At 53.8% G+C, this 69,328-nt stretch overlaps 3 protein-coding genes across 4 annotated transcripts; 2 read left to right on the top strand and 1 right to left on the bottom strand.

The window, feature by feature from the left end:
* The first annotated feature begins 11,286 nt into the window (after nt 1–11,286).
* MFAP1 (microfibril associated protein 1) lies at nt 11,287–18,733 on the top strand. The gene is made up of 9 exons (XM_050967233.1): nt 11,287–11,478; nt 11,863–12,082; nt 13,285–13,414; nt 15,125–15,312; nt 15,947–16,055; nt 16,153–16,313; nt 16,626–16,785; nt 17,679–17,768; nt 17,944–18,733. Exons 1-9 carry the CDS (start codon nt 11,400–11,402, stop codon nt 18,124–18,126), a joined length of 1,320 nt encoding a protein of 439 aa, XP_050823190.1. The 5' UTR covers nt 11,287–11,399; the 3' UTR covers nt 18,127–18,733.
* Nucleotides 18,734–20,217: 1,484 nt separating this feature from the next.
* On the bottom strand, nt 20,218–23,887 carry HYPK (huntingtin interacting protein K). 2 transcript variants are annotated; one of them, XM_050967244.1, is made up of 4 exons: nt 23,677–23,887; nt 22,819–22,874; nt 21,527–21,578; nt 20,218–20,501 (listed from the first exon to the last, which is right to left on the bottom strand). In XM_050967244.1, the coding sequence occupies exons 1-4, from the start codon at nt 23,860–23,862 to the stop codon at nt 20,406–20,408; spliced, it is 390 nt and encodes a 129-aa protein (XP_050823201.1). In that variant the 5' UTR covers nt 23,863–23,887; the 3' UTR covers nt 20,218–20,405. The 2 variants fall into 2 exon arrangements, with proteins under 2 accessions (XP_050823201.1, XP_050823202.1); XM_050967245.1 differs by lacking the exon at nt 20,218–20,501 and having other exon boundaries at nt 21,533–22,268.
* Nucleotides 23,888–28,430: 4,543 nt separating this feature from the next.
* SERINC4 (serine incorporator 4) lies at nt 28,431–49,280 on the top strand. The gene is given in 12 exon segments (XM_050967232.1): nt 28,431–28,529; nt 36,209–36,376; nt 36,564–36,742; nt 36,851–36,930; nt 37,654–37,747; nt 37,963–38,174; nt 39,879–39,974; nt 40,978–41,104; nt 43,708–43,780; nt 44,414–44,465; nt 45,623–45,773; nt 48,249–49,280. Coding segments are annotated over 12 exon segments (1,548 nt in total). The 3' UTR covers nt 48,466–49,280.
* Nucleotides 49,281–69,328: the final 20,048 nt, after the last annotated feature.

Consider the following 69,328-nt stretch of genomic DNA (forward strand, 5'->3'; position numbering starts at 1 on the left):
AGACAAGTGTGAGCCAAGGTCGCTGGGAAAGTCTGCAGACCTTGGATGATTGTTGCCATCGCCTGAAACTGCAGCTGTGGTAAGCAGGCTCCGGCTAGGTCGGAGTCCAGGATAGCTCCTAGGAAGTCTAACCTCTGCGTGGGAACCAGTGGATTGTTCTATAGTAATCATCAGGCCTAGACATGTGAATAGGTCCTTGACGATGCCCACATGCTGAGTGATTTGTGTCTCGGAGTCTCCTTGGATAAGCCAATCGTCCAGATACGGAAAAACGCATATCTGACGTCGGCGAAGGTAGGCGGTGACTACGGCCATACACTTAGTCAATACCCGTGGGGCTGTAGAAAGGCCAAACAGCAGGACCGTAAACTGGAAGTACTGACGGTTGGCTAGAAAGCGGAGGTATCTCCTGTGCGGAGGGAAGGTGGCGATGTGAAAGTACGCGTCCTTCAGATCGAGGGCGGCATACCAGTTTCCAGGATCCAAGGACGGGATAATGGTTCCCAGGGATACCATGTGGAACTTCAACCTTATCATAAACTGGTTGAGTCCTCGCATGTCTAGGATAGGTCTGAGACCTCCGTTCGAGTTGGGGATTAGGGAATAATGGGAGTAAAACCCCTTGCCCCTTTCATCCATCGGCGTCTGCACCTCTTGTAAGAGGAATTGCTCGTGAGAGGGGTCCCTGAAGGGGGGACAGGGTTGGAACAAATTGGAGATAGTACCCATACTCCACCGTGCGTAGGACCCAGTGATCTGAAGTTAACTGGGACCACACCAGGAGAAAGTAGGAGTGGGATCCCGGCCTGTAACTGGTACGCTGCCCTCGGGCGCACTTTTGAAAGTTCGTCTTTGTTCCCGGTGGTGATTGCGAAGGACCTTGATCTTGGCCCTCTAGGGGTCCTGATGGTCGTCTGCGACCATCTCGGCCGCGCTGTCTGCCAAAGTCCTGTCTCTGGCTAGGCACAGAGTACGGCGGTGTGGTTGGGGACGGAAAGGCCTGTGTTTGGTGGCCGGCGTATGCACGCTGAGAGAGCGCATTAGGACCCTGTTGTCCTTCAGGCTTTGCAGCCTGGGGCTGTCTTTTCGGCGAAGAGGCCTTTACCATCAAATGGTAAGTCCTGAATGGAATACTGCAGCTCCGACCGGAGGTTTGAAACCTGAAGCCATGAGATGCGCCTCATGGCAACACCCGAGGCCAGAGTCCTGGCTGCTGAGTCTGCTGCATCCAACGAGCCTGGAGGGAAGCTCTGGCCACCTTTTTCCCTTCCTCCAAGAGGGCAGCGAACTCTTGGCGGGAGTCTTGAGGGAGAAGCTCCATAAACTTAACTACCGCCACCCAGGTATTATAATTATAGCGGCTAAGCAAGGCTTTTTGATTTTCCACCCAGAGCTGTAAGGCCCCTGCAGAGTACACCTTGCGGCTGAGTAGGTTCATTCGCCTAGCCTCCTTCGATTTCGGGGCTGGCGCCTTCTGGCCATGCCATTCCCTCTCCTTAATGGACTGAACGACTAGTGAGCAGGGAGGACAACGGACATACAAGTAGTCGTACCCCTTAGAGGGCACCATATATTTACGCTCGACTCCCCTGGCCACAGGAGGGATAGAGGCTGGGGACTGCCACATAGTATTGGCATTCGCCTGGATGGTCCGAATAAACGGGTAGGGCCCCTCTAGTGGGGCAACCGCCGATAGAATGCCCACTACCGGGTCCTCTACCTCCGGGACCTCCTCCACCTGGAGGTCCATATGGAGTGCTACCCTCCTTAGGAGGTCCTGATGGGCTCTCAGGTTGTTGGTGGGCACATCAGAATCGCAGTCCTGAGCATAAGAGCTGTCTGCGTGGGATGACACTGATGCGTGTCTGGATTGCCACGGAGGTGCTGAAAAACCATGGGCAGAGTCTCTGACTCTATCGGACCTTGCCCAACTCGGCACCGGGGACTGGCACTGGGAGGCGTACCGGTACCTGGAACGAGATCCAGACCTGCGACCAGAACGGTGCCGGGAGGTCGACTGAGATCTCGAGGCTTGACGTTGAGAGCGGCTACGGGAGTCACGGTGCCTGTAGCGGTGCCAGGAGCTGGAACGGTTCCGAGAGTAGCAGGTCGGCGAACAGGATACCGACCGGTGCTGCGAGTGCGACCGGTACCGAGGAGGAGAACAGCGCTGGGACTGCAAGTGGTGTCGGGAGCGGGCGTGCCGACGGGACCTGGAGCGTCTGCGGGACCGTGATCATGAACAGTGCTGCCCTGCTGTTCCGACAGAGGATGGTCATATCAAGAGAGGCTTGCCAAGAGACTGTATTACCCGCACCGGCAGTGCCGGGGTCAGGCAGCATTGACTCTGTCATGGCAATGAGATCCCTCGCCGTTGGGAATGTCTCTGGCGTGGAGGGAACAGTAGGCTCAACCACAGCGCGTACCAGGGAGCTGTCAGGCACCGGATTCGACAGCCCTTGTGGGACCGGGATCAACGGTGCCGACGCCGTCAGTGCCTCGGCAGGTGTTGGTGCTGGGCAATCCGACTTAGACAGGCTCTCTGGCTGCGGTGCAGTTGGCGCGGAAGCAGCAGGAGCAGGGGGCTCAACCACGGCGCGTGCCGGGGGGCTGTAAGGCACTGGATTCGACGGCCCCGTTGGGATCGGGATCGACGGTGCCGATGTCGTCGGTGCCTTGGCAGGTGTCGGTGCCGGGCGATCCGACTTAGACGAGCTCTCTGGCTGCGGTGCAGTTGGCACGGATGCAGCAGGAGCAGGGAGCTCAACCACGGCGCGTGCCGGGGAGCTGTCAGGCACTGGATTCGACGGCCCCGTGGGACCAGAATCGACGGTGCTGACATCATCGGTGCCTCTGCAGATGTCGGTGCCGGGCGATCCAACTTAGACGAGCTCTCTGGCTGCAGTGCAGGTGGCATGGAAGCAGCAGGAGCAGGGAGCTCAACCACAGCGCGTGCCAGGGAGCCATCAGGCACTGGCAGGAGTCGTCGTAGGCTCTCTCGACCTCGGAGAGAGGGAGCGGTGCCGAGTCGACTTCGGTGCCGGCGACGGCTGGTGCCGAAAGGCCTTGGCAGTACCGGCGGGGTCCGGTGCCAAGGAGGCGCTTATGCCCGCCGATTGATCATCGCTCGGTGCCAAAGGCGGAGGGGTAAGTGAAAGACCCGCTCCTTTTTGTTCTCGGCTTAAAAGCCTTGCAAATGGGGCACTTAGCTGTCAAGTGCGATTCCCCAAGGCACTTCAAGCAGGAGTCGTGCGGATCTCCTGTCGGCATTGGCTTGTGGCAGGCCGAGCACGGTTTAAAACCCGGTGAGCCAGGCATGGGCTCCGGCACCGTGTGCAGGGAAGGGGCTACTCCCTGAACCCCGCTAACTATTACTAAACTAACTATGCTAGTAAAGAAAAAACATATAACAATATAAATATATATATATAAAGGGATTATAACTATATAACTATATACACGAGAGCTACGAGTAGCTAGGGAAGTGGAGGTCAGCTAAGCTGCGCTCCACTGTTCCAACGACCGACACGGGCGGTAAGAAGGAACTGAAGGGTGACTGGCTTGGCTGGGGTATATATCCAGTGCCATGGCGGTGCCACTCTAGGGGGTGACCCAGCCAACCCGAGTGTTGCTAGGGTAAAAGTCTTCCGACGAACGTGCACGCGGTGCGCGCACACCTAACTGGAATGGATATGAGCAAGCACTCGAAGAAGAACTAGAAATTAGCTTCACCTTGACCGATCCCTGAGAACATGTACTAACTGCTTACACTGAACAATCTGTTCCTCCTTCTGTTTAGCTGTGGTCTGACTACCTCTCCCAGACCCAGGGAAGAGTGCAGTGTAGCTTGAAAGCTTGTCCCTCCCCAGCAGGAGCTGGTCCATAACATCACCTGACCCACCTCCACAGCCACCCTCTGTGGAACAGGTGGGGAAAGGACAAACACAGACCCGCTCTGATGAAGAACATGAAGTGGAAGAAACTGGAGAACAGTAACCAGGTCCGTAATGTGGCCATGGGTATTATTCACTCCTTGGGCCAGGGATGCCATCAGAACAATTTGGGCCCAACAGCCTGTCTTCCAAACCAGCCACTAGTAGACATGTCCCCAGAACATTAGCAAGTACTGATGGGAACAGTGTGTTTCAAACATAAACTTTCCCTGCAGTGCAACCCAAGTGCTGCAACCTTGAGCTTGCTAGAGCTGGAATGAGAGCCTGAACGAGAAATGGACTAGCAAGTATCGGGGTAGCCATATTAGTCTGGATCCACAAAAACAGCAAGGAGTCTGCTGGCACTTTAAAGACTAACAGATTTATTTGGGCATAACCTTATGTGGGTAAAAAACCAACACTTCTTCAGATGCATGGAGTGAAAATTACAGATGCCAGCATAAATATACTGACACATGAGGAGAAGGGAGTTACAAGTGGAGAACCAATGTTGACAGGCCAATTCAATCAGGGTGGATGGCTCTGGTTCTCTACTTGTAAGGTAAAAGGAGGGTTTAGTTACAGCCCAAGTACATTTGCATTTTGAATATGACTGTGTATTGAGTCCATGTATAAAGAGCATGGGCTGAAGCCAAACCTGTTTCTGAGTCACTGATAACTTGAAAAAAAATGATCTTGAATGCTTCCAGATCAATGTCCTAACAGATAAAGCACAAGATGAGGTATTAGTTGGTTTGTGCAACAGACCACCCAGTCGCACTAGGGAACAGGATGACTGGCTCTTCATGCACCTATCTATAACACATGGTGGGGGGAAGCTGAGTGATCATGGGGTACTTCAATTTTGAGTGAAATACGCTGGAGGTCTCATGCTGCCAGTACCAAAACTTCATTGGAATTCCTGAATATTAGAGATGACAATTTCCTAATTAAAAAAATGTTTTACCCAGCAAGGGGGATTCTATATAAGACCTTGTCCTGACAAATAAAGAGGAACTGATCATAGAACTGAACATGAATGGTAATTTAGGAACACATAATCATGACTTGATCATCACATTTATAATGTGGAAGCAGAATAAAATCCAGACCAGTGATGCATATATTTGTTGCTTTAAAAGGGCCAATTTCACAAAGCTGAAAAAAATTATGAGCCAAATCATCTGGAAGGAGGAATTTAATCAGAAAAAAATAGAATAATTGGAAATTGTTTAAGAGCACTTAACTAGATGCCCAAAATGCACAATTGAGGAAGAAGGCTGTGCTGGTTAAAAACAGGCCTCCTTTCCAGGGAAAGTGATGGCAGCTATAAAAAAATTAAATATATAACAAATGGAAGAAAGGGGAAGTTGATAGTAGCAAATTGATAGTAGTAAATATAAATTAGAAGCTAGGAATTTGAGAAAATTGATAAAGGAAGCAAAAAGACACAAGAAGAAATCTATGGCCAGCCTTGTTAAGGACAGTAAGAAGGATTTTGTAAAGAATCCTAATAATGGTATTGGTCCCCTTTTAGATGGAAATGGTAGAATTATCAATAATAATGCAGAAAAGGCAGAAACATTCAATAAATATTTATTCTGTATTTGGGAAGAAACAGATGATATAGTCATATATGATAACAGACTTTCCATCCCACTAGAATCTCAGGATCATGTTAGCACCTACTAAAATTAAACATTTTTTAAATCAGAGGGTCTGGATAACTTGCTTCCAAGAGTTTTAAAAGAGCTGGCTGAGGAGCTGGCAGGACCACTAACGTTTACTTTCAAGAACTCTTGGAACACCAGGAAAGTTGCAGAAGACTGGAAGAAAGCTCATGTACCAATATTTAAAAGCGTAACTGTAATATCAGTCTGACATCGATCCTGGGCAAGATAACAGAGTAGCTGATACAAACTCGATTAACAAGGAATTAAAGGAGGGTAATATAATTAATACTAATTAACATGAATGTATGGATAATAGATCACAGCAAACTAACTCAGTATCTTTTTTTTTTTTGGATGAGATTATAAATTTGGTTGATAAAGTGATAGTGTTGATGTAACACACTTCTGTAAGGCATTTGATTTAATATCACAACATTTTGATTAAAAAAACTAAAATACAAAAATTAACCTGCCACACATTAAAAGGATTAAAAACTGGCTAAGTGATAGATCTCAGAATGGCATGGGTGTGACAGCTGCTGGAATATTGTGCAGTTCTGGCGTTCACAAGTCAAACAATTATTGGTGAGTGTTCAGAGAAGAAGCACAAGAATGACGAGAAGATTAGAAAACCTGCCTTACAACGATAGATCCGAGGAGCGCCATCTCTTTAGCTTAACAAAGAGAAGGTTAAGGGGTGACTTGACTACATCGCTAAGTCCCAACAAATATTTGATAATGAGCTTTTTAGTCTAGCAGAGAACAGTCTAACATGATCCAGAGGCTGGAAATTGAAGCTGGACAGATGCCAACTAGAAATAAGGGGCACACTCTTAGCAGGGAGGGTAACTAACCATTGGAACAATTTACCAAGGGTTGTGGTGGAGTCTTCATCACTGACAATTTTTAAATCAAGACTGGATGTTTTTCTAAAAAGCTTTGATTCAGGGATGACTTGGGGGCAGGTCTCTGGCCTGTGATATACAGGTCAGATTATAATCGTCCCTTCTGGCCTTGGAATCTATGAGGACATGAAAACCTCCTCTTTACGCCAAACCCCAGGACGGGGACTTCCGTGTAACTGAACAGATTCTGATCATGCATCTCCTTACAAAGAAGAGGAAATCACTTAGGTGTCAGAGGAGTAATTACAACAAACTAGCAATTGCACAGGAAACAGTCACTTTGGTAATTTGATGCTGCTGAGATTAACTAAGTGAATCAGCTTTGTGACTGGAAATTGGGTTCACGGGTAAGTTAAGGGAGTTTTGTTTCTTGAGCCAATTGTTCATTGAAGTAAGGTTTGCGGGACTAAAGGGCTAATTACGGGACTCCCCTCACAAAAAGAGAACCGCTCCTCATTTCCAGGATTCCTTGTAACAAAGCTGGTGCCTGGGTCATCACCACACAGGGCCCATCTGGGAAGGGTGAACTGCTACTTTCTAATAAAACTAAAAACTCCCTGTAAGGAATCTGGCCTCTCCGCTGGTAACGTACCCATCACTACAGGAACCCCATCCACATGAGGACATCACACCTGGGACAGGAATAGAGTCCACGGCCGAAAGGTCAGGGACCTACACCAGAGACCAAAGAAGCCCAGAGACAGGAGGGGATGGGACAAGATTGTCCTGGCCTCACACATGCCTCTTCTGGGGGCCATACATGCCATGAGTTCTCATCCTGCTCAAGGCTGCCAGCCCTGTGCCATTCACCTGGCTCAGCAGGGATGGTCCTGGAGCAATGCTGATACCTCAACCTGCACAAGGCACCATGCTCTGGAGCCAGGCTGGCTGGAAGTTTTGTCTTGTAACTGCATCCCCCACCTTGCCACATCCCATCAACAAAGCTTGGGCTTAGCACTCCCTAGCAGGAGTGGAGGGACGGATGGCACAAGCCCAGAGAGAAGGCAGGCTGCCAGCTCACACTGGTCCAGAGAGGGTGCATTTCTCCACAGGCTCAGGCTACCTGCCACTTAGAGGGAAGAACCAGGAGACGTGGAATCCAAAACCTTGGCTAAGAACAGGCCCCACAATCGAGGGATCTTCACAGATGCTCCTACTGTTCACCCTGACCGAATCCAGCCCATGAAACCTAGGCCCAACTGCACTGGTTCTAGGACACATGAATCTGCAGCACTTGTTGCTCCGGGAAAGGAGACCCTGGTGATTTTACTTCTGCGGACAGCTGGCACTTGCAATTTCCAAACGCACCTGGACCAAAGCAGGCTTGTTCAGTGCTGATGCCCACTTCTTATGTTGTGTAACTGTTAACTTCCAAGGTCATCTGGAATGACAGCCAATGAGAAAGAGCATTTCCTGGCTTGCTGAGATGCTGGATGGAACTCCAGTTATGTGGGACATCATGTGCTTTGCGTGTCATTGTCAAGCTTTTTGCTGTTATAGCTAAGTTTTTCACCAGCTGAGTTATGTGCTGAAGCTATCTGAGCAGTGGTGAAATCACATTAATTTGGGGGGGGGGGGCAGTGTGACACTCTGCCAGGGCAGGCAGCAAAATGTGCCCTGGCCCACAGCTGCGCTGCGTCAGTAGCATTAGGGCTTCCCTTGAAGCAGTGTACCCCTGGGGGGTTCCAGGACTGTTCTGCCCTCACTGCAGGGTGGGGGAGGGGCGGGCTCTTTGATGGCCAAGGATAAGCTACCAGAGATCTCCCCTCTCTGCAGTCTAGGACAGGGCAGCAATGACAGGACAAACCTCTGTGCAGCCAGCAGCTAACTGTGAAACAAGTCTCACTAGATACATAGAGCCCTGGAGCCTGAGCCATGCTTCCTGCTCCCAGGACATGTGCCAAGCAGGCAGACTGAGGGCAGCACAACCCTGTCTGAGTCAGGGTCTCTGGTGTTGGCACTATCAGCTGCTCCACTTGCCCCGGCACGTTGGGTGTAGACCTTAGGGCAGCACCTGAGGGTCACAGAGTACAAGGCCAGAAGGGACCATTATGCTCATCAAGTCTGAGCTCCTGTCTAGCAGCGGCCACTGACAGTCACCCAGCTACCCCTGCACTGAGCCCGTAACTTATTTCACCATTGCCCTTGGCAGTTTGGTCCAATGGTTAGTCATTCTCACGGTTAAACATTTGGGCCTAATTTCTAATCTGACTCTGGCTTCAGTTTCCAGCCACTGGATGACGGTTTGACTTTCAGAGCCATATGAATGTCCTGCCAGGTGCACACTGGACCCATAAGTGGGTCTTTCCATTGGGGAAAAAGGGCAGTTAGCACCAGGCAGGAGCAGCACACAGTTCACAACCTTTCCAGCTCCTGAGGCCCCTCAGCTGTGGCTTCCGCAGGAAGGCTCATCTGCTTGCAGCTCAGGCACTGCCACCCCGGTGGTTGGGTTTCCTGGAAGCAGAAACCTCTTCCTTTCTTCCAAGAAGATAGCAGAGAAATGCAGAAATGGGGTCAGTGCCTGTGACGCAGCCTGAAATCAAATTCTAGGGCAACGCAGGGCTGGGTGGGACCAGATAGGACCAAGGTTGCCCTGATGCAGCCTTACAAGGGCACCTGGAATTGCCCCACCTCCTCTTGACAGCTGTCCTGTATGAATCATGGCAGCCATTTTCTCCAAAGCGCTGGCCAAGCCGAACAGGTGCTCCTGTGACAAGGAGTGGCCGCACTCAGTAGTTAACAAACAAGTGCTCCCGTGATGTGGCACCGCACCTCAATGGTTAACACCTCAGCTTCTCTCAGTGAAATCCTGGGTAGCTGCTGTGCCAGTGCATCATGGCTACTGTCCCGGAGCAGAACTGTGATGGCACACACAAACCACAATCACTCCTGCTGCCTGGCACTTCGGGGAAGCACCAGCCAAGGCAGGCTCCGTCAGTCCCAGGCACCTGAGAAGGGTTTCCTGTGCCCACTCCCTCAGCACAGGAAAGAGGCTGCCCTTTTATTAAACCTTTGGGGCACCTGCCGTGGAAGTCCTTATTCAGGCAGTGAGCTACAGCTGCTATGCCCCTCTGAAGGGCAGGCTGGGGGGCCATGAAGGATGAATAGCGTCACTGCACATCAGAAGTGCAGAGCCCTGGGAAAGAGCACCAGGCTTCTCACTTCCTGGGCAAGGAAATGGCTGGAGTGATTGGCCATTCCACTGGGTTCACCTTTAATTAGTAGCCAGAATGGGAGTGTCGGGGCCAAGGGTCCTACTGATTGACACAAGGCCCATCCCATCATGGCTCTGGTTCTGGAAGCAGTTTTGTAAATATTATTGACACCTGGATGGGTGGCAGCAGGGTACCATGTGCAGCATGAATGGGCAAGGAGAATGGCAGGCCATGGTGTTAGCACCACCTGAAAAGCAGGAGGTCTCCATGCCTTCAAGCTGGAATACAGTATATGGCTCACCCCACTGCACTGGAGCATCCTATGGGAGCTCCTCACATGGAAGCATTGGAGACTTCAAGGCTCTGAGTGCTCAGCAATGTAACAACCAGGCTGATGAGTCTTACGGAATAACCCCAAAGTTCATGGCCACTCCAGCCTGGCACTGCTGGCTCAGCTCTAGTATTGGACAATGGGCATCTGATGGGGAATCACTTCCTCCTCTGCTTTGAGGACATGGCTAGCCCTCCTTCTGGCACAAGGGCAGATTTGATGCGTTGCCCTCAGTACTCAGGTGCACAAACAGTCCCTGTCCAGTGGAGCTCACATCATCTCACACAGGGATGAGATGGATCAAAAAGCAGCCACTCTCCTGCCTCCCACTTCCTGTGGCTGGTGCAGGCCAGCACACAGCAGTCAGGTTCTTCCACTGCCCAAGTAGGGACCAAGACCAGGCACTCACCACTGGGATGTGACTCATGCTCCTGGAGATCAAAATGAAACTCCTGCTCTTTCCTCCCACCACACTCTGCTCTCCTTTATTCTCCGTCATCACCCCTCATGTCTGAATCCCACTGCTGTCCTGCACAGCGCACTCCCCTTTCCTCCCTCGTGCAAGTTCTCGTTATCCTGCCTGAACACTACAGCCTCCCTCACTTCCACGCCCCAGCCCCAGCCGCTGAGCTCCCAGCCCCTCTGGTGCCCCTACACCCAGGCTGTCCCATTACAACTTCTTACTCAGCCTAGGCCTGGCTCAGATCTCATCCACCCTGCCGCCTTCGCCCTCCAGCCCCCGATCCCCCTGCGCTGCCCCTACCTGGGAAGCCTCCCAACCCGAGGGCCAGGCCCCCTCCGGGAGCAAACACCGCTGCTCCCTGCCAGGCCCGCCCCGGCTCCGCGGGGCTCCCAGGGACCCCGCGAGTCTCAGCGCAGCCGCGGCCGCCCCAGCTCCCAGCGCCGGCCGCCCGCCGAGCCGAGCCGAGCCGAGCCGGGCCGGGCCGGGCCGGGCCCGCCCCGCTCCTGCGGCCCCGGCCCCGGCCCCGCGCTCCGACCTCCGGCGGGGGCTGCACCAGCCGCACGCGGGACGGGGACCGGGCTCCCGGCTGAGGGGCGGGGGCGTCGCCGAGCTCCACGGGACTCCCCGGGGTGGGGGAGCGGAGGCGGGGCAGCGGCAGCGGCGACCCAATGGACACTCCGTCCAACGCCACCTTCCCACAATTCCCCGCGGCAGGGGCCGGACAGCCCATCATTTGCTTCCGGAAACTCTATCCCTCCTCCAGGACCCGTTATGACGTAGTTCCGATCAGTGGGCGTGTGAGAGCTAACTTAGTTTCCGGTTCCGGGTCTTGGCTGGGACCCCAGTTACAGGGTGGTTCCGGTTCCGGTTCCGGGCTCTCGGTTGGGTGGCTGAGTACTCGGTGTTGGCGAGTCCCGTGTTTGGGCCAGAAGCTGCCGCCATGTCGGTCCCCAGCGCCCTGATGAAGCAGCCACCGATCCAGTCCACGGCGGGGGCCGTGCCCGTCCGCAACGAGAAGGGTGAGAGCGGGCCGGGGCGCGGCGCCTCCGCTCCCTGTGCCTGGTGCGGCCGGCCCGGGCCTCGGTGGGGGGGAGACTCCTGTAGGCCTGGGGGCGGGGGGGGAGGGGAGACTCCTGTAGGCCTGGGGGCGGGGGGGGAGGAGGGGAGACTCCTGGGGGCGGGGGGGGGGGAGAGGAGGGGAGACTCCTGTAGGCCTGGGGGCGGAGGGGGGAGAGGAGGGGAGACTCCTGTAGGCCTGGGCCCGGTCTCCGGGAGGTGTCATGGGCCGGGCTGGTTTTCCCTCGGGCTGGTTGCTTTGGTTTCTCAGGAGCTGTGCCCTGTTTGTCCTGGAGTACTGGGGCAGTGAGAAGTTCAGGTCTGTAGTAACCCATTCCTCCTCGTAGGTGAGATCTCCATGGAGAAGGTGAAGGTGAAGCGCTACGTGTCGGGGAAGCGACCAGACTATGCACCTATGGAGTCCTCAGACGAGGAGGATGAGGAGTTCCAGTTCATTAAAAAGGCAAAGGAGCAGGAGTTGGAGCTAGAGGAGCAGGAGGAAGATTCAGCTAGTGACCCCCGTCTGCGACGCTTGCAGAACCGCATTAACGAGGATGTGGAGGAGAGGTGAGCTCCTGTCCATGACAGCCCTGCCTTAGTCAAAGAGAGACACACAGCAAGTAGTGTCAGGCTCACCTGCCCCTGAGATACCCTGACAGCTGTGGCTTTACAGTCACCTTTGTTATGTCTTCGGCAGTTTCTCTTTGTGAAAGACCTAGGCTTTGGAGCTGACTTTGCCGGAGTGCTGTCCAAGACATTGTGTAAACAAACTAAAAATATGAAGAAATATGTGGAAATAAAAGGTTTTCTCTCAACTTTTTGCTACGATAACTAGACTTTGCTTGAGTCAGTTGTAGGGATGCATTTTTCAGGTGTCCCTTTAATATATTCCCCACATCTTAACTAGAGGAATATAGGAAGGAAAAGCAGCCCTATGCATTGTCGCAAATAATTCTTTAGATGTAAGCTAGTGCAGTTAGTCCTCAAGTTCTGAAAGTGACCACAAATAGTACAGCTAGCTCCTTAAGGTCTTAACATGGGGAGGAAAGCAGAATCTATAAAACAGGATAACCTTCTTGTATGGAGATGAAGAATGTCATGTTACTGCATCTAACTGAGATAGACATGAGTAACATTTATTTAATTCACCTCAAGTCAGTAATTCATATCTATGAGGAGTAGCTGGGTCAGTTCTAGCATTGCCTCAGTCTTTACAATTGCTGAAGAAGCAGGATACTAGTGGAAGCTGCATTTTCTACAGTGAGATGAACAGAAAGAAGTGTGTTCCTGAGCAATCCAGCTACTGGATCTTAAATGGCACCATGTAAATCAACCTTCCGAGAAGAAATGTTACTTTTTCCAAACTTTGCTGCTATAGCTCTACCTGCAGCCCAGGTGCTCAGATTGTCAAGGAGAGTAATACATGGTTTGTACTGTAGCATCATATACATAAGAGCTATGATTGTTACAGTCTGATTATATTTAGGACACTGTTGAGTCTAGCCACTTTTTTTAGTTACTTGAGTATTTGAGATTAACACACGTGTTCATCTTGGCATGCTGAGATACATCTTTGCTGTGATTATTGGGGCTATGGCAGGATCATTGTGGGGTTGGAATGGCTTGAGAATTCCTGGCTGGCTTGGATGTGTATGTGTGGGGACTTCAGTTTGAAGAGCCCCAGAGCATTTAGACGGGCTGTGGCCTATGGTCGCTGCTTTATGGCACTTGAATTGCTATGAAATGTTAACTTTGGTGTCTGTGCATAGACTCGCAAGGCACCGCAAAATTGTCGAGCCAGAAGTAGTTGGAGAAAGTGACTCGGAGGTGGAGGGAGATGCCTGGCGCATGGAACGGGAAGATACCAGTGAGGAGGAGGAAGAAGAGATTGATGATGAGGTACGTGCAGAGCCATGGAAACATGCTGCAAATGTGCTGCAAGCACCAGTTCCCCAGGCTCTCTGAGTTTCCATAAGGTGGGGTCCAGCTTCCTGCCGCTGAAGGCAGTACCAGATCCATGGGCAGATGGGACTGGCTAATACCTGGACGAATCTGAAAGAGGTTAAGGGTTGGTCTACAGATGGCCTCAACTTGCCATTTGGGTTACATGGGATAAAAGGGAAGGTCCTCTCATGGATCAGTGACTGATTAAAAGATAGGAAACAAAAGGTAGGAATAAATGGTCAGTTTTTACAATGGAGAGAGGTAAGTAATGGGGTCCCCAATACTGGGTTGTGCGCAGTTCGACATATTCATTAATAATCTGAAAAAGGGAATGAACAGTGAAGTGGAAAAGTTTTCAGATGATACAGAATTATTCAAAATAAATAAGTCGAAAGTTGACTGCAAAGAGTTACAAAGGAACCTAAAAAAAATGGGTGAGTGGGCAACAAACTGGCAGAAGAAATTCAACAGTTGATAAGTGCAAAGTGTAATGCACGTTGGAAAAAAAATTCTAAATACACGTGTATAATGATGAGCTTTAAATTACCTGTTGCCACTCAAGAACTTTGAGTCCTCATGGCTAGTTCTCTGAAAACTTCATCTAAGTGCACAGCTGTGGTCAAAAAGCTAACAGAATGCTAGGGACTATTAGGAAAGGGATAGATAATAAGACAGAAAATACCATAATGCTACTATATAAATCCATGGTACGTGCACACCAGGCATACTGTGGGCAGTTCTGGTTGCCCATCTCAGGATATAGTTCAACTGGAAAAGGTTCTTAGACGGGCAACAAAGATGATCAAGGATATAGAACGGCTTCCCTACACAGGGAGATTAAAGAGATTGGGGCTGCTCAGTTTAGAAAAGAGATGACTAAGGAGGGAGGTGATAGAAGTCTATAAAATCATGACTGGTGTGGAGGAAGTGACTAGAGAAGTGTTATTTACCCTTTCACATAATACAAATGCCTTATTAAATTAGTAGGCAGAACATTTAATACAACAGGAAATACTTTTTCACACAATGCACAGGCAATCTATGGAACTTGTTGCCATGGGATGTTGTGAAGGTCAAAAGTAAAACTGGGTTTAAAAAAAAAACTAGGTAAGTTCCAGGAGGACAGGTCTGTCAGTGGCTATTAGCCAAGATGGTTAGGGCTGCAACCCTTTGCTCGGGGTGACCCTAAGTGTCTGACTGCCAGAAACTTGTTGAGGAAGATGGGGTGGGGTCTCTCCAAAGCTGCCCTGTTATGCACACTCTCCCTAAAGCCCGAGGACTGGCCACTGTCAGAGACAGGACTGGAGGACCACAACACTAGTCTAGCCCAGTATGGCAGCACTTATGGACAGCTGTCTCACCGCTGGCCTTGCTGTGGGGAGGGAACATTGGCTGATGCCCCCTTTGGTTTGTATGGTGAAGTATGCAGAATGGTGGATCAGAGTTTGGCCTCTATGGAACAAGGAATCAGTGCTGTTAATGCCAGTTAATTCCATCCATTTCACCCATTGCATGAAGGAGTTAGACTGGACTTGGGGCCTCTGCCCCTCTTGGGCCCTACCTGGGGCAAACATCCTCCCCCACCCCCTTGCAAGAGACCTGGGGGTGAATGGAAGGTCAGCAGTTCTGTTGACTCCCTTTGGGTTTGGTGTGTGCCTCAATTAGGAGATTGAGCGTCGTCGTGGGATGATGCGCCAGCGAGCCCAGGAGAGAAAGAATGAGGAGATGGAGGTGATGGAAGTGGAGGACGAAGGCAGGTCTGGCGAGGAGTCTGAATCTGAGTCTGAGTATGAGGAGTACACAGACAGTGAGGATGAAACGGAGCCACGTCTCAAACCTGTCTTCATCCGCAAGTAGGTGGTGTGCCTTGCTGTTGTGGGGGTGAGGGATTGCTCACAGCTGAAGGAGGGCAGAGCGCCAGCCTAGATGGAAAATGTGAAGAATCACTGGTGCACAGAGAAGCATGCTCATGTTCGTTATCATGTAGCTCAGAAAGCAACTGGTGCACATGCTAATAGCACCTCAGGTTCTATCTGCAGGTCAGGTGCTGGCTTGGCACAGATATGCAGCAGCTGTCCATGTAATTGAGCGTCTGGGAGTGATAGATTCCAGGCAGCTGTTGTTTTTAGCTCTGTCAGTTGCATCTGACCCTGCAGCGTACACAAGCTGGATGGGCTCAGAGTCTCTTCATGGTACTAGCTGTTACTTTTGGGTAGGTGCCACTCAGTGGTGATAGGGTGATTGCCAGTGAGGTTCAGAGGACCACAGGAAATGGGTCTCTCCCCACAACAGATCTAGGGTTTTGAGAGGTCACTCAGGAAGCTGCTAAGGCAGCTGGGCCTGGAGCAGCACCAGACAGGTGAGGATCCTGGGGGCAGACACTGACTCCAGAGAGTGAAATAGCCAGTGCTGGTGTGGGACTTTGAGAGGGATGGGTCAGGTGCAGTGAGAGGGGGAAGGAAGCCTGTGATGGCCCCTCTGTTCCAGGAAGGATCGAGTTACAGTCCAGGAACGAGAGGCAGAGGCAGTGAAGCAGAAGGAGTTGGAGCAGGAGGCAAAGCGACTGGCGGAGGAGAGGCGGAAGTACACTCTCAAGGTAATGGGGACTGTTCAGTGGGGCAGCGTATCCGTGGGAACGGGAGAGGGTTGGTCTGCTGCAGCAGGCTCAGTTCACAGCGTGGTCCCCTCTGCAGATTGTGGAGGAAGAGACTAAGAAGGAGCTGGAGGAGAACAAGCGCTCGCTGGCTGCGCTGGAAGCACTCGATACTGACGACGAGAACGATGAGGAGGAGTATGAGTCCTGGAAAGTGCGCGAGCTGAAGCGCATCAAACGGGACCGTGAGGAGCGAGAGGCGTAAGTGCTGCCACAACCTGGGCTTGAGGTTGAATGTCTCTAGTCCCTGACCCAGAAGACAGCGGCCATGAGGGGGCATCTTCCCCTCCCCATTTCCTGCTCTGTCTGGCAGAGCAGAGGGCACCCCATCTTAGCTCCTGGAGGGACAGGGCATTTGGTGCGTGCCCCTGGAATTTAGTGGGTTGAATTGCTTCCTAGAGCTGCAGTCTCTGGCCAGGGATGTGAGTAGGATAAGCTTTCTGCCTTCTGGGCAGAGCAGAGGGCCTGGTGGGAGCAGGGCTGTCTCTAACGGGCTTTGTGCCTCCTGCACAGACTGGAGAAGGAGAAGGCTGAGATTGATCGCATGCGGAACCTGACAGAGGAGGAGCGCCGTGCTGAGCTCCGTGCCAATGGCAAGGTCATCACCAACAAGGCAGTGAAGGGCAAATACAAATTCCTGCAGAAGTACTACCACCGCGGGGCCTTCTTCATGGTGAGTGACTGTAGGGACAGCCCTGCTCTGTGGCTCCCACACCTGGAACAGTGTGTTCGTTTCTGAATGCTTCAGGGGAAGGACTGGTTTAAAGGAAAGATTACACGGGCTACAGCTGTAGAGTGGCAACACAGCCACTGAAGGGTGTGTGGTGTCAGGAGAACACGATGAGTCTGCTGTGTTTGATGGGTGTGAATCCCTAAGAGGATGTGGTGTGATTCAGGCTTGACTGAAGATGAGGTTACATTAAATAAAGGGAGATGTAGGCTGAACACCAGGAAGCTTCCTGACAGTGAAATTGATTGTCACTTGACCTCCTTGGGGTTGTTCTCATGCATCCACTGATACCTCTCTGGTAATGACTGACAGATCTACCTGGATGTCTCATTGCTATTTGATCTCATATGGCCCAAACCCTCTCCACTCCCCGTTTCCCCGTCATTGTCAACCCAACCCTTTTCCTAGACAAATTTAGATGGAAATAAGGACCTTGGAATCTGGAATGGTGAGACCCCTTGCACACTGCTTACATTTTGTTGTCTTGTGTAGCCCAGGGCTGTCACCCTTCCCTCTAACCTAGTGTTAGCTCACCAGGCCAGGAGGGTTGTAGTATGTTTGGAAAATTGTCTAAAAGCTGCAAGAAACAAATGAGGTGGGAGGTTCTTTGCTTGGTGTGTTTGCCACACCAAGACTAATGTTCTAATCTAGACCCTGGAGATGGACTAGATGGGACACAAGCCTTGTCTCCAATTTCTGTGATTCTGACGCGAGCAGAGAATCTTGAGTGTTATTCCCAGCACTCTCTGAACTATGCTGTTTGTGGAGTGTGTCCTTACCTGGTTTCCCTGGGGGCTTACTCTAAATGACTCTGCTGCATGTCCATCCCTCCCTAGGATGAAGATGAGGAAGTGTACAAGAGAGACTTCAGTGCCCCCACGCTGGAGGATCATTTCAACAAGACCATCCTGCCTAAAGTCATGCAGGTATGTGTGCTGGAGATGGGCTCATGGGGGTGGGGTGAGTTCTCAGCTAGCAGGGCCTTAGAGGGTACCTGTATGGTGGGGTGACAGGAAGGCCTGGTCCACAGTTTGTACTTGGAGGGCGCTGTGGGTCCCGCTTGTGGGGAGGTTGCTGCTCACAGAATTTTTTTCTCCGTAGGTCAAAAACTTTGGGCGCTCTGGACGGACCAAGTACACACACCTGGTGGATCAGGACACAACCTCCTTTGACTCAGCTTGGGGCCAGGAAAGTGCACAAAACACCAAGTTCTTCAAGCAGAAGGCAGCCGGCGTGCGGGACGTCTTTGAGAGACCATCAGCTAAGAAGCGGAAAACTACCTAAGGGGAGTGCCCAGGACAGTGTCATGCTGCCAACAGCAGGGTGGAAAGGCACTTGTCTGCTATGGGTCCTCACCCTGCCAGAAATCTTGCGAGTGCGTTGGGGCATAAAGTGTGCCTGGTTTGGCCAATTCCATTTGTCGAGCTGAGTGTTGCATTCTGTGCTCCAGCACTGAGTTCTCACCACTCCGCCTGGTGACCTGGGCCGGGCTGCACAGACTTTCTGCTGGACTCAATTGGAATCAGAGGAAAAGTCCATCCTTGTGCTAGGCCAGGCAGACCCAGCGCTGAATGTTTTTTGCCCCCACCAGCCCCACAGGACTAGACAGCTGCCCAGATCCCCCTGCCAGAGGGCAGCAGACCCCCAGTTCCCTTGGAATTAGCAGCAGGCTCCTACAGTCTGTTCCAAGGCATCTCCCCACCTCTGCACAACATCCCATCTCCAGCTGGGAAGGCAGTTCCCTTTGTTCTCTGCCCTAGCTCTGTGGGGCTTTGAAGCCTCTTTGGCCTAGCCCTCTGCTTGGCTCCCCTACCTGTACCGTAGGGTATGGGGCTCTTCCAGGACCCCAAGGCACAAGATCTGAGTTTTGATTAAAAGCTGTTTCTCACAAGACTGGCATTGCTATCACTCTTGGGGGGTGGGAGGGGCATGTTGGTGGCTGAACCAGGGCCCTCTCCCTTCTCTCTGTGCTAGGGATTTGCATAACTGAACTCAGCTCACAGGAGATGCAGGTGTAGGGCACATTTGTGCTGTGAGGTGGATGGAATTCTGACTTTGAGGGAGGAGGTGACTTAGCAGCAGTTCCCCAGTACTGTTTCTGCTCACCCTTGGGGGGTATTCTGTGCCGGTGCCCCAGCCTTACCCTATTAGGCTGTTAGAGCTCCAGCCCACATCACCTCTGGGAGCAGCTTTCTCACACCAAGCTGTCAGTGCAGGCCATAAACACAAATTCCCCATGATCCATTCCTGGCCACAGATGGAGACTGAAGGGATGCTCTGCTCCTCTAGCGGCTATTCAGCATTAGGGTGAACATGCAGCCCCCTAACAGGGCACAAGTTGAAGCTAGTGTTCTCTGCAGCCCTTCAACTCTACAATGCCTTAAGAGATATACCTATCTCCCAGAGCTGGAAGGGACCCTGAAAGGTCATGGAGTCCAGCCCCTGCCTTCACTAGCAGGACCAAGTACTGATTTTTTGCCCCAGATCCCTAAGTGGCCCCCTCAAGGATTGAACTCACAACCCTGGGTTTAGCAGGCCAATCAAACCACTGAGCTATCCCTCCCTGCTGCCAGGACTGCTTACCTCAAGTTTTGTAACAACCAGGCTTGCCCGGGAGTTTCAGTAGGGAGCTGTGGCCCTATAAGGCAGCCTGTGTTCTGGCCCTGTGAGGCCTTGAAACCACAGGCAGGCTGATTCAGCCAGAACGGCCCCTTCCGTTAACCCCAGACATATTACATGGAAAGCACCTCAGAGCTTCTAGCACTGCATAAATATAGAAGCTTGAGAAGGTCTTTGCACTCAGACCATGTGATTTTTAGGAGCTGACAAAACAGGAAGATAATATAAAGTGAGACTGCTGGGCTTACTGGAGGGAAGACTGAAGCCAGCAGAGCTCAGATTAAGAACTAGAAAGGCCATAGCAGCTAGACCTCAAGCCTGTGAGCAGCATGGTGATGGAGCAATATAATGGCAGAACGGAATAAAGTTCATATCAAAGAACCATTCAGCAGGGGTGGGAACATTACCCCATCTCTCCCTTTTCAGAGCGCAGCCATTGTTCTCTGAAGGTTTAAGTGAACACTTCATTCAGAAAACACTGCCTCAGCTCTGTACTCCCCACCCTGGTGAGCTCATTCAAAAACACTCCCTCAGCTCTGTACTCCCCACCCTGCTGAGCTTTACAGGCCAGATCCAATTTGTCTCACCCCTGACATCGTATCCATTACTAGCGCAGCAAAGCACCTTGTGACTCTGTTGTGTGAGTAGCCTGCCATCTACATGAAGAGCACCGTGATGAAAGCTTTCTACAACAGGTGGGTGGTAGCACTCTTTCAGGCCTCTCAGGGCCCATTCATGGCTGCTTTCTAAACTGTGTCCACAAGGTTACAGATGTCTTTATTTCAATAAGTTAATACATGTAGCATCTGACTAGTATCACTCTGTCAAAGCATTATTGGGAAGGCAGTGCACATGGCAGGGGTGACCACACAAAGACGAAGTCCCAACGAGTCTTCCTCCCTCATTCCCTTCTCAAAGCACAAAGTGGTCCAGTTGGAATGTGGTTAGTTGGTGAGGGTGATCAGAGCCTCCACCACATTCCCCATATGCTCTCGCAGACTACGCTCTGCAGCTGCCCGAGAGATCGCCATCTCATTCATCTGCAGGGAATGGAGCAGAGATGAGAGACGCTGCACAACAGCAGACATCACACAAGAAAAGTGGTGGACTCATCTCCCGCATTACTGAGGCCTCAACCGAGTACGAGTTACATAGCTGCTGCAGAGTCCAGCTACTGTTCCTGGCTTACTATAGTGCACTACAGCAAAGCAGAGTGGATAAAAATCAATGATTAAAAACAAAACCATTTTTTTGATAAAATGGTTTTTGAGGAAAAAAATTATCTAAGGATAGTTTTAATTAAGATACATTATAGCTCAAAGAGATCTCGGCATAGAATAGGGGTTACAAATTCTAATTCTATAGCATGAGACAATATATTCAGGTAATGTTTAAGAAAAAGTTTTGTAAATGAGTTCCAATAGTTCATGGATTAGGGACTCAATCTTATGGAGTTCCAGAGGTGTCTGGATAGAATATGCTCAGTCTAGAACATACCATCAGAGATGCTTGGTTTTGCAGTTCTCAAACTGTGGATTTGTATCTCCAGAGATAACATGCTCGTTAACAGCAACATTTTAAAATAAATAATATAGAGAAGTGAGAAATAACAGGCCACAGCCCCATTGTCCCTCTGCAAATTGGTGTATGCAGAGTCAATCCCTTACCTCTCTAACAGTTCAAAAGTTCAATGAATAGAAGATTGTTGTGTGGGAATAGATCTGGACAAGGAGATGTCTGGAAATAATGTGAGAAGGGAAGGACAGGCAGTAGAAACAAAAGTGAATCTGTTTGAGCAGCATATTCCAGAAATCTTGAGGTCTTTCTGAGTGTAGTCTCCATTGATTTGAGATCTACAATACCATTCTCTCACTAGAAGGGAAAGCCTATAATGGCAGCAGGCCGTAAAACAGACCCAGTTTGGGTCTCATCTATCTCTGAGCTGTGAAGAATATGTATTAAGATAACAACCAACGAGAATGCACTTTTATGTAGAAATCCATGATTAAATCGAGTCTTCCTGACTAGTGATTTAAATCAAATCTACCCTGCCTTCCATACTCACAATCAGTTCCAAATCTTCTTTCTTTATTGTAACTTTTGCAAGTTCTTTTTCCCTGTAACAAAAGGAATCAGAACATAAAGCACCAACAACAGGCTCCAGACCCCCTTTTCCAGACCAACTCAGTCACAACTGTAAAGAACAATCAGAAAGCTTGCGGCAACTCCTTGCCAAAGCATAAAGCCACCAGTCCTGAGACTGGACTTGGACAGGCAAGAAGTTTAGCCAGCAAAACTACCTTGGTCCCCATGGCCAGTGGTTTTCAAACTTTTTTCCTGGGGACCCAGTTGAAGAAAATTGTTGATGCCCATGACCCAACGGCGCTTGGGATGAAGGGTTTGGGGTATGGGAGGGGCTCAGGGCTGGGCCAGAGGGTTGGAGTGCAGAGGTGAGGGCTGCAGGGTGGGGCCAGGAATGAGGGGTTCGGGGTGTGGGAGGGGGCTCTGGGCTGGGGCAGGGGTGTAGGGCTCTGGGCTGGGACCAGGGATGAGGGATTTGGGGTGCAGGAGGGACTCTGGGTTTGTGCGGGGATCAGGGCTGGGGCTTGGGGTGCAGGATGGGGTCAGGGCTATGGGCTGGGGGGGTTCAGGGCTCCAGGTTTGTGGTGGGGCTTAGGGCTGGGGCATGGACTTACCTCCGACAGCTCCTGGTCAGCAGCGCAGCCAGGGTGCGCACAGAGGCTTCCTGCCTGTCCTGGCAATGTGGACTGCACTGTGCCTGAAGTGGCCACCAGGAGGTCCAGCTCCTAGGTTGAGGTGCACAAGCGGCTCCACATGGCTCTGGCCTGCAGGCACCGCCCACCCCCCAGCTCCCATTAGCCGTGCGGAGCTGGTGCTCAAGGCGGGGGCAGCGCATGGAGCCCCAGGGCCCCCCTGTCTGGAAGCCAGACCTGCTGCTGGCCGCTTCCAGGGCGCAGTGCGGTGTCGGAACAGGTTGCTGGGCAGCACCACCGACTGGACTTTTAATGCCCCACTCAGTGGTACTAACCAGAGCGACCAAGTGCTTTACATACCACGACCCAGTACTGGGTCACAACCCGCACTTTGAAAAATGCTGCCCTGGACCTCCAGAAGAGGGTTCTGCATGTGTAAAGTCATGTCACCTATTATTGGACTAAATGGCTCAGGAACTGAATGCCCTGGCTTGGCATGGCCAGAACTGTCTGAGCTTTGGCTCCAAAGAAGCTGTTCTAACCTATAACAACCAATAAGACTGATGTTTAATCTGTGGGGCATGAAGGTTGCGTCTCAAAGCTCTACATTAAAAATGGAACAAGAGATGCAGGGAGCACTTACCTCTCTTGTTTTGCTTTCTGCTCTCTGGATCGCCGGTCTCCAATCACTGACATGGCCTAGGCAGAAGAAGCAGGCAGGGTTACCTCCAGCATACAGAGGGAGGGGTCTCCCCACAGCTACGTCACCATACACTATCAGGTCAAGCTGAGCTCCTTCCCAAAACCCACAGCCAGACCCTGAGGAGCCACATGCTACGGCCTCTAGTGCTGGACTCTCAGGCCACTGCTGGTTGGCGGGAAAGAGCCCCAGACTGCCCGGGGGCCCATGGCCCCAACCCCCATCAGCTTCTGCCCTCTGGCTTCTTCAACCAGCTCCAGGTTCAACTGCTGAATATATTCTGAGCAAGGCCATCGCCTGGGGCCCCGCCCCATCGCCTGGGGCTCCGCCCTCGCTGGCCCCAGCCCTGCCCCATCGCCTGGGGCCCCGCCCCCGCTGGCTCTGGCCCCGCCCCATCGCCTGGGGCCCCGCCCCAGCTCCCGCTGGCCCCGGCCCCGCCCCATCGCCTGGGGCCCCGCCCCCACTGGCTCTGGCCCCGCCCCATCGCCTGGGGCCCCGCCCCAGCTCCCGCTGGCCCCGGCCCCGCCCCATCGCCTGGGGCCCCGCCCCCGCTGGCTCCGGCCCAGCCCCACAGCCTGGGGCCCCGCCCCCGCTGGCTCCGGCCCCGCCCCACAGCCTGGGGCCCCGCCCCCGCTGGCTCCGGCCCCGCCCCACAGCCTGGGGCCCCGCCCCCGCTGGCTCCGGCCCCGCCCCACAGCCTGGGGCCCCGCCCCGGCTGGCCCGGCCCCGCCCCACAGCCTGGGGCCCCGCCCCGGCCCCGCCCCATCGCCTGGGGCTCCGCCCCCCTGAACCCGCCCACACCGTCTCCAGGTTCGAGCTCTGAATCTCTTTCTCCTCCGCATAGTCCGTGACCCGCTCCAGGTCCGCGGCGCCGCTGTCGTGTTTCCGGGGCTTCTCAGCCGGCCGCCCCCCGGCCCCGTCCGCGCCGCCGCCGGCCCCGTTCGGCTCCGTCTCCAGCTCCAGCTCCACATCCCCTTCCGCCGCCATCGCGCCGCCGGCCCTGGACTTCCGCTTCCGGTCACGAGACTGGGGTCGGTAGCGGCGGCGGAACAAGCGAGACGCGCCGGTCGGGACAGAGCGGCCGGGCGCCCCCCTCGGGGGGGCGGGGAATAGCGCCGCGCTCCCAAGGCGGTGCCATGGGGGCGCCGCCCCAGGCAGGGGGACCCCGCAGCGCCCCACCCCGTACCAGGCAGGGGGACCCTGCAGTGCCCAGCCGCCACCACAGGCAGGGGGACCCAGAGCTCCCCACCCTGTCCCAGGCAGGGGGGAGCTGGGGGACACTGGAGCTCTGAGCCCCCATGGCTGGTGGGGACCCCAGAGCTCTGAGATGTGTCAGTTCAAGCCCATCCGTTTATACTGTGGCACTGTCTGCAGTGGGCATGCCAACCTCTGGGCAGACTGGCACCAAGCAGCACAGCCCCAGAGTGGCATGTTCTGTAATAGATGTTGTCATGGCATAATGTCATGGTATAAGCCCCACTCTTAACCTTAGCGTCCAAAAGATGGGGTACCAGCATGAATCCCCCTAAGCTTAATACCAGCTTAGATCTTGTAGCGCTGCCACCAACCAGGACTTGCAGTGCCTGGTACACTCTGGTCCCCCCAAAACCTTCCCAAAGGACCCCAAGACCCAGACCCTCTGGATCTTACGCAAGGAAAGTAAACCCTTTCCCCCACCGTTGCCTCTCCCAGGCTTTCCCTCCCCAGGTTACCCTGGAAGATCACTGTGATTCAAACTCCTTGAATCTAAAAACAGAGAGGAATGCACCTTGCTCCCTCCTCTTCCCCGCCCCCAAGAGGTAATCCAGATTCAAGCTCCAGGAATCTAAAACAAAGGGATTCCACCTTTCCCCCCTCCCTTCTCTCTCCCTGTCTCCCACCAATTCCCTGGTGAGTACAGACTCAATTCCCTTGAGCCTCAACAAGGGGAAAAAAATCAATCAGGTCTTAAAAAGAAAAACTTTTAATAAAAAAAAAGAAAAAAAGTAAAAGTTGTCACTATAATTTAGATGGTAAATGTTACAGGGTCTTTCAGCTTATAGACACTAGAGAGGAGCCTTCCCCCCAGCACAAATACACATTAAAATCATTCCAGCAAAATACACATTTGCAAATAAAGAAAACAATCAAAAAGACTAAACCGCCTTTGGTACTTATACTCACTATTTGAACAGAAAATTAGAGCGCTTGTAGGTACATCTGGTTACTCTCAGAACCCAGAGAGAACAACAGACAAAGAAAACACACAAACAAAGACTTCCCTCCACTGAGATTTGAAAGTATCTTGTTTTCTGATTGGTCCTCTGGTCAGGTGGTCCAGGTTCACTGCTTGTAACCCTTTACAGGTAAAAGAGACATTAACCCTTAACTATCTGTTTATGACAGATGTGATCTCCTGCAGCACTGTAACAGTCTTACCATGGAGTCCCAGACAGTCCTCATGGGCACTCCAGTCTGACTTGCCACCCAGGTGAGCCCGCCTTTGTTATAAATGGTCATTTACACCAAAAATTACAAAATATTCAGAGAGACCAGTCACTTATCCCAGGTCAATTTGTACCTTAGATCTTACACCAAAGGCAATGCTGGTAGCCTATCCTATAATAAACTAATTACGGATTTATTATGAAACTATGAAAAAGACAGAAAGGGTTATTGACAGGTTAAAGCAGGCAACGTATCTACCCAAATGAGTTCAGGTTAACAGAGATGTAACAATCTGTCAGCACTGAATGACTTTTAGGGCTGGGAATCTCTGCTTTTGGTTTCTTAGCTCCAGCCCTTGTAAGTGTTCAAACAGCAAAGAGATGGAAATTCTTCATGTCCACTATCTTTAGCTCCCTCTTCAGAACTCAAGCTGGTGGGACGTGATGTCTCACACATGGCACCATAGGCACCAACTTCTCCTGGCGCTGGTGGGTGTTCGGACCTGCCCCTGCCCCCAGCCCCGCCCCCACTCCACCTCTGCCCCAAAGTCCCAGGCCCAACTCCACCCCCTCCCTGCCCTATTGGACCCCTTCCTCAAATCCCCGCCCCAGTCCCACCTCTTCCCCTGAGCGTGCTGCGTTCCCGCTCCTCCCCGCTCCCTCCCACAGCTTATTAGATCACAAAACAGCTGTTTCACCGTGGTGTGCTTGGGAGGGGGAGGAGGCGAAGGTGAGGTGAGCTGGGGCGGGGCGGGGAACTTGGCTGCCGGTAGGTGCAGAGCACTCACCAATTTTTCCCCACAGAGTCGGCACCTTGGTGGGTGCAAGAGGCCCATTAAGCTGGCTTTTGTGTTGTGATGTTCCAGAATGGCCCATTTACTCTTGATAGTTCTGGACGGGCAGGGGAACCAATTTTCCTGCCTGGATTCACAAGTTCAGAGCAGGCACTTTTTACAGTTATATGAAGCGAACCTTATGTTACCTTGTAGTGTAGGATACAGACATTACAAGTAAGATTAATGCAGGCAGCAACTTACAAGCAATTGATAGAGTTTAAACACTAAACACATTCTTACAAGTTCAACACCCATCTTGAACAATATATGAGCTGCTCTGGTTTCCAGCTATGAATTTGTCAGTGCTCAGTGGATGCCTACATCCTTGGCAAAGGCTGGTCCCTGGTTTACTAGCCTGACATATACCAAAAGCCCTTTGTCTCCTACTCTCTGGCAAAGCCAGCTTGCCCCCGTGTATGGGGGTGGAGCTGCCAGTCTCAGGTGTAATCAGCCCTGAGGGTTATTTCCTGGAGGAGCTATGCTACCCTACGTAAACTGCCATCAATTTCATACCATGGTTCCATGGGGTTGCAATATTGGTCTCCCTCATAGGTCCAGTCTGATCCTTAATAGGTAGAGACTAGCTTAAGCCTTGGAGCAGGATGTTTACCACCCAATACTCCCTTTGGCTGCATTAACTAGGGCAGGGGTCGGCAGCCTTTCAGAAGTGCTGTGCCGAGTCTTCGTTTATTCACTCTGATTTAAGGTTTCGCGTGCCAGTAATGAATTTAAACCTTTTTAGACGGTCTCTTTCTATAAGTCTATAATATAGAGCTGAACTATTGTTGTATGTAAAGTAAATAAGTTTTTTAAAATGTATAAGAAGCGTCATTTAAAAGTAAATTAAAATGCAGAGCCCCCTGGACCAGTGGCCAGGACCTGGGCAGTGTGAGCGCCACTGAAAATCAGCTCCCGTGCTGCCTTCGGCCTGCATGCCATAGGGTGCCTACCCCTGAACTAGGGAAATGGAACATTCTTGTTCTCCATAGAAATGCCCAAGCCCTCTTTTGTGCTTGCTAAATTCTTAGCCACAATGACTTCCTGTGGCCATGAGTTCCTCAGTCTAATTACAGGTTCGGTCAAATAAGTTGGTTCCTCGCCTGGGTTTTCAATTGCCCACCTTCCAGTGTCACTGGGGCGTCCCCTCTCTGTGGTGCTACAAGACAGGCAGAACAGATGCTCCCAATCTCTCTGGTATAAACTTTTATCACAGCCCCTCTCATTGGTCTCCTCTCTAGAGTATCAGTCCAGTCTCCTCAAGCTGCATTCATGGGGCAATTGCCCAAGGCCCCAAATGTTCTCACCACCCTTCTGTGAGTCCCTCTAGTTCTGCTAGACCCATTCTGCGATGAGCTGACCTGGGTGTGCACAGGTCCAGCTGAGGCTGCTCCAGAGACATATATAAAAGCATTAGAATATTCTCTGTATTATTTTCCATCCCATTCCTTCCACACCCAAAGATCTTTGCTCTTCTGACTGCAGCTACACACTGAGCAGGGTGCTCAGACACCAGGTCCCTTTCTTGATTGATAGCGGTAATTTAGAACCTGGTCAGGTGTAAGAGTTTTCCCTCCAAGTACTTTACTTTGCACTGATCACTGTGTCTTCGTGTGCCTGGTGCTGTCTGTTCCCCAGGCTGGAGGGGCACAGGGAGAGGAGAGCTGGCACTGCTAAGACGGTTGTTGTAACAGGTTGAAATGGCAGCTGCTGATCCTGGGCTCAGGGCTGTTGGTCCTTGACCCAAGGAGCTGATTTAGTGACTGTTTCCCCAGTGCTGATGTGGGGCCTCCATCGGCAGCTCTCAGATGGGCAGCGTCGGGATGCCTCGTCCACAGGACTCAGCCAGGCACAGCGCAGAGGGAGGCCGAAAGAGGCTCTGCTCTCACTGCCTGCACTGCGCATCTCGCATGTTCCTTTGCTCTCTTAGTACTTTCTGTAGGTGACAAGGTGCCTCCTGCGTTCCCTGTCTCGCGTGGGCCTAGCAGCTGGGGCTGTCTGTGCTGGCGGGAGCAGACTCCTTTCCAGGGATTGCTAAGCTCTCTATTTCTGCTGGGTAAGAGGGTTAAAGAGACTGATTTTGTTCCCAACTTAATCACTCTTGATAGAAAGACAAGAGTCATCCAGAGATCATGGTTGGAGGTGGGTCTACCAAGCCTCAGCCAATAATAGGCTGCTGCCTAATTGGCTTCCACTTTGGATAGTTTTTCAGAAGCAGGGAGTTGCTGCGGGTCTCTACCTGCTCTACAGGGATGTGCTGTTAGCGGGCTGGTCAGGCCCAGGCACCCCAGGACTGATGACCAGGAGGCTGGAGTAGCACATCCGCCATCTCCACTGGGGAGCTGGTGGCGTCAGGCCTGCAGAGGGGATGGTGGCCAGCTGCTGTAAGGCACAGGTAAGCTGGAGTGTAGCCCCCTTCCAGAAGCCACAAGGAACACCCTGCTGGTATTTACAGGGCTTGTCTCTGAACCACCCCAGGGATCACTGCCCTCAATGAACTGCAGCCACTTCTGGGGTGTGATGTAGCAACTGTTTTAACAGCCATGCAGCAACACTGCCTAACCGGTTAGGACTCACCCAAGTAGGGTGCTGGCCTGGATGCCATTCAATAGGTACCACTGGGCAGGGGCAAAATGTCCTGGCTTATTCAAAACTCAGCACCCTCCCACCCCATGCTGGGGCACTGCTCAGTGCTGGCTCCCAGGGCAGATCACCAGTGTGCTCTCTGCAACACCTGGCTTTGTCCCATTCCAGGACTTACCTGGGCCAACCCTGCTCTGCTCCCAAGATGGCGTAGCTGTGCTTGGAGGTGTTGCTGTGCAGTCTGAGGTGAAAGTGCAGGCAGCTCTGGGCCTGTGAGCGAGGGACAGTCACGTGGGTCAGGAACATGGGAGCAGTGTTTGCCGTGGGGATGCTGTCTCAGAAACCAGGTGGGAAGGATCGTACTGCCTGCTAGACACTAGCCCGGATGAGGCTGCCTATGATGGGGAGACGCCCCCTCCCCTCAACACTTCAGATTACACCAGATGCTCTCGAGCCTTGGGACACCAGCATTTCCCCTCTCTAATGCTGTGTGTCTTGCTCCATTGTCATTTGCTTCCATGACAGCAACATCTTTCTCAATGGTTTATGTCTCAGCTGTTCTCGTCTGGTCCATCTTTCATCAAGTGGGATCCATCAAGGGCTTGTCTAGGAATATGATACAACATGCCTAAGCCACTTCAGCCTCCTTTCTCCAGTCTGCAGCCCAGTACTTTGCTAGTTGCTTTATCTCACCGCAGATGCTGAGTATTCTCTGCAAGCTTCTTGGGTGGGACGGGATGCAGTTCCTGAGGGGCTTTCTAGCATCCATCGAATTTCAGATGCATGTACTGGTGTGGGTCTCACAGTGAATGACCGTGTGGGTCTGTGCAGGTCTCACAATGATGCTGCGGGGATCAGAATGACCATGTGTAATTTTATCTTGGTTCTTGGGTTCTCCTTCTTTTTACAAAATATTTGCCAAACTCAGAAAAGCTCTATTTCCCTTCCCAAATCTTGCTTGCAGCTCCATTGGCACTGACTGTGAGCCATGCTGTATTCTTCCCTGTTGATCACTCATGCCCCAGCCCTCCCGATGGTGTGCGCCTCGTCCCACCCCCTACTCCCTCATAGTTTGTGCATCCCTGCCCCAGTTTGCGCCCCCTCTCCTCCCCACATGCTGCCACGGGAGCACACAATTAGCTCTCTCTGCCCTGAGGTGCTGGGAGCTCTGCCTGCCCCGTTGCCAGCTGGTGCCTCGTGTGGTGATGCTGGCTGCCTGCACCCGAGGGCTGTTTCAGACCCAGAGCCCCAGCACATCAAGGACCTGCCTGATCTCCTTTCCTATTGGCCCTTAGGAGCCTGAGCCCCATGCCTGGGGCTAGCAAGCAGGGCTGAGAACCAAACGCCTCCTTTCCCAGATGTGACCAGTGTGTGTCCTCCAGGCGTGCCCTGTGCCCCGGGCGGCCCAAGGGCTTTGAGGGGGCAGTAAGCAGGACTCCCTGGATGCACAATGTGTGTAGGAGGATGCGGGTGTCACAGGCAGCCAGGATATGCTGCTGGGCAAGACCATCACCACTAAGTGCGGGCACATGTCCCTTCCCCCGGGCATCCTGCCTGACACCCACTTCCCACCTGTCCTGCTCTACCACCCACCCTGGCTTTCTGCTCAGAGCCATCCAGGCCAGCTGCTGCCTGGACGCACCCAGTGCAATCGGCTGGGAAGGGGGGCAGGTTTGGCGCAAAGGGGGAGCGCTGCATGCAGCATGAGGTGTGGGGGGTTAGTGCTCCCCAACTCCGCTGCCCGTCCTAGAGCCTGATCTTCCTGTCACAGCCTTGACTCTGTCCCTCTCGTGCATGGTCAGCAGCCTGCTGCAACTGGAGCCCACGCACTCCCAAGCCGGCTAGGTGTGGGCAGCGTTCAGACCCCGTCTCTGGCTCTGCTCGCCTGCAGACTTCCTGTCTGAAACCCTTCCCTGGTATGTGAGCCTCTGCAGTGCAGCTCCTCCACCCCATGACCAGTCCGGAGACTTCCCCAGCCTTCCCACTACGGGTGCCTGGTGTCACGGAGTGTAGGGGAGTCAGGGCCCTGCACCCTTCTTCCTGAGATTCACCATGACTCTCAGCCAGCCAGTAAAACAGAAGGTTTATTAGATGCCAGGAACACAGTCCCAAGCAGGGCGTGTAGGTACAACCAGGACCCCTCAATCAAGTCCTTCTGGGGGGTTCAGGGAGCTTAGACGCCAGCCTGGGGTTCCCTGCATTGCACCCCCCAGCCCAAGACTGAAAATAAAACACCCTCCAGCAGCTCTCTTCCCCTTCCCCCCCAACTCCTCCTCTCCTTTGTTCAGACTCCAGGGCAGGTGTCACTTCTCCCAACACCCCTCCTGGCTCAGGTTACAGCTCAGGGAGCTTCCATCCCATCCCCAATGTAACTCCCCTGCGACATTCCCAGGTCAAATCTGCCCAGCTCCCTGCTCCGGCACACCTGGCCCCTAGGTTCACCCTTGGGGGACCCCTGGCAGGTAAGTCAGGAACACAGGCTTTGCATAGGAATTTCTCACATACGCACACGCTGTACTGTAAGACAGCACGGGAATGGCCAAGCTCTGCAAAACAGTAAGTGACTCATCACAGCCCCTCCTGAGAGCTCTGGGCCCTCCTTCCCTCTCTTCTCTAGCTGGGTCCCCTCCTGGCACTGGAGAGCACCAGCCTGCCGTCTCTTCTCTTCAGTTCAAGCTTCCAGCCAGCTGGCTCTGGGCAGAACCATTAGACATCCATGGCTCTGTGGTAGCAACCCCCGACTCCACCAGTGCAGAGCTAGTGGTGGTGCCCCTTGATGGCCCTGTTTCAGCTGCTGCGTGACTTTGTGCTCCTGTCTGTTCCTCTGTAGCTCTGTGGGGCAGGGCCATCTCTTGTCTGCACAGTGCCTGACACAGCGAGGCCTGGGCACTGCAGCACACAGCAATGGTAAGAGCCCTTGGCAGCATGGAGGGCAAGGCTGTGGCTTACTTCACTGTTTCACTCTGGCTGAGCATGGACACGGCTGGTTTTGAGTTTGGCTGAGGAGCTGGGCCGGGCTGTCAGCCCCCTGCACAGACACCAAGTGACTGTCCCAGGGTCACACTGGGAATCTGTGGCAGAGCCTGGAACTGAACCCAGGTCTCCCCAGTCTGAGGTAGCACCTGAACCGCTGGACCATCCTCCGTCACCCCACAAGCCTCCTTGGAGACACATCTTCCCAGGATACAGCTCCCCATTCTGCAGGCACAGCTGGACGTCCTTCCTGGACGCATTCTCTTGTATTTGGTTGGATTAAGATGCCCTTAGTTTGAATGGGCCCAGGTTACCAAGCAATCTGGATGGCTCTGTAGGACGGTTCTATCCTCACTGCTAGTTACCACTCCACCAATTCTTGTTCATCAGCAGGATTTTATATTTATATCCAGGTCACTGATCAAAATGTGGAGCAGCATTAGGCCTAGAACTGACTCCTGTGGAGCCTCCCTAACAACTCCCTGTCGAGTGACGAGTCCGTTTTGAGATTCGGCAGTTAGCCAGTTCTTAATCCACTTAACATGTGATTAAATAACTCACTCTATACAATATTAATCAATCAGAATACCATGCAGTATGAAATGCCTTGCTAAAGTCTAAGTACATTACATCACCATAGTTACCTTTATCAACAAAATGTAATCTCATCAAAGAAAGAGATCAGGTTTGTTGGACATAAAACCATGTGTCATGGAGTCCCCAGGCGATGCTTTGGAACTGCTCCCCACAAAGCCAGTCAGGACTTTGGGGAGCCTCTTCTCCCTTGCAGCACACTGTCTTCAGGGCAAGAAGCTCACACGGCTTCATCTCCTGGGTCTGACCTTGGAGCATTCAGCATCCTCTGCCCCTCCGTGCGCTTCCCACAGCTAGTCTGCCCAGGCAGGGTCCTGGGGAAGTCAGAGGGTCCTGCACTCCCACTTCGCAGTCAGACGTGACTCTCAGCCAGCCAGTAAAACAGGTTTATTAGATGACAGGAACAGGGTCTAAAACAGAGCTTGTAGGTACAGAGAACCGGACTCCTCAGCCGGGTCCATTCTGGGGCCCAGCAAGCCAGACACCCACATCTGCCCTCACTTCCCATCCCCAGCCAGCTCCAAACTGAAACCTCCTCCAGCCCCTCCTCCTCTTCTGAGTTCCTTTTCCAGGCCAGGAGGTTACCTGACCTCTTTGTCCTCCCACACCTTTAGCATCCCCTTGCTGGGGGGAAGGGCCCTGGCCATTAGTTGCCAGGAGACCGAGTGTCGGCCAGAAACTGAGGCACCCACACAGTATTCAGAGTAAACATTAAGAACAGTCCCACTTCATCACACCTTGTCAACTGACATTAATTATATTTCTATACTTTAATTCTTTATTGATTGAATCCCATATCAGTGTTTCCATTATTTTCCCTAGGATTTATGTCAAGCTAACTGGCAGTTAGTTATCCATGTCATCTCATTTGCCCCTTTTGAATATTGTCACCACATTAGCACTCTTCCAGTCTTCTGGAATTTTCCCAGTATTCTAAGATTTATTAAACATTAACATCAGCAGGCCAGAGATCTCCTCAGCCACCTTTTTTAGGAGTCTTGGGTGTAAGTTATCTTGGCCTGATAACTTCTACTGGGTATAAGTATTTTAAGTTGTTTGATATCCTCATTTACTTACAAATGGACTAGAAAATACTTAATCATCCTCACGTGATACAAGTACATCATTCTGCTTCTTTCCAAATACAGAATAGAAATAAGTATTGAACACTTCTGCCTTTGCAGTATCATTAACAAATTTACCATCTCCGTCTAGTAAAGGGCCTGTGCCATCATTTGCATTTTACTTCTTCTGATATAGTTAAAAACACCCAGTTGTCTTTAGCTGCCAGACATGGATTTTTTTTTCCATGATGTCTTCATCTTCCCTTATGAATTTCCTACACTTAATTCTTTTTGTTTATATTGATTGCTATTCACTTCCCATTTTTTCCATTTTGCTTTGTTTCTAACGACTGCCTTCACTTCCCCTCTGAACCAGAATGGGTTTGTAACCAGCGTTGTCCTCTTTCTCTATTGTGGAATCGTGTCACCCTTGTAATAAACTCTTTTAAAGAGCTCTCTATGTTCAGTCACATTTTTCAGTCTCAATTTTCCCTCTCACTTAATTTCACTTATAATGTTCCTCAGCTTGGGGAAATTAGCCCTTTTGAAGCACCAAGTGTGTGTGTTTATATATATATATATGAGTACATTCTATATGGCCAAACGGAGCAGTCCCAACTGGTTATATATATTGAATGTACTCAAATTATGATCACTGGTCCCTAGGCAACCACCAACTTCCAGTCCAGTGATTAATTAATCTTTATCCAAGAGATCCAAAATAGGGTTGCTCAGCATTGGCTGCAATACCATTTGTGTTAGAAAGTCATCATCCATCACTTATAAAAACTGCAATGATGTTTTACTAGTGGCAGCATGAGACCTCTGGCATGTCTCCCTGACTGAAGTCCTCTGCCATCACAGAGCATTTATTTCCCCACATTACAGAGGAGTGCTTAAGGAGCATCCTGGTCTCTGGTTTGACTCAGAGGTCTGTAACAGATGCCCACCAGTATCCCCAGCTGGGATTTATTAGTTAGCACATTGATCCATATGCATTTGAGATGCCATGGTCGGGGTGTTTGAGGCCGAGTGCCCACTCTTGCCTTTCTGAGCAGGTCAGAACCAGTGATTTGAATGTTCCAATCATGCAGACATCCCACCAGGTTCAGTGACGCCAGCTGAGTCACAGGCATGCACATCACTCATCCAAATCACCTACCCACTCATCCAAATCCCACTGCATTCCAGAGCTGCCCCAGCCATCTGGAAGGCAGATCCTGCTCACCACAAGCCCCTCAGTGGCGCTTCGGCAAAGACAAACTAGCAGCAGAGCCTGTTGTGTGCCACAGCTCAGAACCTGGTTTGCTGCTCTGGCCAGTTGGGAGAGCTCTCCGAAGTGTGGCTAGGAGCTCATTGCATCCCAGTCCTGCTACACCTCCGGGGTCCAGGAAGCCAAGGGAGTGCCCCCTGGGGTGGGGCACAAGCTGGATCAGGGCAAGGCATAAGGCCTGATGACTAGTAAACGCATCAAAGCTCCAGGGAGGCGCCAGTGGGTGCCCATGCCCTCTGCCTGGCCCAACTGCATTGCAGGGGCTGGGTGATGTAACTCTCCCTTCCCCTCCCCTAGGCCACACTGCCTGGCCCTCCTGATGGGGTCCATGTGGCCAGCCCCAGGGGGTTCCAGCCCATTCTGCATGCCCTGTCCTTCCAGGTGAGGGCATCGGGCACAGGAGGGGCTCTGGGGAGCTGTAGCTTGCAGTGTGTCCTGAAGGAATCTGGGTTTGCTGTCCATGCCCGCTGTGGCCAGGGCTTGGCCTACTGAGGGAGGTAGTTCTTGGCAGCCTGGCCTGGCCTTCTGCATGGGGAGGCTGGGGGCAGGGCCTTCCCCATCTCCTGGGCTCTGCCCATCCCCCAGGAGGTGAGTCTGGAAATCTTGAGCCAATTAGCAGCCCTAATCCCTCCCAGAGCGGGGCAGCCTCCCCCCTGGAAGGTATGGGGCAGTCAATGGCCCCTGGGGGGAGGGGGCTGTGGTCTGCTGGAGAGGCATGGTGGGGAGCTGTCCAGGGCAGGGGGTTGGATCAGCTATTGGATGGGCCCAGGGCAGCTCTGTGTCTCTGTCTGGCATCAGCTAGGGGCAAGGAGCCTGTGCAGGCCGTGTACCCCATCAGGAGAGTCTGGGATTGGCCCTGCCCTGCAGCGCTGCCCCAGCCTGCCGGCAGGAACAGATGGCCAGGGCTGGCCAGAGCCTCCCAATCCCCGGCTAATCCCACTGAGGAGCAGCTCAGCTCGGCTCCCCCTTCGCAGTGGCCATTCAACAGGGACCCGTCCAGGAAAGACGCAGCAGCCTCAGTCCAGCCCCTTGGGCCTCTTCTGGGCCAGGACAGCCCCTTCGCACTGGTGCTGGTGCCAACATGAGACGTCCCTGACCCTGTCTCCTTGCCATCCCCGAGGAGCAGCTGGGGCCGGGCGCAGCCAGCCATGTCCCTCACCCAAATGCTGAGGCGCAGCCACCTCTGCAGCTGCCTCGTGAACTCACTCGTCCACCAGGTGAGCCTTGCCCCAGCACCTCTTTCCAGACCACTTGCGATGCCTGGTGCAGCCCCATGGCATCTCTCCGAGACAGCTGGGCAGTGGAGCCCACTCCCACTGGGGTCTCCATCCTGTGGGGCAGGGGCCTGCCACCAGCCTGGCCCAGCCCCCCACTTGAGGGCAGTTGGGGCTGGTGAGTCCCTGTCCGCACAGGGCTGCCCAATAATCCCCAGGCCCGCGGCGCAGCTCAGCGGCCTCTTGGCTCACACCATGGCTCTCCTGCCCCCCAGCACCACAGTGACCCCCAGAGCCCCCATGGCCTACACCTCACCCTGGGCAGCCAGGACGCAGGCCCATGTGTGTTACTCCGCTGTCTTTCATCCCCCAGATCTGCTGCTGTTGCGGCCCAGCCCCCTGCGGCTTCTGCTGCTCCTGCTGCCCCAGCATTAAGGTGTCCACGGGAAGCCGCATCCTCTACACCCTCTTCCATGTCCTGGCCTCCACGGTGTGCTGCCTCATGCTCTCCCGCACCGTCTCCGAAGCCGTCAAGCAGAACGTGAGTGCCAACTGGGGAGCCTGGCTGCTGGCCCCGTCCTGGTGTAGGTCTGCTCTGCCCAGCTCCCCGGGGTATCGCCCTGGCTCTGGGCCTGGCAAAGTGAGCCCGAGGGGCAGGTGTGGCCCTGCTTTGCCCCGGGCTGTCTCGGGCACGCGGCTGATCCGTCCCTGTGATTCCCCCTCTGCAGGTGCCTTTCTACGCCCTGCTCTGCGAGCACCTCCCCCGGGGCATGGACTGTGACATCCTGGTGGGCTACTCGGCAGTCTACAGGGTCTGCTTCGGCACCGCCTGCTTCTACCTGATGCAGGCCGTCTTCCTGATCAATGTGAAATCCAGCAGCAATTTCCGCGCCCTGCTGCACAACGGGTAAGAGACCCCATGCCATGGGCCTGCCTCTGCGCACTGAACTGAGCCCCAGCGGGAAGGGACTTGGGGCTGGGTCGGGAGCTCCCTGACTTCTGCCCTCGATTGCAGGTTCTGGTTCCTGAAGCTGCTGATTCTGGTCGGGCTTTGTGCAGCAGCCTTCTTCATCCCCGATGACCGCTTCCTGCAAGGTACCAGCCAATGGACACGTACCCTGCACCACCCTGGAGCCGGGGCCATAGGGCCTGCCCCACCAGCACAGCCGCCTTCAGTTACTGCTGCCCGGGGGCCGGAGGGGAGCCAGCGACCCCTAGAGGGGAAAGGCCCCGTGTCTCATTCCCCACCCCCCTGAGCCAGCCAGTCACTACCCTGGGGCTGGACTGGGGTCGATACCCTCAGAGGGGACAGGCCCCCTGGGTCACTGCTGGTCCCTGCTCCCGGGCCTGGCTTGGGGCTAGAGCCCTCAAGGCATCAGTGCAGAGAACTAGGGCCTGGCACAAACCCCCTTCCCCCAGGTCAGCGGCTTGAGCTCACTCCCCTTTGTTTAGGAATTAGTGATGGGAAAGGCCGAGCAGCCAGCCCAGAGCCAGTGCCCGGCCTGTCCCTGTTGCCAGCTCTGCGCGGCTGGACAGGTGTCCTGTGTGTCCCTCAGCTCCACCTCGCCCCAGTGCACTAGTCTCCCCGCCCCATGAGGTTCACCTCCTCACTCATCTGCCCAGGCCCCTGCTCCTGGCGGGGAGGGGGTGTTATCGGCACATGGGGAGGGGCTGGGTGAGGTGGAGCAGCCGGGCTGGGTTTGGGGCATGGCTGGGTCCTGGTGGCTCTGTACGATGGGCAGGGATGGGCTCTGCCATGGCCGGGGCCAGGCGTGTGTCTGACCCTGCTCCCTCTCTCACTGCTTCACCTACTGGTAGCCTGGCACTACGTGGGCATCTGTGGCGGTTTTGCCTTCATCCTTGTCCAGCTGGTGCTGATCACAGCCTTCGCCCATACCTGGAACAAGAACTGGTAAGTCCGCTCCCCCGCACGGTGGGGTGTCCTGGGGCTGGGCCATGGGGGCTCTTCTCAGTAACTTTTTCTAGCTCCTCTGCAACTGTGGTTTCTCCCACTGCCTCTGGCAGTCTGTGCCCTGCAGGGAGACTCTGTATGCCAGGCCTGTGCCCGCCCCACACCGCTAAGGATTTGCACTAGCCCCTCGCTCAGCCTGTTCTCTCCCCTTTCAGGCTGCTGGGCGCGTCCCAAGACAAGCGCTGGTACCTGGCCGTGCTGCTGGCCACACTTGCTTTCTACACCGTTGCCTCCACTGCTGTCTCCTTCCTGTACAAGTACTACACCCACCCGGCTGGCTGCTTGCTCAACAAGGCCCTGCTCACCCTCAACGTCAGCCTGTGCGGGCTCCTGTCCTTCCTCTCCATCACGCCCTGCGTGCGGCTCCGTGAGTGCCTGGGGGTGGGCGGTGTTTCCTCCCTGCTGAGACGCTGCCTGCCCTGGGGACTGCCGCTCATCTTTCCACCTTTCTGGGCGGGTGGCTGTACGCAGGGCCTGGACTTTCCCAACTGCCCCCTGTCAGTCACAGCTCTGCATTGTTGCGTGTGTGCGAGCAACACCGTGTGTGCGCAAGTGACACTCTGTGAGTGCCTCCATGTGCATGTGTGTGTGCAAATGCCTTGAGTGCATGTGCAAGTGACAGTGGGTGCTGTTGAAACAGATCTTTTAATACCCACAGCTGGGCAGATGTTTACCGGTACCAGTGAAGGCCCGGCTACGGTATGATTACTGCACAGTCATCTATTTGAGATAGAATCACACAGGCGGTTCCTTTCCTACAAGCCTTCGCTCCCCAAGCATAAACCCTCAGTGATTGTGTTAGCTCTACACAGTATCTTGATTGGCAAACAAAGCAGGCATAGCTACTACTTCAAGATAGAGACTTCTCTTCTTTCCCCTCTCAGGTACTTGGTCTGTCCCTGGAAGCAGAGCATTGGTCACTCTGAGCCCTCTGGTTCTAGGATCTCGCAAAGGTCCCTCAAGGCGGGGTCTCAGTTACACCAATGACTTCTGTCTCAGTTTTGAACCTTATCAGATGTCAGTTGGGGAAATTAGTCTGACTCATTTACTTTGCTTAGCATTTATACCTTTTGTTCTCCAAGGAGTCACATGTCTCAGAAATCTGCCTCATAGGCGTTTATTACTAGTATAATCTAATTAATATTTTGGAAGGGATTGCAAAGCGGATGCACAGACCAGAGCTCAACCATCGTTTACCCTTTCATAAATCATTCACTTAAGCTCTTAGAATGTTATCTAAAAAGGGTCATTTTTGACCCAGATCAGCTTGTGCTAAGCCCACCGATAGCGTGATTTTACTTGTTCTTTACTTTGTGAGCTAGTGTTCTGCTGATATTCCAAAATTCGGGGTTAAAACACATGCACCCATCAAGCTGTTATTAAGCATTCCAGTGCAGTTTCAGCACCTCCAATAATTTTCCACTCCATTTATCTAATACTAAGAGAATCCTGCTCCCAGAATCTGCTCGCAAGTTCAGACCTGCCAAGCCGTACCAAACTCATGTTTGCCACTTTATTCATATCAATCACAGCAATTCATAATAATTTGGCACCATCTCAACATGTGCAGGTGTGAAGCCACGTTCATGTGTACATGTGTGAACAATACCAAGTGTGAGTGACACTATATGTGTGCAAGAGATAGTGTGTGAAGCCACGTGTGTGTGCATGCAAACTCTGTGTGTGCAAGCGACACTATGTGCGTGTGCTAGTGATATCGGGTATGTTTGCGAATGACACCAGGTGCAGATGTGTGAGGGACTGTGTGTGAAGTTGTGCACATGTGACCAACGCTGTGTGTATGTGTGACAGTGTGTGCGAGTGAAGCCATGTGCATGTGCACGCATGTGAGTGTAGCATGTGTTCATGCAAGAGACACTGTGTGTCCCACATGCCCAACCTCTCCCAGCCTGCCTGAGCCCTGCATGGGGGGCTGGGCAGTGGGTCTGGGGCAGCTGGAGGACTGATGTAAGGGGCAGAGCTGGGGGTGGGGAGGGCTGCTCTGGCCAGTTTGGGGCTGTATCTGACCTCTGACCTGTGGGAAAGCAGCTGACTCTCCCTTCTCATGCAGAACAGCCCCGCTCCAGCCTCCTGCAGGCATCTATCATCAGCTGCTACGTCATGTACCTCACCTTCTCAGCCCTGTCCAGCCGCCCACCCGAGAGAGGTCAGTGCAGCCTAGGGCTGCCAGCTTTCTACTCACACAGAGCCAAACACCCCTGCCCTGCCCTGCCCCCCCCGAAGCCCCGCCCCTGCTCACTCTACCCTCCCCCCATCACTCACTCTCTCCCATCTTCACTCACTTTCATGGGGCTGGGGCAGGGGGGTGGGTGCGGGAGGGGGTGATGGCTCCATCTGGGGGTGCGGGCTCCAGGGTGGGGCCAGAAATGAGGAGTTCAAAGTATAGGAGGGGGCTCCTGGCTGAGGCAGTGGGTTGGGGTGGGGGGTGAGGGCTCTGGGGTGGGGCCAGGGATGAAGGGTTTGGGATGCAGGGGTGGCTCTGGGCTTGGGCTTGGGGTGTTGGGGCTGTGTGAGGGCTCTGGCTGGGGGTGCAGACTCTGGGCTGGGGATGAGGGTTTGGGGTGCAGGAGGGTGCTCTGGGCTGTGGCTAAGGGGTTCAGAGGGTGGGAGGGGGGTCAGGGTTGGGGCGTGAGGAACAAGGACTCCAGTTGGGGGGTGTGGGCTCAGGGGTGGGGGGGAACCTTTTTTCTGTCACAGGCCACTGACCCACAGAAAAAAATCAATTGCGGGCCACTCACCTTCCCAGAGGGATGCAGAAGCTCAGGGCTTGCCCTACAGTGGGGTGAGCTGGTACTCGCGGCTCCCACCCCATGGGAGTGCACTGTGGACCGGGTGAAATTAACCATAAGGCCGGATCTGGCCCGCAGGCCCTAGGTTCCTACCCCTGCCCTACATGTAGGAGTCAAAGGGAAGACATGCCAGGAGCCGCATGGAGCAGAGGCTAGCAGGGAGTCTGCTAGCCCTGCTGTGCCACCAACCAGTCAGTCAACGGCCCGGTCAGCCAGGATCCATCTGGTCGAGAACTGGACACCTGGTCACCCTAGTGCAGCCCCATGCACCTGCCTCGGCAAGGCAGCCGGCAGCCCAGCCAGGGATCCAGGCCTGCAGCTCCCTCACTGCCTGTCTTGCTATCTCTCCCCACCCTGCAGTGCTGTACAAAGGGCAGAACCTCACCGTCTGCTTCCCTAGCGTCAGCAAGGACGGGCTGCAGACAGAAGACACCACAGTTGCCATCCTGGGAGCCACCATTATGTATGCCTGTGTTCTCTTGGCGTGGTGCGTATGCTCATCACTGCTCTCATTAGCTGTAGCTGTAGGGGCCGCCTGAGGCAGGCTGTGGGGTTGGTTCCCACAGGCCCTGGGGCTCCGTTTCCACTTCCAAGCTTCTGAAGTGTCATAGATTGTAAAGCCATAACCCTCCCAACACACACACATCCAGTCAGCACAGGCCAGAGGCCCTCCCTAGCCATCCCTGTGCTCCGCCCCTCACTGCCAGCTGGGCTACAGAGAGACGCCCAAGTGAGGGAGAATCCACCACATTCCCAGGGACCTTGTTTCTCCCTGGTGCCTTTTCTCTAGCCTGGCTTTAGCTTCCAGCCCCTGGATCTTGTTCTACCTTGGGCAGTACATTAAGCAGCCCTCTGCTCTCAGAAACCTATTCGTGTGAAACCTTCCAGACCGGGAGCAAGTCACTTCATACCCATCTCTTGGGCCAACAAAACCTGTTAATGCCAGTGGCTTTGTCAGACCTTCCAGGCTAACCCCGGTGACGTGAGTCAGTCCTGGAGGGGAAGTGGCCAAGCAGCGGCAAGGAGTGAGTGACATAGTCGTGGTGCTGGCACCATGCCCAGGGAGTGCTGCTGCCTCTCAGGATAGGAGACAGAATGGGGCTCCCCCTGCACACCCCATTCAAAGGCCATGCAAACAGCTAGTGAATAGCTGCAACCCCTGCTCTCCTGGCCTGATTCCATTTTGCCAGGGGTTGTTTGGAGCCAGGGGGATATGTGCAATGATGCTTCATGCTGGTAAGTGTAGGTGGCCAACAGCCCCTTAGTACAAGGGATGTCCCTTATTTCTTCCTCTCTGGACAGCAAGTTAGGGAGTTGCTGAGTGCTGCAAAAAACAGCAGGAAATACCCCAGCAGACGGAGCGGAGTCCTGCTTAGTATTAATGATGAGGATAACAATGGTAATAATAGTATTCGGAGACAGTGGTGGGTGGGGGTGCAAGGAAACCAGTCCTTTATTTTTCAAATACAGTTGTGGCAGCCCTCGTTAAGCTGGTCCTGTGTTCCACCCCAGAGACGGGTGCATTGCAGTGGAGGATGAAGGGATCCCTGTTACAGGCTTATGGAAAACCGATCTTGTCACACTGATTTGAAATCTGAGATTACAAGTTTTTTGCTGAGCTTACAAATTTGGTTGATAAAGATCATAGTGTTGATGTAATAGAGTTTTGTAAGACTTTTTGATTAAAAATTAAAACACTCCATTGCACAGGGTAAAGGGATTAAAAACTGGGTAACTGATAAGTCTGAAAAATGTCAGTGTATGCAGGGAATCATCACTGAGTGGGAGTGTTTCTAGCCGTGTGCTGCAGGGACTGGGACATGGCCCTATGCTATTTAACCTTTTTATTAATGACCTGGGAGAAAACGTCTTCCTGATAACCTTTGCAGAAGCAACTATGGCTGTGGGTGTGTAAATAATGGCTAGGACAGAGCACTGTTCAGAGCCATCTGGATTGCCAATAAGCTGAGCACAAGCAAATAAGCATTGTGGTGCAGCTGAAGGTAAATGAAGACATCTAAGAGCACAGAATGCAGCCCTAGGTACAAGATGGGGACTCTATCCTGGGAAGCAAGGACTGAAAAAGATTTGGGCAGAGGGGACGTGTGAGGGGGACAAGGGGGGGTCACATGCTCCCCCAGATTTCTGCCTTCCATTTAGCAACAGCTTTGGCTTGGGCCAGGCCTGTGCAGCAGGGCTCGGGGACAGGGCTGGCTCTAGCCATTTCGCTGCCCCAAGCATGGCAGTACGCCGCAGGGAGCGCTCTGCCGCTTGCCGGTCCCGCGGCTCCAGTGGAGCTCCCGCAGACGTGGCTGCGGAGGGTCCGATGGTCCTGCGGCTCCAGTGGACCTCCCGCAGGCGTGCCTGCAGATGCTTCACCGGAGCCGCGGGACCAGCGGACTCTCTGCAGGCACGCCTGTGGGAGGTCCACCGGAGCCGCCTGCCGCCCTCCCAGCAACCGGCAGAGCGCCCCCTGTGGCGTGCCGCCCCAAGCACGCGCTTGGCGCGCTGGTGCCTGGAGCCAGCCCTGCTTGGGGAAGGAGCATCGCTTCTCCTCCCCCCAATGCTGGCCCAAGCCTGGCAGCAGCGCAGCACAGGGCCCCCTGGCGGTAGGTGGGATTGTGCATCCCTGGCAGCAGCGCAGCACAGGGCCCCCTGGCTGTAGGTGGGATTGTGCATCCCTGGCAGCAGTGCAGCGCCCCCTGGCAGTAGGTGGGACTGTGCATCCTTGGCAGCAGCGCAGCACAGGGCCCCCTGGCGGTAGGTGGAATTGTGCATCCCTGGCAGCAGCGCAGCGCCCCCTGGCGGTAGGTGAGATTGTGCATCCCTGGCAGCAGCGCAGCGCCCCCTGGCGGTAGGTGGGATTGTGCATCCCTGGCAGCAGCGCAGCGCCCCCTGGCGATAGGTGGGATTGTGCATCCCTGGCAGCAGTGCAGCGCCCCCTGGCGGTAGGTGGGACTGTGCATCCCTGGCAGCAGCGCAGCGCCCCCTGGCGGTTGGTAGGGGTGCCGTATCCCTGAGGGTTGAGTAGATTGTGCATGAGAATGAATTGCTGCTGAGTTAGATTCTACCTCTCTGTTGCTGCTGCAGTAACGAGGCCTCCTACCTTGCCGAGATGTTTGGGCCCCTGTGGATGATCAAAGTCTATAGCTTTGAGTTCCAAGTGAGTAGAAATTCTACCTGCGCCTGTCTGGGGTCCCTGTCCCCATGCCCCATCTCATCCCTCTCTCATCCTCACACCCATTTCAGCTTCACGCCCTGTCTTGTCCTTGTCCCTCATCTTCTGCCTGTCTGTGGGATGGGCTATCCACCCCAGGACAATCCCATCTGAAAACGTAGGCAACTTCCCGGCACCTGGCAGCTGCTTGTGCCATGGTGGCTCCACTGCTATTTTTAACATGCTACCACGCTAGGTCTATCCAAGCTGGAAGTTACAGCACCAGCTCCCATGTAGACGTACCCACAGTGAGAGTCCCTGATCCCATGGCATGCAGTCTGACCCCAGTAGCCGACAGCAGGCGTGGGATGCAGACAGTGCCTAGGGCAGGCCAAGGGGCTGCCATTTTCTTTGCATGACCCACTGTTAGAAATTAAATGTCCTTTTGGAGCTGATCCCCCCACCCTGGCTCTGCCTAGGAAGCTGTTTTGTCCCAGACAGCCCAGCCCAGTCCAGATGAAATTCCACCGTGGTCTGATTCTGATTCCAGCCCTATAGCAATGTGGCTTCAGCCAAGTCCCAGGGCTCTGATAACTGTTTCCCTTCCAGCTTCCACAAATCTTCTGTTTTTCTTTACAGAAACCCTCCTGTTGCTTCTGTTGTTCTGACAAGACAGGGGAAGAGCTGGAAGGTGAGTGCCTGGGCTAGGGAAGGTGGGACGGGCCTGGGGAAGGTGAGTGTGAGCCCTTAAGGAGCATGGCCTGGAGTGTAGGGGGCATGGGTCCTGAGGAAGCATGGCTTTTGGGAGGTGGGCCCTCAGGATGCAGGCCCTGGGGTGTAATCTAGGAGTGTGCTGTCCTCCAAAGGGTGAAGTCTCAGGTATGGAAGTGTGCCCTGTAGGGGGCAGGTTATGTTGAATGGCAAGTGTCCCTATCACCAGAGTGCATGGATCACGCACATGTATGTTTCGTGGAGCTGGTCCCACTCACAGTATGTGTAACAGCAGCAGCACTTTCCTATTGATGGGAACAGCAGGAAAGCTCATTCCCTTGTTGGGAAGAAAGAGAGTGTGTTAGTTGAAAGATCAATATACAGACAGACTTGAATTCAATTCTTGAGGTTTAGATACACAGCAGAGATGAGCTTGTAGTTGCCAAAGTCCTTTTAGAAATAGTCCAGAGGTTATAATCCAATTTCCATATTCAGGGAGATTCCAGTCAGTAACTGGGGGTCTCAATCCTTATGGCTTAAGGTTTCCCTCTCTTGAAACCCAAAGCAGATCTGAGATGAAAAAGGATCGTGTCCTAGGGTTTTTATACATTTCCAGCAGCCTTTTGACCTGAGAAAACAATAGGCTCAACTTTCCTTCTCCTAAACATCCTGGCAACTATCACAGGATAATTTATCCATCAAACAGTTCAGATACAGGTTACCACAACCTTCAAAGAGACACATAGACAATAATACTATTTCACTCAAGTATCTTCCTAAATGTTAATTTTTCTTTTTTAATCTTTGAATTAAAACTATAGCAATAGACAAGACTTGTTTGCTGACATCCCAAGACCTGAGCAAACATCTACCCTTGAGATCTCTAACAATGCAGACTTGCATTTCAAAGCTCTGTTCTTTTGCATAACTTCCTAACCACTCTCTAAAGTTTGGCCCTGGGTCAGGTCAGTCCAGGAGGTAATTAACTCTTTCTGGCCCTGTCACCTTTCAATGAGAAATTGTATTACACTCATAAAGTCACACGGGGCGCTCTCCTTGGAGGCAGAGGGGGTATGTGAGCGGGAAGGGTCACTGGGGGCGGGGCTGTAGGTAACCGAGCGCTCTCATTGGATGCAGAGCGGGTATGTCAGCAGGAGGAGGGGCCTGCAGGGGGGCAGAGGATCATCTACAATGAGCACGAGCACGTTGTTTACAGCTACTCGACCTTCCACTTCGTCTTCTTCCTCGCCTCGCTCTACGTCATGGTGACCCTCACCAACTGGTTCAGGTAGGGCCCTGGCGCCAGCCAGCCTGGCACATCTAGCAGCCGGGCCCCCGGCTCTGCAGGGCATCTGCCCCAGGGGGTGGAGCAGCCTCTCCGTTCCCCAGTCTCAGCCTGCTGTGGCTCCAGCTGTGACCCCAGCAGGGCCTGGGAGGGCTCTAAGGAGCAGCCAGGTGCTGCTGGACGGGGGGGGGGGGTCTGCCAAGTCCATCCCTCCTGCTCCTGCTGCCAGGCTCCCCCTGCCACGTTCCCTCCTGCTCCCGCTGCCAGGCTCCCCCTGCCACGTTCCCTCCTGCTCCCGCTGCCAGGCTGCTCCTGCCACGTTCCCTCCTGCTCCTGCTGCCGGGCTGCCCCCGTTGGGTCCTGCTGCCAGGCTCCCCCTGCCACGTTCCCTCCTGCTCCCGCTGCCAGGCTGCTCCTGCCACGTTCCCTCCTGCTCCTGCTGCCGGGCTGCCCCCGTTGGGTCCTGCTGCCAGGCTCCCCCTGCCACGTTCCCTCCTGCTCCCGCTGCCAGGCTCCCCCTGCCACGTTCCCTCCTGCTCCTGCTGCCAGGCTGCCCCCGTTGGGTCCTGCTGCCGGGCTCCCCCTGCCACGTTCCCTCCTGCTCCCGCTGCCGGGCTGCCCCCATTGGGTCCTGCTGCCAGGCTCCCCCTGCCACGTTCCCTCCTGCTCCCGCTGCCAGGCTGCTCCTGCCACGTTCCCTCCTGCTCCTGCTGCCAGGCTGCCCCCGTTGGGTCCTGCTGCCGGGCTCCCCCTGCCACGTTCCCTCCTGCTCCCGCTGCCGGGCTGCCCCCATTGGGTCCTGCTGCCAGGCTCCCCCTGCCACGTTCCCTCCTGCTCCCGCTGCCAGGCTGCTCCTGCCACGTTCCCTCCTGCTCCCGCTGCCAGGCTCCCCCGTTGGGTCCTGCTGCCAGGCTCCCCCTGCCACGTTCCCTCTTGCTCCCGCTGCCGGGCTGCCCCCATTGGGTCCTGCTGCCAGGCTGCTCCTGCCACGTTCCCTCCTGCTCCCGCTGCCAGGCTGCTCCTGCCACGTTCCCTCCTGCTCCCGCTGCCAGGCTCCCCCTGCCACGTTCCCTCCTGCTCCCGCTGCCAGGCTCCCCCTGCCACGTTCCCTCCTGCTCCCGCTGCCAGGCTCCCCTGCCATGTTCCTTCCTGCTCCCACTGCCGGGCTCCCCCTGCCATGTTCCTTCCTGCTCCCGCTGCCAGGCTGCCCCCATTGGGTCCTGCTGCCAGGCTCCCCTGCCACATCTCTCCTGCTCCCGCTGCCAGGCTCCCCCTGCCACGTTCCCTCCTGCTCCCACTGCCAGGCTCCCCCTGCCACATTCCCTCCTGCTCCTGCTGCCAGGCTGCCCCCATTGGGTCCTGCTGCTAGGCTCTCCCACCACGTCTCTTCTGCTCCCAGTGCCGGGCTCCCCCTGCCACGTCCCTCCTGCTCCCGCTGCCGGGCTCCCCCTGCCACGTCCCTCCTGCTCCCGCTGCCAGGCTGCTCCTGCCACGTTCCCTCCTGCTCCTGCTGCCAGGCTGCCCCCATTGGGTCCTGCTGCCAGGCTCCCCTGCCATGTTCCTTTCTGCTCCCATTGCCGGGCTCCCCCTGCCATGTTCCTTCCTGCTCCCGCTGCCAGGCTGCCCCCATTGGGTCCTGCTGCCAGGCTCCCCTGCCACATCTCTCCTGCTCCCACTGCCAGGCTCCCCCTGCCACATTCCCTCCTGCTCCTGCTGCCAGGCTGCCCCCATTGGGTCCTGCTGCTAGGCTCTCCCACCACGTCTCTTCTGCTCCCAGTGCCGGGCTCCCCCTGCCACGTCCCTCCTGCTCCCGCTGCCGGGCTCCCCCTGCCACGTCCCTCCTGCGCCTGCTGCCAGGCTGCCCTGGTTGGGTCCAGCTGCCGGCCTGCTCCTGCCAAGTTCCCTCCTGCTCCCGCTGCCGGGCTGCCCCTGCCACATCCCTCCTGCTCCCGCTGCCAGGATGCCCCCGTTGGGTCCTGCTGCCAGGCTGCCCTGGTTGGGTCCCGGCTGCCGCTGCCATATCCCTCCTGCTCCTGCTGCCAGGCTGCCCTGGTTGGGTCCCGCTACCGGGCTGCCCCTGCGACGTCCCTCCTGCTTCTGCTGCCAGGTTGCTCCTGCCACGTTCCCTTGTGCTCCTGCTGTCAGGCTGCTCTGGTTGGGTCCCGCTGCCAGGCTGCCCCTGCCACGTCCCTCCTGCTCCCACTGCCAGGCTGCCCCTGCTGCTGTCTGGGATTTGTGCCTACGGCAGCAGCCACATGCGGCACCACTCCTCCTGTCGCCTCTGGTGCAAGGCTTGCAATTTGGGGGTCAATACCCCCCTGCCCACCAACTACTAAAAGTGGGCAGGCGTGGCTCTCCTGGCCCCCCTGTGTGGTGCCCATGGGCCCCCAGAGTGTGAAGGGCCAAATATTCTCTCTGCTAGGGTTAATCCGCTTTGGGCTCCCCCTGCCTCAGTGTCTCTTCTCTCCTGCTCACCAGCTACGAGAATGCAGTGCTGGAAACTACCTTCACACATGGCAGCTGGTCGACATTCTGGGTGAAGGTGGCCTCGTGCTGGGCCTGCATCCTGCTGTACTTCTGGCTCCTCCTGGGCCCCCTGTGCCGCTCCGACTTGCGCCAGCGCTGGAGAGGCAGCCCGCCCCTGCGCATACTGCGACGCCGGCGCCCACTCCAGCGGATCAGCGTCTCCACATAGTCCCTGCTGCTGGGACTGGACAAGCTGCTGTCTGCTGGGCAAGCGCTGGGCCGGGCAGCTGGCTGCAAAGCTATGGAGATGGAGGGGCCGGGGGCAGGGCCTAAGCAGCCAGTTCAGGATCAGGGGGGCAGGGCTGCCCTGCCTGCCTGCCAGACATGACTGTGGACTGGATCTATGTACTGAAGAGCCAGCAAGCATGGCACCCACCAGCCCTGCTCTGCCCTCTGCCTCTGCTTTGACGATGACCCACCCCAGCTTCACCCCAACCACTGCCATTGGGGAGTAGGAAACTGCTGAGAAATCCAAGCAGAATCCCAGATCAGGCCCAGAGCCGCTCCCAGACAGGAACTCCCCCAGCGCCAGCGGTCTGGGGACATCGCCCCAGCATGAAGTCCCCCAACCATTGTCAAGGAAACCTAGTCAGAGAGCTGGCCTTCAGGGACCTTGCACAGGACTGGCTTGTCTCTAGCAGCATCTGCTAGTCAGACCTACCCGTCTCTGGTCCAGCCGGGGGCTCCTCTGGCAGAATGTCTTTCATGTGCGGCGTGTGAGGCCCAGAGCACGGGGCAGTGGCTGGGCTGGGCAATCGCCACACCCCTCACACCTCAGCTGCAGCCCCTGCTCTGTTGGCCTTGAGAGGGCATCTGTAAGGCTCTGCCCCAGCCCACCTGCAGGTGCTGTGGCCTGGCTTCCCCCCTTCTGTGACTGTCCTGCTTCCTGAAGCCACACCAGCCTGCCCTCCAGCCATGCAGTGCAAGGCAAGTGGGACTGTAAATAGCTCCTGGGGCCTGTTTCTACATAAAGCCCTGAGCTGAGCCTGTGTGGCACTGTGTGTGTGCGCCTGCAGGCCCTTGCTCAGGGGCCAGACCCTCTCTGGCCCCGCAGTGCCCACCCTGCTGCCGTTTGCCTGTGGGACACTGGAGCTCAGGCTACAGCCACTGAGGAGGCTGGGCAGGCAGGGTCAGCCCCTCTGCAGAAAGGCTTGGGAATGGAGAAATGGACTGGCTGGGCTGACCACAGGGCACAGGGAGTGGGAGCTGGGGGCTGGCAGGGCCCTGTAGTGGGGCTGTGCTGGTGAAGCTCTGTCTTGGGGGAGTAGGTGTCCTTGGCACACTCCTAGTTCAGGCCTCACCCGAGCTGGCCCTCGGTGGGCCTGTGGGGTGCACAGCACTGTGGGGCTCCAGCAGGATCCTGCAGTGCCCAGGGTGCATTGGGAGCTGATCTGCCTCCCTCCTCCAGAGCAGGGATGGGTACTCGCAGTGCCCTGGGCTCACATGTGCGGGGAGCTGCTCTTGTAGGCTGCTATCACTTGGCTATCACAACAGCTCCCTGAGGACCCTGCCCCAGAACAATGCAGGGAAGACACCACATGTGGGTCACAGGCTGCCCCTAGCAGCAGCCCATTGCCAGGCCCCAGCCCTGGGTAGCGCCCCAGGCCTCTCCAAAGCCCTCGCAGAACTGCTTGATTTTGTTCTGCCTCCCACATGTTCTGTAGCGGGCAGGAGACGCAGAGGTGGTGCCCACACACCTTGCTCCACCCCAACGAGGAGCCCTCACTTAATGCCACTCGGCCCTTCCTGGATTCTGGGCACTGTGTCAGCTCCCCTCTCATAGCAGCCAGTCGGGAATTGAGGCCGTGGGTACTGCCTTGTGTCTCATGCTCAGAGTTGGCAACGGGCTGGTGAACCGTTCCTGGCTCATGGTGCAGGGGTGTTTGCTGGGGGCAGGGGAACAGCCCCATGTACCTTCTGTCCAGCTTCATGGGCGTGGTGGGCGGCACTGGGCAGGCAGCCTTGTTGGGAGCAGGGGGCGGCCTGGTCCCAGCTGGTGGCTCTGCAGGGCTCTGCGAAGCCAGAATTCATAGTCACTCTCCAGGTTCTGGCACAGGAAGAGAACTGCGGAGGGAAAGCAAGTGCAGGGGCCTTCCCAGACCCTCTCTGACCCCCGGCGAGGCGCCAGTGTGTGTGTGGGGGCTATTCATGCTCCAGCACAGCCTGCTCTAGAAAGTCCCTTAAGCGTGCCTGACACAGGGCCCCGGAGGAAAGGCACAGTACTGGGGGAGAGGTGGACGGGCAGGGTGCCAGGGCTGGGGCTGGCCCTGGAGGGGCAGTGGTGCTGGGGAAGGGCTCAGTGTTGGAGGAGGGTGATAACTTGTGTGGTTAAATGACGGATCACACTTTGGTCCATTATGAAATACACTTAAGAGCTCAAATCACCAGTGTCAGTCAGATTGACGGCCCTAGGCCCATAGCAGCTAATATGGGGAAGAGGTTCTTTGCCATCCCAGCCACCAGGAAGCCGGCGTGGGCAGTGATCTTACATTCTCCTTAGCAGAAGGTGATCTCCGCGCACCTCCCAGAAGCGGCCAGCGCGTCCCTGCGGCCCCTAGGAGCAGAGGCGGCCAGGGAGGCTCCAGGCGCTGGCTCCGCAGCTCCCATTGGCCGGTGCGCCTCCACCTAGGGGCTAGACATGCTGGCCGCTTCCGGGAGCAGTGTGGAGCCAGGGCGGGTAGGGAGACTGCCTTACCCCACTGTGCCGCCGACTGGGAGTCACCCGAGGTGAGTGCTGCCCAGCTGGAGCCTGCACCCTGAACCCCCTGCCCCAGGTCAGAACCCCCTCCCGCACCCAAACTCCCTCCTGGAGCCCACAGCCTGCACTCTGCCCACACCCAACCCCTCACCCCAGCCCTGAGCCCCCTCTTGCCCCCCAAGCCCCTCATCCCAGGCCCCATCCCAGAGCCCTCACCCCCCCACACACTCCAAACCCCTTGGCCCCAGCCCAGAGTCCACTCTCGCACCCTGAACTCCTCATTTCTGGCCCCACGCTGGACCCTTCACTGCCTCCTGCACCCCTGCCCGTGAAAGGGGGGGGGCAAGTGATGGGGGGGCAGGAGAGGGACAGGGGGCAGGGCAAGGGTGTTTCAGTTCTGTGCCATTAGAAAGTTGGTAACCGTAGGCTGGGGGCTTGGCTGGGTCGGTGGGGACCCTACTAGCCCTCAGCCTGGCTGGAGCTCAGCATGGGCACAGAGCTCATGGGGCCTGGGGCAGGTGGTCACGCATGGCTCTGGGGCGGACTCCAGGGCAGCAGGGGGACCTGTGGCCAGGGCTGGGGGCGTGGAGAGCAGGGGGCAGGGCGGGACAGGGCAGGGATCCTGAAGGTGGCCCCGTCCTAGCCAGCAGGTGCTTTCCCGGTCCTGCTCCAGGTGATGCGCCGTCCCCCGCTTCGCAGCTCCTTGGCCTGGCTGGACACGGGCAGCAACGGGTCCCCCAGCTGTGGGGCGGAGGCAGCGCTGGAGCCCGGCCCCGGAAAGCGCCAGCAGGGGCAGCCAGGCGAGCAGCTGAGCAGGGGGCCTAGCAGATACCAGCCGCCACCGGGCAGGGGCAGCCCCTCGGTGCTGTTGGGGGGGCTGATGGAGCCCAGGGGGGCAGCCCCTGGGTGCTGTTGGGGGGGGCTGATGGAGCCCTGGGGGGGGCAGCCCCGGGTGCTCTTGTGGGGGATGGACCCCGAGGGGGCAGCCCCTGGGTGCTGTTGGGGGGGGCTGATGGAGCCCTGGTGGGGCAGCCCCGGGTGCTCTTGTGGGGGATGGACCCCGAGGGGGCAGCCCCTGGGTGCTGTTGGGGGGAATGGACCCCTCCAGCTCACACGAGGGAGAGACGGGTGCATGGTCTTCCCACTGCAGAACCTGACCTGCAGGCTGTGGACCGGATCCCCAGCTGCTGCCCCCGTCAGCTTGGCAGAGGGGTGTTTCAGGGCCTAGCAAGTGCCCCCTCCTGGCCACCGGTGAGGGTTGCTGTGAGGGGAAACCCAGCCTCTCTGCTTTGGCTCCTGGGAGTGGTTAAAGCTTGTCCCAATCTTGGGCTCCCCAGGCACCCTCTGTGCACAGTGCGAGGGTGGGCGCAGTGCTGACCCTTCTCACCCGAACGCCACCCCCTCAGCCTCACCCTCCCATTGTGCAGTCGAACATCACATCCAGCCCAATAAACCATCCTCCCCGCACTGCCCTTCCCTTGGCAGATCACCTGTGTCGGTGGCAGGCAGGTCCTCAGCCCCCATGCTTACCCTGCCCCTGCCTCCTCCATCTTCCTGGTGCAGAATGGCTCCCCGCCAGCTCCTTTACAGAGGCCTGTTGGGGTCCCCTGCTTTGTTCTCAGCCCCCCTCCCTTCAGGAGGACGAGTTTTCTCCCAGCTAAGGGATGTGAGGGGGGTGTGAGGGGGCACTCCCCATTGTCAGGCTTGGCGGAGCCATGACACCCCCTGCTGACTCGGGCAGCTGCACATGTAGAGGATTCCCTGACACAGTAACTGAGATACAGTGTCATCACATCCTCCACAGTCTGGGACTGGAATGACCCGAGCCCCAGCCTGTCACGGGGGAGACGGTGTCTCCAGTTGCTGGTGAATCTGCTGTGGAAGGGTGTTAGTGTGTGTGGGAGGGGGGATCCGGTTGCCTGGGCCAGAGACGGTCGCAGTGCCGGGGGCTGGCCAGTGCACCGTACCCGCTGGGTGAGGAAATGGGGAATGGCCAGTGTACACCACCTGGGAGAAAGGCTTGGGGGGACCATTTCCTTGTGCACCCCGGCTGGAGATGGGGAAGTGGGTGCCCTCGGCGGTGGTGCCCAGTCTGCAGCAGTAATACCCTCCTGGCACTCAGGTTCCGCAGCATCGCCAAGTCCTATTTCCGCCAGGCCCACAGCGAGCTGCTCGTGTGCGACGTTGCCTCTGAGAGCAGCTTCCTCCATGGCCCCCAGCGGATTGGTGAGATCCAGGTACTGGCCAGGGAGCAGGCAAGGCCGTGTTCCCAGCGGGATGCCCGGAGCTTCTCACTTGGAGGCTGTGCTGGGCTGCACTCAGCTGGTTCGGGTAGAGCTTCAGTGAAATAGTGAAGCAGGCTGACTCTTCCCTGCCCATCCCTAGCCGTCAGGGTGGTTCCCCCTGCAGAGCTTTGAGGCAGGCCTCTCTACTCTGCTCTCGGAGGGGTGTCTCATGCCAGGCCTGGCACATGAGGATCTGGGCGCTCCTGGGAACCAAGCCCTGGAAAAGGCTTAATGTGGTCAGAAAGTCACCTGAGGCAGCAGGCAGTGGGGGTCTCTGCACCCCAAGGACCAACCAGCCCCTTGGAGAATGGGCCAGCAGCATGGAAACCTGGGAGCTCATGGCAGGAGTCTTGGCTGGCGCTGCCTGTGCTGTGGGATTCCAGCCACTCCATTCCCAGGCTCTGTGGGGTGCTTGGGCCGTGAAGTCTTTACCTCTGGTTACATGGCCAATGTCCCAGCCGAGCAACAGAAGCAGGAATCCAGGCAGTGTCCCTGGCGGGTGGGGCTGGAGTGGCTCCAGTCTCCCCGCCGGAATGTGTCTGGGGATGAGCTTGGGGGCGGCAAAGGTGGAGCCCCTGATGCTCATGTCCCCTCTCAGCAGGCCACAGAGGGGCCTGTTCTGCTCATGCGGATCGGGAACAAGATCGACCTGCGATCGGAGCTGCCAGAGGCAGCGGGAGTCCACACGGTGCAGGGTGAGAAGCTGGCCATGGTGAGTGAGTGCCCCTGCTGCTGCACTCACAGCCACTGACCCAGAGGGCACCAGGAAGGGGTGGGTGGGGCCTTGGGCAGAGGTGCCCCGTACACAGTTCAAGTAGATGTAGACATGTATTCCACTGAGCTGTGTGCGTGGAGACTTGTTTGCCTAGCAGGAGCCTTACAGCTGGGCACCCGCCCTCAGTTCCTTCTCGCTGCCCCTGCTGTGCGTGTTACTATCTCCAAGTGACTCCACACTGGTAGACGTGTTACCGCCTGCCGTCCCTGGGGGAGTGCCCTCCTCAAGCCGGCGAGAGTCCTGTGCAGTACCCTGGCCCCAGTACCGCTAAGCACATGGAAAAGCGCTGCTTCGTTCCCAGGCTGAGATCTGAAGGTTCTATTCCCACCCCACCCCAAACTCTGGTCGTTATGGTGATAAACAACAAGGCCCAGCAGGGTAGGTTCAAGTCAACCCCTAATGGCAGAGGCTTCAAGTGGCTGGATCTTCTGGGCAGGAAGATATTCATCTGCCCTACAGATAAGCTTTGCTAGCTATGTATGATTTCCTCAATTCAGCCACGTCTAAATTGGAGGGGCAGTTACCCGAGGCCTCGTGGGGAGTTCTGGGCATTTGTTGTGGAAGTCTCTTTGGTGGCCAGAGCGTCCCCGCAGTCCACCCTCGACGCTGAGGACATCCCAGCCAGGGTGGTGGCCTTGGTGCTAACTATGAGGAGGGCTTCTTGGTTGCAAAACTTTGGAATGACTTTGGATATCCAGCAAGCCACTGAGGCCTTGTCTTCTGACAGCGAGTCTTGTTCTCGGACAAGGCTGACACTCCGCACTCCTCTAAGGATTCCAGGGCTACCGTGAGGTTCCTGGGAGCGTACACGTTGTCCGTGCAAAGAAGGACGCTGCTATAGGGTACAGCAGTGTCATAAACAGATAGCTAAGGATTAATGTCTCTTTCACCTATAAAGGGTTAACAAACAGTGACCTGCAAACACCTGACCAGAGGACCAATCAGGAGATAAGATACTTTCAAATCTCGTGGAGGGAAGCCTTTGTTTGCAGGTCACTGTTTGTTAACCCTTTATAGATGAAAGAGACATTAACCCGTAGCTATCTGTTTATGACATGCCCCCCCAAATCGCAGACAGTGGGGAACCTCACTGGCAGTGATTTCTTCCTAGAACTTTAGAATAAACAGATTAAGACAATAGTTGCTGTTTGCCTACAGGGCTGTACCACATCTCAGTTTAGGGTTTTCACCATTTGAACTTGTGTATGGCCACGAGGTTAAGGGGCCATTACAGTTGGTGAAGCAGCAATGGGAGGGGTTTACACCCTCTCCAGGAACTAACATTCTAGACTTTGTAAGCAACCTACAAAACACCCTCTGACACTCTTTAGCCCTTGCTAAAGAAAACCTAAAGGATGCTCAGGAAGAGCAAAAGGCCTGGTATGACAAACATACCAGACAGCGTTCCTTCAAGGTAGGAGACCAGGTTATGGTCTTGAAGGCACAACAGGCCCATAAGATGGAAGCATCATGGGAAGGGCCATTCACGGTCCAAGAGCGCCTGGGAGCTGTTAACTACCTCATAGCATTTCCCAATTCCTCCCTAAAGCCCAGAGTGTACTGTGTTAATTCTCTCAAGCCCTTTTATTCCAGAGACTTACAGGTTTATCAGTTTACAGTCCAGGGAGGAGATGACGCTGAGTGGCCTGATGGTGTCTACTACGAAGGGAAAAAAGATGGTGGCGTGGAAGAGGTGAACCTCTCCACAACCCTGGAACGTCTGCAGTGGCAACAAATCAAGGAGCTGTGCACTAGCTTCGCCCCATTGTTCTCAGCCACCCCAGGACGGACTGAACGGGCATACCACTCCATTGACACAGGTAATGCTCACTCAATTAGAACCCCACCCTACCGGGTGTCTCCTCATGCCCAAGCTGCTATAGAACGGGAGATCCAAAACATGCTACAGATGGTCTACTAGCAGGACTGGGCGAATATGCAGTTGCCTACCTCGATGATGTGGCCTTTTTTTCCGACTCCTGGCCTGAACACCTAGAACACCTGGAAAAGGTCTTTGAGCGCATCAGGCAGGCCGGACTAACTGTTAAGGCCAAAAAGTGTCAAATAGGCCAAAACAGAGTAACTTACCTGGGACACCAGGTGGATCGAGTAACCATAAACCCCCTACAGGCCAAGGTGGATGCTATCCAAAAGTGGCCTGTTCCAAAGTCAAAGAAACAGGTCCAATCCTTCTTAGGCTTGGCCAGTTATTTCAATAGCAAGGGATTGAAACAGCACTTGATCACGTAACATCATATAACTGACAGGGTTAAAACTAACAACAGAGGAGGCGAGGGAGGAAGCTGCTGTTTGCAAACGAGTCCAAAACGAGCGGGTACTACGATGGTGTCGGTGGCTAGATGGCAAGGTATAAATACCTCCCCCCTGTAGATACAGGGTGCCAATGGTGCATATACCCCGGGGGTTGGGAGGAAGCACAGCAAATGCGACATTACCGCAAATCCAAAAATGACCGGGTCTTAAGGAAGAAATTGTGGTGTGGCTCCACCTATTATTGTTCACGGAGGAAAAGCTGGATGCACGATTGATACATGCAGCCTCAGCATGATGCATATGCTGGGCATGGAACAGATACGTGTGTGTTATGGAGGTAGAGAAGGTTCCAAAAAGAATGTTATAATTAAGACGATAGGAACAATGAAGGGGAGGGGGGTAGGTGTAAGTAAGAGTGGGTTTAGTTAGGGAGGTGTTAGCATAAGAGAAACTCCACATAGAACAATTAGAATAACTACCCACCCAAGTAGGGGGAGGGGTTAAACTATTACCAACAAAAACCCAGCAGTGAGATGCTGGAACTCTAATACTATCAATTAAAGGAAAGCTATGATCACTTCCACCTGAAGCATTAAGAACTGGAAACACATAAGAATTAAATTGTGAAGAACAATTATTCCAAACACTAGAAGCAGCCCACTGCACATAGGGGGAAGAACAACTTACATTAGACAAATTAAATGAAGAAAAATGATAAACTCTTGGTACAAATTGAAAGGGTAATGGATATTTAGGTGAGAACTGAGTAGAGCAAACAAGACAATCTTCTGGATTCAGCGCTGACAGGGACTGGTTTCCGCTGACCTCCTGCACCCAGTAGGCGGCGAACCATGTTTGTAGTCCACCTTCTCCTAAGGGTTCCGTGGGCAAAGATGTTGTGAGGAAGGGCAGTATAACCTGTAAAACAGAATAATAGGAGCCCTGCTCAGGGGCATTAGTTTGTTTATTAAGAACTACATTTGCTGAGCCAGTTATGATGAACTAGCTTGTTACCGGGGGTACTTGTAGCCACTAAGTAGGTGTTAGGGTACTTGCCGGCCCGGAGAATGGTGGTTTTTATAGGTTTTCGATGGCCAGAGGCTTGGGGTTCTGTAAGCCAAACCAATTGGCCTGTGTTAAACATGGGGGACCAAGGCGGCTTAGGTGCAGGTGAAATGTGAGGCCAGCGAGAGTAACTTTTGTTGAGTGCGTTAAGTACCTGGGGTAAAAATGAGCTCCAGTTTTTAAAATCAGGGTTGGGGTTTGCTGTTCGCAACATAGTTTTAAGGACTGCGATTTTTCGCTCTACCACACCATTGCTTTGAGGATGATATTTAGTATGGATGTGAAGGGAAGCCCCCCTTCCGAAAATGAGCTGTTCAATGCTTTTGCTGGTAAAGGCTGGTCCACCGTCTGCTTGGACTTCAGTGGGAGTGCCCCAGGCAGCTGCGGTTTGCTTAAGAGCCACAGCGACAGAAGCAGCATTGGTTTTATTAAGAGGAACACAAAAGGTTTGTCGAGACCCCAGATCGACAGTAACTAAGGCTTTTGGAAAACGACGAGCACCTGGCAAGGGTCCTATTAAGTCAATTTGCCATGTACTACCTGGGGCAAAGTGTTCTGCAGCGTATGCAGAGCGCTCATATCGGGGACGATTCATAGTTTTTACCTGCACACACTGCAAGCAGGACTGAACAATGAGCTCGCACTGACTGCGGCTAACGTCAGGCTTTTGGTTAGAAAAGCTAGATAACAGGCCGTACAATTTTGTGGGGGGTAAGTGTCCCCATTCTTCGTGGAGCCAGTGCAACAGCGGGTCTGCCTGTACGGCGGGATTTGCCATATGAACTTGGGAGAGCTCTCTCATTCTTTGATCAAGACTGGAATGCAGGGGGTTAGAGTCTGGTCAATGGGAGGGACAGTGCGTAACGAACCAAGGGTGAGAGAATTTAAGAATTAGGGCAAAAATTTGGTCCCACAATTTAACAAAAGCTGAGGGAGAGGCTTGCTCAATTAAAATGTCTAAACAAAATTGAAAATCGATACCTAAAACAACTTGCTTGTTGGCAGAGTGGGCATTAGCAACATGTTGGGCAGCTAAAAGAACGCCCTGCACCTCGCATTCTTGTGCGGAGCAGGAGGGGGGCAGCCACTGCACATTAAAGTGATTACATGTGGAACAAAGAACTCCTGCCCTAGGGGATGGTGAGGTGCCCCCATCAGACACAACCCAGGGATCATATTTTACTTCAATGCATAACGGTTGGTGAAGGGGGGGGGGGGGCAAGATGTTATCGCTGGGAGTTAGGGTCCATGCCTGCCAAGCTACCTCAACCTGGAAACATAGAAGCTGTCAGGTGTGAGTAGTGCCATGAAACTCGGGTGGAGGGGTACTTGTAAGCCACGGGATTAAATGAACACGTGGTCCAGACAGGGTACCTGGGATAGGGAGTTGGGACCAGTGACGCGCACTGGACGCAGCCAGTAGCATTTTTCCCACTAGACCATAGTTGTACTGGGGTCCAGACAGGCGATGGGCCCAATTGTAAATAGCATTACCATGTTGCAGTACAGTGAACCCTCCATGGTGTTTTGTAATAAACAAATTGATGTTGAGGGGTTCTTGTGAATTAAAACGGGCGAGGTGGGGGTTAGAGGCGAACCAGCCAGCTAGTTTCTCTAAGCTTTGTTGTGCTGATGCGTTCCATACTTCTCGGGAGCGTTTAGAAGAGAGAGAGCTTTGTAGGATTTCTAGGTTAAAAATTAGCTGTGCCGGGATATATTGGCGGTGATAATTAAGGAGACCTAATAGCTGCTGAAGCTCTCTTTTATTTTGTGGAGGGGCTTCTGTCCAAGGGTCTAATACACTGGCTGGGGCTTGGGTGTGAGTGGTGGGAGTGAAATGGAGTCCCAAGAATGAGAATTGCTGGCTGGCCTGCAGGTGGCTCTTTGTTTTGTTAATTTGCCACCCATCTGCTTCTAATGCATCAATTATCATTTGGGTGGTACTTTGAACTGCTTGTGGATTGGGCCCACAAATGACAATGTCATCTACATAGGTTAGCACGTACACATCCTGTAGGGGTTTTACCTTTTGTAATGTGATATTGAGATGGGACGATGCAAGTGCAGGAGAATTACAGAACCCCTGTGGGCAAACTTTCCATTTATATTGGACGCCCTCAAAAGCAAAGTTTAAGATTCCTTGTGTGTCCTGGAGTGCGATTTGGTAAAACATATCTTTTAAATCAAGAGTACATGCCCACTGATTACTTGCATCGCTTAGTTGCCGCTGTATTTCGGGAATGGTGACAGAGCTGGAAAATGCGATAGGCTTTACACGGCTGTTAGCTTGTCTGTAATCAATGACAAGGCGATATTTAGAGGGATCGCCGGGCTTGGGAATACCCCAACCCGCGGACAGAAAGGTGGATGCAGTGACCCTTTCTATTTTTTTTTTTCTTCTAGAAGCTGAGTGAGCAAAGCTTCAATAAGGGGAAGCCCTTCGAATTTTGTGGGAATAGGGGAAAATTTCCATGGCTGGGAGTTAACTACTCGGGGGTATAGGGGGAATGATCGCCTACGGTTATAGGGAGGGCTTGCAGAATTTGATCATGCAGTTTAAATTTTTTAATATCTGAGACACCTAGCAGATTTTTTGATCCCAACAAGGCTTTTATTTTTCTTAGGTATTTTCCGTGGGCAATTTTAACCCAAACCACGGGTTTTTCTTGTACTGCATTGAGACCTTGAACAAACATAAAGGAGCCAGTAGGACAGTGGGGAACGTTGGGCTCAATAACGCTAATTTGAGCTCCAGTGTCTAATAAAAAGGAAGTGGGGGTGTCACCGTTAACTAACAGGGTGGCGTATGGGCGTTCATCGGTGGGATCTTTAATTTGGGCCGGGCAGCATCCGGCCCCTATTCGTTTTTTGTCCTAACATAGTCTTCCCAATTTTTCCAGCCTAGCTGTTCGGCTACATTTTGCTGCTCTTGGTTTGACATTTTACGCAGGGCTTCTTTGGGGATCCCTTTGTTAAGAAGGAAGCCGAATAGTGCCCATTCAGCTTTAGTTCGCTCAGGATATTTTTGGGGATTAAACTGACTTTTTGGAGGGTTTTTTGGTGGTGAATCAACTGGGAGAACAACAGGCAGGGGGGGCAGTATCAACTTAATTTTACTAACCACTTCAAATAACGTTAAGATGGGTCTGCGAAGGGCCGCATGCAAGTGCAGCATGGCACCGGTGTCAGCTCCAGGGGCAGCTTTTAATGCCAAATTAACCGCCTCTGCTGAGACAGGAATTTGGGTGGGATCAGTAACGTGTATAAAGGGTGTGGCCACCAATTGCTGTTGAACAGTTAAATTAAGTGGATTTTGTGGTGGATCCCACAGGGCTATGGAAGCTCCTGCGATTGCCCATATTAGATCGTGTGGAGTAACTAAAGTTCCCGGAGGGATATATAATCCTTTAAAACTGCCTTTCCTTGCTAAAATGGCAGCTGCCGGGGTGGTAAGTGGCCAAATGCGATTATTTAATAAAGGGTGACCCGGGAAGCCTCGTGCCCAATTGGCCGTTTTGGCTAAGGTGCCGGCCTCCTCGCGGCCCACCAATTCTGCTCCGTGTTCTAAGGCTGGCCGCCCGACCCAAACCACGGGGGCCTCGTCGGCTTTTCGTTGCGTTTCCTTTAAAAACTCTTTACGTTCGGCCTTAGTACGTGTTCGCAGGTCAGTAACCTGCGTGGTGTTGCCTGTTTGTGCGTCTATTTTAGTTTTAGTTATTGCAATAGGCAAAGCTTCTGCTACGGTTTCAGACTCTGCACATTCTGGGGCTGTTGGCAGAGCTGGATACAGAGGAGTTTTAGGAGCTTCATATGGGGGTGGCAACATTTTCCGAGAGGGACTTGGGGGGGGTAGTGATGGGCTCTACCTTTTCTGTCTTCTTCTCATTATTACCTTTAGGAGAGCCTGGAGCTGCCTGTTTAGCTGCAGACATTGTGCCTCCATGGAGGACAGAGCACAGACCGAGGGCCTTGCATATCATGCTAAACAGGACGGTGGAAACATCCTCAGATTTATATTCATCGGGTCGCAATTCTTTGGTTTTCTTAATCAAATTTAATTCTTTTATCATTTGGCATAATAATTTATGTGCCGGATCACAGGTATTACCCGAGGTGGGGGAATTAATTTGGAAACGGTGCCTCCAGATTTTCTAACAATGCGGCTACATTCTCTCCAAAGTTGAGAGGGATCTGCAGCACCGAGGTTTTCCACAGTCTCCGTGCACTGAGGCTGCAGGGAACAATCGGCTGGCTGACTCCTAAAGCTCGGGTGGCACCGAAGGAGGCATCCCATATCTGCCAGGGTTAATGGTACAGTATAACCTTTTAGAGTTTTGCCCGAGCCAAGAGAACAGATCCATTCTATTTTTGGATTAGTCGAATTTTGGCTAGTAAGAAGGTGAAACTGCAAATGTTGGAACTGTTCAGTTTCATTATCTGCGCGATCTGCAGTGTGCCATGGGCATGGCCCAACCTCTGTGCATCCTGTTCGTGACGCCATGTAGATTGCCACGTCCTTTTAGGGGCGAAAGAAAAATGCAGACCTGTTATTTACCAGGCTGCATGTGGCAATAGACTGTATAGGTAAGGGATGCAAGGAGGGTATGGGTCACGATGCAAACTGCAGGCACGCACACAACTAAAATTAATTAATTAAAAGTTTTATTGGGGATAGTTACAAGGGGTAAGGGAGCAGCGTATGATTAGCTAATAGGGTTAATGGAACTTAAAACATACAATGGCTAAAGTATTTACTATCAAACAATATTTATAAACAAAGATGCAGTAAACAATATTTATAAACACAGATGCAGCATTTAGTAATAACCAATACTTACGAATACAAACCAACTCATAACGACCGGCAAACGTAGAAACTCTGCTTAAAACACGTGAGCTGAGAGAGGCTTCAAGGTGATCAGGCTCGGTGACGGGTGTGCACAAGGTACACAGGATTCGTTTTTCTTTCTCCTCTTCTGCCTGCACATGGCAGACCAGCCTAAAATACCCACTATGACATCATAGAAGTGTCATAGGGGATGGGGCCCAAAAACTGTGTGTGTTCGTTTCTGATAGGTACAAGCAAAGTTTACATCAAGTAGGGGAGCAGGTGCCTAAAAGACTGGCTTCGCCCCCAGAAGGTAAGGAAATGCATATAGTTCAGAATGCGTTTAACACTGAATGACAAAAGAAGAGGCCAGGGCAATACCGGTATGGGCAAGTTTTTAGGATGCAGACAGGAACTTATCTTAACAAGGCCTGGCCAGGTATTACAGGCGATTTGTACCACACTACAGCCAAATCGCTGCTCCACTGACCGACCTGACCAAAAAGACCCAGCCGAATGCAGTTAAGAGGACTGATGAGTGTCAAAAGGCCTTTACCCAACTTAAGGCAATGCTCATGTCTGACCCTGTGCTAAGGGCCCCGGACTTTGACAAGCCATTCCTAGTAACCACAGATGCATCTGAGCGTGGTATAGGAGCAGTTCTCATGCAAGAAGGACCGGATCACAACTTCCATCCTGTCGTGTTTCTCAGCAAGAAACTGAGAGGGAAAGTCACTGGTCAGTCAGTGAAAAGGAATGCTATGCCATTGTGTATGCCCTGGAAAAGCTACACCCATATCTTTGGGGACGGCGGTTCCAGCTACAAACTGACCATGCTGCGCTACAGTGGCTTCATACTGCCAAGGGAAACAACAAAAAACTGCTTCGATGGAGTTTAGCTCTCCAAGATTTTGATTTTGAAATTCAACACATTTCAGGAGCTTCTAACAAAGTAGCTGATGCACTCTCCCGTGAAAGTTTCCCAGAATCCACTGGTTAAAATTTGTCCTTAAAATGTAGAAAGTCTTGTAGTTTACATACTTAGTAGTATATGTAAAGGTGCATGTGTTGTCTTAATCCGTTTATTCTAAAGTTATAGGAAGAAATCACCGCCAGTGAGGTTCCCCACTGTCTGCGATTTGGGGGGGTGTCATAAACAGATAGCTAAGGGTTAATGTCTCTTTCACCTATAAAGGGTTAACAAACAGTGACCAGCAAACACCTGACCAGAGTGTCAGGAGACAAGATACTTTCAAATCTCATGGAGGGAAGCCTTTGTTTGTGGGTTTGGGTTTGGCTTTGTTCTCTCTGGGTCCTGGACGGTACTAGAAGTGCAACCAGGTTTCTGCCAATCTCCCTGCTACAGTCTTTTATCTATTCAGAATTGTAAGTAAGAAAAGGCTGTCATAGTCTTTTAATTTGTTTTTTTTTTCATTTGCATATGTGTACTTGCTGGAAGTAGCTTAAATTGTGTTTCTGCTGGAGAATGTTTCTTTCTATTGTTTATAAGTTGAAAGACCCTGTAACTGTTTACCATCTAAAGTGTAGAGATAAACCTTTTACTTTTTTTCTTTCTTTTTTATTACAAGTTTTGCTTGTAAGACATGTTAATTTTTTTCTCCTAGTTAAGGTTCAAAGGAATTGGTGGGGAGAAGGGAAGGATAAATTTTCTCTTTGTGTTAGATTCACGCAGCTTGAATCTGTAGTGCCTCTGGGTGAGGGGGAAGGTAACACTCCTCTCGGTGTGGTGATTCAAGAAGTTGAATCAGGCGATCTCCTAGTGTTCCCAGGGCGGGAAGGACCTGGGAGGAAGAAGGGAGGGGGGAAGGGAGTGGTTTATTTCCCTTTGTTGTGAGACTCAGGGAATCTGGGTCTTGGGGTCCCCAGGGAAGGTACTGGGGGAGACCAGAGTCTATCAGGCCCTCTACTCTAAGTCCTGATTGGTGGCAGCCTATCAGATCTAAGCTGGTAATTAAGCTTAGGGGAATTCATGCTAGTACCCATCTTTTGGACGCTAAGGTCCAGATTTGGGAATTATACTACGACAAGCAGTAACGCTCGCCTGCAGCACTCCTTTGCACAGCCTTTCCCCCGGAGCAGTAGACTGCCCTAGCAAGAGAGAGATCCCACAAGAGGAAGAAGTTGGGTCCAGGCTTTGGACAGTCCACGCACCATCTCTTGGAACCCACTAAGCACCTCCTTTGACTCCTTACTCCAGTGCACTGGCCCAGTCGTTACTCCACCCACAGGCATAGTTTGATTTCTATGTTTGGGGGGGGCATCACCTCCCCCCGACTCACCTCAGCAGGCCGCCTGCCTTTCTCCCAGGTAGGGTAGTACACTGGCCGCTCTCCATTTCCTCACCCAGGGGGTACAGTGCAGTGGCCAGCCTCCGGCTCTCCCATCCCACTCTGCTAGGGGCTGTGTGTGGGCAGGGGGCAGCTCAGGGGGCAGGCAGGGGCCGTATGCCAGGAGGCCCCCCCCCGTGGTCACTGCTCCTGGGTGGCTCTTACTGGCTGTGTGAGCAGTCAAAGGGGTCTGGAAGCTGAGGAGCAGTCACAGCCCTGGCACCAGCAGCAGGAGATGGGGGAGCACCATGGCTGCCTGCTCCATGGAACCAGCCAGAGCATCCACCTCCTGGCACTGCCCAGCTCCTGTTTCCCACCTCTGACCGCGCCAAGGCAGGTGGGGGGGGAGGAGACACATTCTTGACCTTTGTGGCCTCAACAAATTCATTAACTACATGAGTCACTCTACTGGCTGTCCTCCCTGTGCTGTCTCCCAACTCTTTCGCTGCTCTGGATCTTCAGGATGCTTACTTTCAGGTGGCCCTTCTGCCAAGCTACAGGAAATTTCATCATTTTGTGGTAGGAGAACCCCACTTTCAGTATACTGTTCTCCTGTTCAGCCTCTCTTCTGCCCCCTGAGTCATCACCAAATGTATGGCGATGGTCATGGCATATCTCACGAGGAGAGGAATCCACATCTTCCCATATCCCAATGACTGGTTCCTGAAGGCAGCTCCAGAGAGGAGGTTCTCACCCATGTCAACACCACGTTGCATTTGTTTGAGATTCTCATTTTAAATGCTGCAAAGTCAGCCTGGGTTCCCAATCAAACTATTGAGTTCACTGGGGCCCTGTTAGATTCCACAAGGCCAAGAGTGTGCCTGTTGACCAACTGCTTCCAGGCAATTCAACAGCTCTGCTTCTGTTGGCAATCTCAGCCCTCCATGACACTCCGGGTGTGTCTGAGCCTGCTGGGACATATGGCTGCGTGTACGCATCTGGTACAGTTCACCACACTGCACCTTTGCCCTCTTCAGGAGCACATTTCAGGTTACTCTGCTAGAAGCAATCAACTTGTGGCAATTCTGCACCAAAGAAAACATCACTCTAGTGGCAGTCCACTTGCAGGTGAAAAATCATCTCGTGGACCAACTAGGCAGGGTTTTCTCCCTGAGTCACGAGCAGTCCCTGAACGTGAATGTCCTCCAAGTCATCTCTGCAACGTGGGGCATCCCCACAACTGACCTGTTTGTGACAAGGGAAAACAAATTGTCACCTGTTCTGTTCCCCGGGGGATCCCTCGCCAATGCCTTCCACTGCAACTGACCATTGGCTCTTCTGCGTGCCTCTCCCCCTACTCCAGTCATTCCTCACTTCATCCACAAGCTCTAGGGGGATCAGGCCATGCTCATCCTCATTGCTCCTGTAAGCAGAGTCAGGATGAGCTCTTCCTTGACATCTGATGGTGAATTATGGGGAGTGTGGAAAGGAATTTCAGGTATTTGCATTTGCACACCCACCCTGCCTAGCATAGCCCATAGCAGCCTGGGATGGTTACTTTGACAGCTGTGGGATCCCCATTTTCTTTGTTATTGGGGCAAGAGGAATAAAGTGTTGTCACCCTGATTATGTGAATGAGGAACTATGAGACTGCTTTATGACAGAGAGTTTCACTATCAATTAAATAGCACTCGCTAGAGAAGGGACATGAGTGCCAAAACCTAGTGAATTGAGAGAGGTTGGGGATAGTTATGTGTACCTGATAGTATGGGCTGCTTTTAAGGGCCTGGGCCTGGGCCTGGGCCTGGGCCTGGCATACCAATTGCACCTCCTTTTCTCTCTCTCCCTCCCTGCATTGTTGAATAGCAGAGCTAATTTTGATTCTATTAGGAATCTAGCTAGAGGCTGCTGAGCTGAATTCACTTTGGGCCAATGGTGCACCAGCACTGTGGCTCCCCTACTACGAGCTGAAATCACTAAGAGCTGAGATCACTGAGTGCTGTGTTAACTAGTGGGAGAACTTGAAGATATATTGCTAAGTGGCTGGCAGAGCAGTTTGCAGGATGGTTGGAGTGGCCTAGTGCAGCAGAGTGGAGCTGAGCTGTTTGTGGGGACAGCTGGTGGAGCGGAGCGTCTGGTGGAGCGGAGCAGTGTGTGGGATGGTTGGAGCAGCCCATGGAACAGTGAGTGGAGTGAGGGGACGGCTGGAGGAGCGGCGCGGAGCTGTTCGTGGTGAAGGCTGCAGCAGATCTCCTTGGAGAGGTGGGGCAGTCAGCCTCGGCCCACGTAAGGTGCCCCTTTCCACCCTGTGTGCCCCCCCCCAGGCTGGGGTGTGTGTAAAACATTGCAGATGAACTTTTGAACTCTGGGGTGATTTGGACTGAAGACCCTGAGGGGAAAAGGACATTGCCAAATGTACTTGGAGGTGGGGTTTTTGCTTATGGTTTGTGTTTATAATCCTGTTTGTGGTGTTTCTCCAACGTAATGCCAGAGTTTCCTTCCTTTATTAAAAGGATTTTGCTACACTCAGACTCTGTGCTTGCGAGTGGGGAAGTATTGCCTCCTAGAGGCGCCCAGGGGGGTGGTATGTAATTGTCCCAGGTCACTGGGTAGGGGCTCGAGCCGTTTTTACATTGCGTTATTGAAACGGAACCTCTGGATACTGAACCAGGACCTCGTTGCTGCCAACTCAGAGGGGCAGAAGGGTTACACTCCAGCTTGGCTGAAACAGTGCTGGTTCCCAGACTTCCTTGCTCTGTCAGTCCAGTCTCCCATACCACTTCCTCTCCATCCCAACCTGCTCACTCAGAACCATGGCCAAACCCTCCATCCTGTGATTAGTTCCCTGCACCTGATGGAATGGCTGCTACATGGCAAAAGGAAGAGGAAGAGCCGTGCTCAGCAGCTGTCTGATCAGGCCTACTCAACAGCACCGGAATGGTCTACTTAGTGAAGTGGAAGAGGTTCTCGGGGTGGTCTTTGGAGTGCAGGACCCAAGCAACAGGGGCTTCCATCCAGGACGTCTTGGAATCCCTGCTACATCTTCAAATATGGAGCCTTATGCTTAGTTCCTTGAGAGTGCACTTGGCAGCAATATCAGCATTTCATCCCCCTATTCAAGGGAAATCAGTTTTTTCCAATGCCATGGTGATGAGAGTTCTGAAAGGGCTTCTCCACTTACATCCTCTGGTTTGAGAGTTGGGCCCCCCTTTCACACCCCTTGCTTCCTGTCTCAAAAAACCCCATTCCCAATCCATCCCATCTGCAAGGATGCATGAGTTGCAGGCCCTAATGGCTGAGCCACCTTACACTCTATTCTCCAAGGACACACACACAGTAATGTGACCACACCCAAAGTTTTTATCCAAGGGTGGGTCTCTGTTTTATCCTGTATCAAGACCGCATATGAAATAGCTTTGGCTGCGCCTCCTCAGCCGATACGGGCTCACTCCTTGAGGGCGCTGTAGCATTCCTCAGTGACTGTTCGATACTGGATATTTGCAGGTGATCCACACATACGTTTAGACCATTATGCTATTACCACATCTTCCAGAGCGGACACCAGCCTCAGATCCCACTGCAATAGACTCCAAGCCCCACCTCCAGACGGGTATACTGCTTGTGAGTCACCGAGGTGGAATATGTGTCTGCATCTACTCAAAGAAGAAACGGTTACTTACTGTAATTGGTTCTTCATGATTGGATGCAGCTGTGTATTCCACGGCCCACCCTCTACCCCCTCTGCATCGGAATCTCCTCTCATAGGCTTTCGGTAGGAAGGAACTGAGGCTGCTGCCTCCTGCAGCCAATGGAGAGGCCACAGCCACAAGCACTACCCCTCTTCCAGTACTGCTAGGCAAAAGGCTCTGGCATGCTGGGTGTGCACACACCTAAGTGGAATTTCCATCTGCAGCACATCTCAGAGAACCACAGTTACAGTAAGTAACCATTTCTTTCCTGTATTCCCAGGCATACAACTCACTGTTCTGCGAGACCAGTGCCAAGGATGGCACCAATGTGGTGGAGGCTGTGCTGCACCTGGCCAGCTGAGAGCCCAGCACTAGGAGTGGGTGCAGCCTCTTCCCTTGGCCTTCATGGTGGGAGACCGTTGGCTGCAGAAGAGTACCTTGCTCGCCACTCAAAAGCCCTCTCCACCCAGAGGCCCAGCCACTCTCAGCCCAGGGGGAAGAGATGTGTGTGTGCACCATCCCCCTCCCTAAGGGGGGAATGTCCTTTGCCCCTGCTAGGAGGTGCTTGGGAGATGAGGGTTTGTTCACAGGGCCCCTCTTCCAGCCAGGAGGAGGCGGCTGCCTGCTGGTAACATCTGTGCCTATTGGCTCCACAGGGAGGTGAAGAAGACTGTGGAGCCAAGTGAAGATGCTAGCGGACCCTTAACTGACCTGAGTGCCCCTGCCAGGCAGGCACCTCACTCGAGCTGCTGTGGGACCTAGTGCAGAAGAGAAGGATTGAGCCTCTGGCTCCTTTAACCAAAGGGGGCAGACAGTGCCCTGCTGTCGCTTGGGCAAGGCACCCCATGGAGTGGGGCTGGTCTGCAAGCTGAGATCACCCTGGGCCAGAACATAGGCGCATCGGCTCAAACGCCCACTCCTGTGGAGGGGTTGGTACGTGCCCTGCTCGAGAGCCTGGGTGTGCAAGGCATGGCATGTTCCTGCCTGGAGCAGCTCTGGGAACTGTATTCTGAGTTTAATGCAGATGTCGCTGTTGCCATGTCAGTCCCAGGATATTAAAGACAAAGGGGGGAAATAATCTCTCTTCTTGGACCAACTTCTGGGGGTAAGAGTGACAAGCTTGCGAGCTC

This window comes from Gopherus flavomarginatus, chromosome 9 (assembly GCF_025201925.1).
Source record: "Gopherus flavomarginatus isolate rGopFla2 chromosome 9, rGopFla2.mat.asm, whole genome shotgun sequence".
Classification (NCBI taxonomy): Eukaryota; Metazoa; Chordata; order Testudines; family Testudinidae; genus Gopherus; species Gopherus flavomarginatus.

Coding starts and splice junctions, on each gene's coding strand:
- MFAP1 (XM_050967233.1), top strand. CDS start 11,400: ATGTCGGTCCCCAGCGCCCTGATGAAGCAGCCACCGATCCAGTCCACG. Junction 12,083..13,284: donor AACGAGGATGTGGAGGAGAG/GTGAGCTCCTGT, acceptor GTCTGTGCATAG/ACTCGCAAGGCACCGCAAAA. Junction 16,314..16,625: donor GACCGTGAGGAGCGAGAGGC/GTAAGTGCTGCC, acceptor CCTCCTGCACAG/ACTGGAGAAGGAGAAGGCTG.
- HYPK (XM_050967244.1), bottom strand. CDS start 23,862: ATGGCGGCGGAAGGGGATGTGGAGCTGGAGCTGGAGACGGAGCCGAAC. Junction 21,579..22,818: donor CAGAAAGCAAAACAAGAGAG/GTAAGTGCTCCC, acceptor CTTTTGTTACAG/GGAAAAAGAACTTGCAAAAG. Junction 20,502..21,526: donor AAGAAGATTTGGAACTGATT/GTGAGTATGGAA, acceptor CATTCCCTGCAG/ATGAATGAGATGGCGATCTC.